This window comes from Nylanderia fulva, unplaced genomic scaffold, assembly GCF_048542155.1.
Source record: "Nylanderia fulva isolate GAGA-0341 unplaced genomic scaffold, ASM4854215v1 Scaffold286, whole genome shotgun sequence".
Lineage (NCBI taxonomy): Eukaryota > Metazoa > Arthropoda > Insecta > Hymenoptera > Formicidae > Nylanderia > Nylanderia fulva.
The window spans coordinates 45,329-117,417 of NW_028190354.1; the positions used below are offsets into that span (position 1 = coordinate 45,329).

Genomic DNA, 72,089 nt, shown 5'->3' on the forward strand with positions numbered 1-72,089 from the left:
TACGAAAACTAAATCGACTCTATCGTGAATCAGCGACCGAGGAATATTCTCAATTTCTCGGAGTGGAATATCAGGCCGATCCTGAATACGAGAACATTTTTAACATTAAAAATAATAACAACGACGAACTCCTACCGTGGAGGTGCATACCAATAACCTTCCGACCACGACGCCTGCCGCCGCCAAACATCCCAGTGAACGACCCTCGCCGCACGCACTACCTCCAAGTACGAGCCGACACGATCAAGAAAGTGCTACTAAAGGTAAGTGAAATTCACGTTAACCTAAGGAATCGCGCGTGTTAGCAAATTCAGAGACGCTTCTACCACGTGGAAGAGAACATTCTAGAAAAATCTCCGACGCATTTTTCCTCTTTTCCATCGTCACTGCGGAAGCTATAAAAAAGGGTCGGGCTATAAAACTAGGGTCGACCACCACACGCGGTGCAACCCTCGGAATTCTAACACGGAAAAACGCAAATAGTTCATTCAATCTTGTACGTCTCGCGATAAATTTTTTCGTTATCCTCCAAGTTCCTTAAACACTATTTGAAACGCCCCAAGCGGCCATGACGCTTAACTCCGCCTAGAAACTAAGCGTGGCGCTTCGTAGCGCCTAAGGATCTTCCACCACGGTGAGAGCCCCTACTTCGGAGAGTTCTCCCTCTCCAGGCCGCCGCAGGCCCGAGCCGCCGAAACGAAGGACCTCAGAGCAGTCCCGAATTTCGGCAGTTCTCTGCGCGACACCGAACAGTACAGTCGCACTTCTAAATTCTAACTCTAAGTCCAAATTCTAAATCCTAACTCTAATTCTAAAATTCTAACTCTAAGTATAATATCCTAACTCTAAAATCTAAATTCTAAGTCTAAGTCTAAATTCTAATTCTAAGTTCTAGTTTCAATTCTGTACTACTATACGAATAAATCAGTGTATTCATGTGTGAAAACCAGTGTTCAGTACCCTTCAAAACTTCCACTCCCGTGATAAAACACGATAGCGCTTAAGTCTGTCATACGGCGTTTGAATTCAGAACAATTCAAAACTGTGTCTGGAGCGGACCACCGCTCATCACAGTTAGAATTAACATTCTCAGCAATTGCCAAAATAAGGAACTGATAGTGAGGTCCGCCGCATATCAACCTTCCTTATTTGAGTAATCATTCAGAGGATGCATCAAATTCAATATGCCTAAGACGCGACGCGCAGGAAGGAAGAATCAATTACGAAAACTAAATCGACTTTATCGTGAATCAGCGACCGAAGAATATTCTCAATTCCTCGGAGTGGAATATCAGGCCGATCCTGAATACGAGAACATTTTTAACATTAAAAATAATAACAACGACGAACTCCTACCGTGGAGGTGCATACCAATAACCTTCCGACCACGACGCCTGCCGCCGCCAAACATCCCAGTGAACGACCCTCGCCGCACGCACTACCTCCAAGTACGAGCCGACACGATCAAGAAAGTGCTACTAAAGGTAAGTGAAATTCACGTTAACCTAAGGAATCGCGCGTGTTAGCAAATTCAGAGACGCTTCTACCACGTGGAAGAGAACATTCTAGAAAAATCTCCGACGCATTTTTCCTCTTTTCCATCGTCACTGCGGAAGCTATAAAAAAAGGGTCGGGCTATAAAACTAGGGTCGACCACCACACGCGGTGCAACCCTCGGAATTCTAACACGGAAAAACGCAAATAGTTCAATCTCTGTCACGTCCGGCCGTATAAATTTTTTCGTTTACTCCAAGTTCCTTAAACGCTATTTGAATAGCGCGCCAAAGCCGGCCATGACGCTTAACTCCGCCTAGAAACTAAGCGTGGCGCTTCGTAGCGCCTAAGGATCTCCCACCACGGTGAGAGCCCCTACTCCGGAGAGTTCCCCCTCTCCAGGCCGCCGCAGGCCCGAGCCGCCGAAACGAAGGACCTCAGAGCAGTCCCGAATTTCAGGCAGTTCTCTGCGCGACACCGAACAGTACAGTCGCACTTCTAAATTCTAACTCTAAGTCCAAATTCTAAATCCTAACTCTAATTCTAAAATTCTAACTCTAAGTATAATATCCTAACTCTAAAATCTAAATTCTAAGTCTAAGTCTAAATCCTAATTCTAAGTTTTAGTCTCGAATTCTGTACTACTATACGAATAAATCAGTGTATTCATGTGTAAAAACCAGTGTCTGGAGCGGACCACCGCTCATCACAGTTAGAATTAACATTCTCAGCAATTGCCAAAATAAGGAACTGATAGTGAGGTCCGCCGCATATCAACCTTCCTTATTTGAGTAATCATTCAGAGGATGCATCAAATTCAATATGCCTAAGACGCGACGCGCGGGAAGGAAGAATCAATTACGAAAACTAAATCGACTCTATCGTGAATCAGCGACCGAGGAATATTCTCAATTTCTCGGAGTGGAATATCAGGCCGATCCTGAATACGAGAACATTTTTAACATTAAAAATAATAACAACGACGAACTCCTACCGTGGAGGTGCATACCAATAACCTTCCGACCACGACGCCTGCCGCCGCCAAACATCCCAGTGAACGACCCTCGCCGCACGCACTACCTCCAAGTACGAGCCGACACGATCAAGAAAGTGCTACTAAAGGTAAGTGAAATTCACGTTAACCTAAGGAATCGCGCGTGTTAGCAAATTCAGAGACGCTTCTACCACGTGGAAGAGAACATTCTAGAAAAATCTCCGACGCATTTTTCCTCTTTTCCATCGTCACTGCGGAAGCTATAAAAAAAGGGTCGGGCTATAAAACTAGGGTCGACCACCACACGCGGTGCAACCCTCGGAATTCTAACACGGAAAAACGCAAATAGTTCAATCTCTTAAAAATCTTTGTGTCTCAAGAAATAACTTCGTAAATCCGTACAACAAAGTAGTCATTTAAACAATAATCAATTGAGAACACTCTCCATTTACCGACGATATACCGACATACGTTCTTTTACCGACATTACCGACGATATACCGACATACGTTCTTTTACCGACGTTACCGACAATATACCGACATACGTTCTTTTACCGACATTACCGACTATATACCGACATACGTTCTTATACCGACATTACCAACAATATACCGACGTACGTTCTTTTCCCAACTGGTTATCGACACATTACTGGCACCTTACCAGTGTTTTACTGAGCAATTACCGACGGTTTTACCAACGACTACTGACTTCTCGATTACTACCGGGTTCACCGAAGATCTACGAGCGAATGACGCATTATCAATTCGATTACGCAACAAGCACAAATGTGCCCACTCACCCTTAGAGGTATATACCCCTCCTCCAGAAGTTAATCTCTTTGTACCGTTTGAACCCTTATTTTATTGCCAAATCGGTATCGGGTACATCCACTTCGAGACTAAGACAGCCCTCTGCATTTCATGCTACTCCATCTTACCTAGAGTCTCGAAACTACTTTGGACAAAGATTCGGAAGCATACTTTAATCATAGGCGGAACACCCACTGGAATAAATTGCGAGGTCTGCAACTTCCGACTTACCCTCACGCGAATTTGTGATTTGTGCGAGCTTTGCCAGTCTACGTACGAAGATTACTTACGCAACCCCAACGACGTTTCGCATAGAGCAATCGACGAAGCTATCTTTATTACAGTAGAGTCACAGGTAGGTCCCACGCGATAATCCGATCACCTCAGTTCCAGCGCGAATAACCTCAGATCGCGGGTATCCCCGGGGAGAATCGCATAGATTCGCGTACCCGTAATAGCGATCGTGTCTCGTGGAAAAAGCCGAGCTCTGCATTCAAATTTTCGCAGCCGCGACCCCACGAGACGTAACACTCGTCGCTCGAAGCGTGCGGCCAACCGCTCCTGATGTGCCTCGATATATGATAACGCGCCGAAAAGCATTTGCCATTTGCAACTTGTCTACATTTTAATTCCAACTTTAACATGCTATTTAGCATTTACACTGACTAATTTAACATGAAATCTATCACAATTTGGTGTACGTATGTGAGAGAAAGAGAGAGAGAGAGAGAGAGAGAGAGAGAGAGAGCGAGAGAGAGAATAAGAGAGAGAAAGAGAGAAAGAAATAGATAAACGGAGAAAGGTAAGTATGTATAAATTAATCATATAGTACTTTTTGATTCGCGGATGATGCGTATAAATAAGCGACAGAAAATCTATAACTCCGGCATTTTATAGATTTTCTGTCGCTTCATACGCATCATCTGTAAATCAAAAAGTACCATATGATTAAATTATATGTATACATATATCTTTCTCCGTTTATCTATTTTGTTTCCTCTCTCCTTCTCTCTCTCTCTCTTTCACGCGTACACCGAATTCCGACGAATTTTATGTTAAATTAGGCGGTGTTAATGCTAAATACGTAAAACTTGAAATTATTATATAAACAAGTTCCAAATGTGTGACAAATATTTTTCGGCGCGGTATCATATGTCGCGTCTCTCCTCGCTCGCCGCTCGAAGCGTGCGGTCAACAGTTTCTGATGTGCCGCGACATATGGTACTTAGCCAAAATGTACTTGTCATTTGTAACTTACCTACATGTTAATTTATGCTGTTTAGCAATTATACCCCACACAGCACGAAAGTTTTCTACGAAAGTTTTATAGAAAAGTTACAAAAAAAGCTTTTAAAAAGGTTACTGATAGGAATGCAAAACATTACAAAAACCTTTCATGAAAACTTTCTCCGAAAACTTTAAAACACCTTATAAAAACATTTCCAAAAAATATTTATAAAAAAAAAGAAAGAATACATGAAATATCATAAAAACATTTGAGGAACTATTCGAAAAATATTTCAGAAAACATTAAAAAATGGTTATTTAAAATATGTCATAATATATAGTAAAAATCTTTCAGTAATATTTTGTAAAAAACTGAATAGAAATGTTATAACATCATTAAAAACACCTGTTCAGAAAGTTTTCGAGAAATATTTTAAAATTATTCCAAAGAAAGCGTAATGAAATATTTTTGAAAGGTTTATGTAATATTTATTAGAATGTTTTGTCCATAAATTCTATGTTTCTAAAAACCTTTTGAAAACATTACAGAAATATATCCAAATATATTTTAGAAAATATCATAGAAAGTTTTCTTGAAAAGGTTCTTGGAAAGGTTATCAAAAGCTGTCTGCAAGGTTTCTTTGAATAAATTTGAGCCCAAGTCAAAACAATTAGCTTATTCTTAAAACGTTAATGGGGACTGAATGAGCATAAAAACCTTTAATTATATTACAGACAATTGATTGTCTATCTTTTTTTCTATAAGAAAAATAAGCGTTTTTTTCACAGCTCTCGAACAATATTCATTAATTATTTAATTATCAGCGTTTGTCCAACTAGTTTGTTTATACAATTTTTGTATAACTTTTTACAAGCAATCGAATGGGTTATTAAGCATAACGGTATGCGATAGTCATATTTTTCCACGTGTAGGCTTCCGGTTACAACAAAGAACAAACCAGTTGCCACAACATTGGCCTAATTTACATCGTGCACTTGATACGCGTACCAAGTACTATACTGACCAATCATAGCAATTCCTCTAAAGAATGGAATAGTTGTGATTAGCCAGTAGTACTTAGTACGCGTATCAAAGTATATATCGATGTCATAGATCTTATAATCATGGATGGGCCATGGCGCGTGGACAGAGAGACAGAGAGGGGGTCCTGAGTTGAGATAGAATAATATATCCATCTCTGTCGATCCTTGCTCTTCCCCTTAAAAGGATGACAGAGTGGGGGTACTTCAGTTGAGATAGAATATATACCTCTCTGTCGATCCTCCTCGCACGATTTTCTCTGTGCTTCGTATATGGGAAGGGCCCATCCATGATTATAAGATCTATGATCGATGTAAACTAGGTCATTAGCCGCCAAATTCTTGCATCATCATTAGAAGCTCTGTGTAAGTATAATTATTTTTTACACTATCTCGTTTGTATAATTGTAGTGCTGTTTTAATCTTATCTCGCTGTAACATTTAGTTTTTATTATCCATTTTCTAAAATCCTTCAGTACGTTCACAGATTTTTCTTGTTTTTTCTTAATTTTATTCTATTAATTTTAATATTATAGTGACATTTTTCTTTATGCTTATTTGTTGTTATTGTTAAGAATGACTCAGCAAATATTTGTCTCTTCTATGACTTCCACTCCTCATGTACCTCTTTTACACATCCTCTTATCTACATATTATCTTATGGTTAATCAATTTTTAAATATTTTTAATATTTATAGCTTCTACAATCATCTGCCACTTTACTCATCAGCTTTATCAGTAATTGCTCTTCTATATGTTTGCCAACTATTGAGAGTCAGTCTGTATCGGGAGCTCTACTGAATACTGTAAGTATAATTAACTTCAATATTATTATATATTTATATGGTATAATTTTATTATCTCTTTTAATATTCTTTTCTGAAAACTTCTTCTTGCGTATGTGAGGTGAGGTGTAGATGTTTTAATGAAAGGACTCTCTTTGTTGGGATGCCTGGATTTGCGGGTGTCAGGAAAGCCGCGGGAGAGGCGAACAAAGGGGTCTTGCTCATGAGATGGTTGTAATAATTGTCACACCACGTTTAACTGAACTAATCTTTATTCACGCGCATGGCACTTACAAATACCATGTTCTTGCCGTGTGACTCTATATTCTAACAAGGCTTATGCCATACAAGTTGTTGCGACGTGGTTGTACGTCGCGCGTCCGACCACACTCCTTCGCTGTACTTTAGCTAATGATGCCGTCATGGCCGCCGCCTTCTTCCTCGTCGACCACGAGGTTTGCGCCACTGCGCGCGCATCTCACACCTGCGCGCGCCTATCCGCACGCAGGCATACTTATGCTATGCAAGATATATCTTGTAATATATCTTACAGCTTCGGCCATTCTGGCCTAGGCATTCGTCCCGAATGTTTTATTAAACTATCGGAACGATAGAAAAATAAAGTAATCAAATACAATTGACGCAATTATGCCTGAAACATAATATAATTTTTTAACCAAAAACGATAACGTAGAATAAGCATATCAGAACTTGAAACGAAAATATTATTTTAATAAATTAAATAAATCTTCAAAATTAAATTAAAGCTTATTAAATCATCATGGATAGAATGTTTGTACTTCGATTGCTTATAAAAATTATGCTTCTTAAAGCTATACTTAATATATAGTTGTAAACTTAGTCTAACGCAAGTTTGTTTATAAACTAATATATATATATATATATATATATTAGTTTATAAACAAACTTGCGTTAGACTAAGTTTACAACTATATATTAAGTATAGCTTTAAGAAGCATAATTTTATATATATATATACCCGGTAATGTACAAGTAGTATATACAATGACTAGGTTTCTGGAATCGCTTTTATCCAGAGTTTGATTCGATCCGTGGACAATATTGAATCATATGGTTTAGACGAGACATTATATCCCGGTATGCCTTGGACTACATATCTATTTTTATCTAATATCTTAGCTATACGATATGTTCCTTTATATTGAGACTTAAGTTTTTTGTCTTCTCCTGGTTTTACAGTGGAGTCTTTAATCATAACGAGATCGCCAACATTGTATTTAGTCGGTTTTCTATGTCTTTTATCATAGTAGGTTTTATTATATTTTTTAATCATGTTAGTGGCTTCTACTGCTATTTCACGACAGGTCTTTCTGTCTTTCTGAAAATCTAATTCGTTTTTAGCAATTACATCCAGAAAATCCACTAACTCAATGTCAGCGTTATTACGCTGTTCTATACCAAGCAGAACTTTAGAGGGGGAAGCTTTTAAAGACAAATGAAATGTATTATTCATCACGTATTGCACAGTATTTAGGTGTATATTCCAACACTCGTAATCGTCTATGAGTTTCCTAAGGGATGATTTTAGAAATTGATTAACTCTTTCTACAATGCCGTTAGAGCCCATGGAGCAGCTACAGCAACTAGATGATGCTTTATATTATAAATTCTAAGAAAGTCGATAAACTCTGACGCGGTGAAAGATGAGCTCTATCATTAATGACCGATTCCGGATAACAGAAATTATGAAAAATATTAGTTAAGACTTTTACCGAATCTTTAGAAGAGGTTGATTTCACGGCGATGAGCCATGTAAATCTTGAGAAAGTGTCGATCACTACTAGTATATATTTTTGTCCATCTATCGATTCTTTGATAGGTCCAAAATGATCTAAATGGAGAATCTGAAAGGGACGCTCTGGCGTATTAGTTAATTGGAGTTCGCCCTCGCGTGAGTTGGGAGAAGAATTAGAAATGAGACAAATTAAACAATTATCAATGTGGCTACGAATACGTTTTTTTAACGAAGGGAACCAGTAATGACTTGCTAAACCTTGATAGGTTTTCTCAAAACCACAATGGGCCATATCATCGTGGTAGACCCTGATTATGTTAGTTACCATGGCTTCCGGTACCACAAACCTGTGTTTGTTAGTATCTTTTCTAAAAACTAGACCATCTATCAATTGGAATTTTTCTTGGTCTTTTTTTTCTAAGTTTTCAGCCAAACGTTTCAAGAAGGGATCTGTTAATTGTCTGTATTGTAGCTCTTTTTCTAGCGGAATTGTTTCTGTGAAGCAGACAGCTTTGCTGAGAGTATCTACATGCGCCATCCGAAGGGCCTCTCTATGTTTGGTATTGAATGTATAATCCTGTAATCTCAGGATCCACCTCGCTATTCGAGGATTTAGACAGGCTTTATTGATTGCATGCACTACCGCATTGCAATCTGTAACTACTGTAAAGTCTATTCCATATAAGTAAATATGGAATCTTTCGACAGTTTTGACTATTGCGAGCATCTCTAGTTCAAAACTATGATAGTTACTTTCAGCACCATTAGTGCACTGACTGTAATAAGCAACTGGCGACCAATTATTGGATTTTTGCTTTTAAAGCAAGATGCCAGCTATTGCGACTGCACTAGCATCCGTATGGATTTCTGTGGGTAACGTGGGATTATATACAGATAAAATGGGCGCTGAAACTAGCTCATTTTTAAGAAGATTGAAAGCTGTCTGACAATTTTCGTCAAATTTGAAGGATACAGATTTTTTTAATAAATCCGTAAGAGGTGTAACGTTGCACCTTTCCCGACGCCACGGATCGGCTCGTCGGTGCCAGGATTCGGGAAGAGGGGAGACTCAGATTTACAATGACACACGGTTGCTCTGGTAAAAGTAGAGTTTATTCGGGGCCACCTTCCTGTGGTTCTCCCGTGATTCAAACCCTTATACACAGCACAGTATAATCGGACGAAACGCGACCAGATGATACGGACGCGTACACGACTTATTGCTAGGATTGACAGATAGAAATATTACGGACGAGACGCGACCAGATTATACGGACGCGGACACGACTTATTGCTAAGATTGACGGATAGAAATATTACGGACGAGACGCGACCAGATTATACGGACGCGGACACGATTTATTGCTAGGATTGACAGATAGAAATATTACGGACGAGACGCGACCAGATTATACGGACGCGGACACGACTTATTGCTAGGATTGACGGATAGAAATATTACGGACGAGACGCGACCAGATTATACGGACGCGGACACGACTTATTGCTAGAGTTTCCAACGCGGACACGCGTACGGGCGCCCTGAGAAGGGCGAGCTCCGTCGGGCGCCGGTGACTTTCAGGTAGGACCCGGTGACCGAGGACGCTCGGCCTGCACGACGAGAACGCTCGTCGGCCGGGGTGATTTACGGACAGGACCCGGTGACCGAGGACGCTCGGCCTGCACGACGAGAACGCTCGTCGGCCGGGGTGATTTACGGACAGGACCCGGTGACCGAGGACGCTCGGCCTGCACGACGAGAACGCTCGTCGGTCGGGGTAATTTACGGACAGGACCCGGTGACCGAGGACGCTCGGCCTGCACGACGAGAACGCTCGTCGGCCGGGGTGATTTACGGACAGGACCCGGTGACCGAGGACGCTCGGCCTGCACGACGAGAACGCTCGTCGGCCGGGGTGATTTACGGACAGGACCCGATGACCGAGAACGCTCGGCCTGCACGACGAGAACGCTCGTCGGCCGGGGTGATTTACGGACAGGACCCGGTGACCGAGGACGCTCGGCCTGCACGACGAGAACGCTCGTCGGCCGGGGTGATTTGGAGTGTGGGAGTTGAGGAGTGATCCCTGAGTACGCTCGAGGGACCAGGACGGGACTGGTGCCGAAGTCTCGGCTGCGCCGCTCTTTATACCCGTCGGCCACCCCACTCTAAGACTAGCTTGGAGGGGGCCGAGTGACGGGTGGGGGCGAAAGGCGGATTCCCAACGTGTTCGTGTGGTGGCCCCGAAAGAGGCCGTTTACATGAGCGCGGGCGACTAGTGACGGCTAATCGGGTCGTCACAGAGGTTTTGCTTTAAAAGCATAGTTTTTAATAAATTTTCTAAAGAAATTGGTGAGACCTAAAAATCTTTGAATTTCTACTATCTTTTTTGGTATGGGGAAGTTTTTAACAGCTTTCACGTGTCTTTCGCTTAATGTAATTCCTGTAGGGGAAATTACATATCCTAAGTATTCTATCTTTTCTTTCAGAAAAAGACATTTATTATAATTCAATTGAAAATTATATTGTTTAAGAATTAACATAACTTGTTTTAAAACGCGTAAACTATCGTCAACCGATGTGGATGGAATCAAAATATCATCTATGTATACTAATATCTTATCTTCCCGGATCAATGGTGACAAAATTTGTATAAGACGACGCTGAAATTCAGCTGGTGCTTCACAATAACCGAAAGGAAGTTTCACGAATTCGAACTGGCCATCCGGTGTGGCAAACGCAAAATATTTAGTGTGTTCTGGAAAGATTTTTATATGGTGAAACCCGTCTTTTAAATCTAAAAAGGTAAATATCGTTTTATCACCTAAACGCGATATGCAGTCTTCTATCAGTGAAAAGGGGTATTTTTGTTTTATCACTCTACTATTAAGAGGTCTCAGATTAATACAAAGACGCATGGTATTGTTCTTTTTTCGAACCGGAACTATTCTAGCGCAGTACGGAGAAGAACTATACTTAATAATATTTCTATCAAGTAGGTCGTCCGTAATCTCTCTGATCTGCTGCCTTTCAGACCACGCAAATCTTCGTGGCGCGTAAGCGTAAATAGAATCGTCCTTTAACGAGACTTTAACCGAGTGATCGTCCTCCACTGGTGGGACGTCTGTATCTTCTACTTCTTTAATTACTTTAATTAATTTATGATCGGCTTCTGGACCAAAGTCAGATTTTAATTCCGATAGAAAAGGAATAGAGTCCTTTTTTGGGAGTTCAACGATTTCCGTTGAGGCTACTTCTGAGGGCGGGGCGGCAGCACAGCTGAGGGGTCCGAAGCCAGGGCGGGGCGGCAGCACAGCTGAGGGGTCCGAAGCCAAGGAGTTTGGCTCCGTGGGTGGAGGACGCCGACCTAGTTGGGGTCTCCTTCGCGGAGATCTTCCGTGAGGCGGAGAGGGACCACGACAAGCTGTGTGAAGCGACTGGGACCTATATATGGGGTCTCAGTCAGCTGACAAAGGGGGAGGAATTGGGCCCGGCGGTCATCCAGGACGCGAGAGCCTTCTCGATCCACCTACACGCGCGGTCGAGCAGGTACGTCCAGATGATCGCCGAGCTGGTGAACCGGGAGTATATCCGGCTCAAGGAGGAGATGGAGGCGACCCCTGACCCCGGAAGGGACCAGGGGACGCAAACGGAGGAGGCCCCTGATCCCGGAAAAGAAGTCCGGGATCGGGGGACACAGACGGAGGTGGCCCCGTGTCCCGGGGATAAGTCCCGGAACGCGGAGACACAGACGGGGGAGACCGGGGCGTCGAGTGCCGCGGCCCTTATGCCGGCGGAGCTGGAAACCAGATTGGAGGAGATATCCTCAATGCTGGCGGACAGCTCCGACCGGCTGGGGTTGGTGGAGAGACGCCTCGGAGAACTCGTCGGAGGGGAGGGGGTCCAGGGGACCCCGAGAGGAAAAGAAGGGGGGTACCGCCACTGGGGAGTGGGTAAAGGTGCTGGGGAGGGGGAAAAAGGTCAGGGAAGGGGATATGGGGAAGGAGAAGGGGAAGGGGAGGGGTCAAAAGGGAAAGGACCACCACCACCATCTCCAGTGAAGGAGAGGGCACCACCAGTGGCGGGGTAGAAGAGGAGGAGAAAGAGGAAGAGGGGAGTTGGCGTCGGCGAGGCGACCGACGTCAACATTATGGGGGCGGCGAGGTGCTACCGGTGCCTGTGTGTTGGTCACACATTGCGCCGGTACATCTCGCTGGTGGACAGGGGTAGCCGCTGTTACAACTGCGGCTCCCCTGGCCACAAGGAGGCGGGGTGCCTGGCCGGCCCGAGGTGTCCGCTCTGCGTGGACTTTCTCCGGCTGGCCAGGTGCCGGCATAGGCTCGGGGAGCGGGGGTGTCTTATGACACCCCCTGCGAGGCCTAGGGGTGGGGGTCTCCCTTCCTCTTCCCCGTCGTCGGTGGTTGCAGCTAAAGCTGCGGCTGCGGGCGGCGGCGGGGATGGGGGGGGGACCCGTAAAACCCCGGCGTCGTCTGATGCCGGGTGAGAGTGTCGGGGGGGGGGACATGGGGCGCTTAGGCGCGCTCCCTCCCCCCCCGCAACTTCCGGGAAGGAGAGGCCTCCCAGGTTGCGTGCGAACCCTGACCCCTAGGGGGAAGAGGGGGACCGCAGCCGGGTGGGCCACGAATGGGATGGGGCCACGTATCCCTGCGGGTGGGTTTTTGCCCTCCCGTCTGGGTGCCTGGCCCCCCCCTCAAGGACGGGACGTGACGCGTGGGGCCCTTTCACCGGGAGCCGTAAGGCACCGGTGGAAGGGCAACACCGTCCACGGAAGGGGGTTTCTCTCCTTCTGAGAGGAACCCCCTGGTTGAGGGCTCCCCCAGTGGAAAGCCGAACCGGACTACCCTCTTGGGGGTCCAGGAGTTGCAACACTGGGGGGCGGGGGGTGGCGGCTCGAGCGGGAATACTCGAGCCGTGACCCCGCCCCCCAAACTCTTTGGGAGGGCGCGGCGTAGGGCCGGTGTTCGCCCTGCGCTGCAACCGCGAGGAAACCGCACAGTCATTGACTGTGCGGTCGGGGAGGGGTCTTGGCCGCAAGGTCGAGGCAGCTCCCCGGAGACGGCTTGGCGGGGGGACGGCGAGACGGCATGGGATTCCAGCATCCTCGCCGTCCCCTATCCAACGCCCGAGGTGGACACCCGCTGGGGTTTTAGTGAGGTAGGTCTCGGGCCCCCTGGTCGAACTATTCGTAGCTCGATCAAGGAGAACAAGGAGTCCCACATAACCCTCACCCCTACCCGGGGGTGTACGGTACCATGATGGTTTCCCCAGCGATACAAAAAAAAAAGGCTACTTCTGAAAATAAATCAACTTTAATTTTTGATTCATTATTAGTCAAAGAGACGGTGAAAGTTATTTCATTGTCTTGAAGGAAATTTCTTCCTAAAATCAAATCCATGGAAGAAAAATTATCTTTTAAAACTAGCATATTTACAGATGCTGTAAAATTTGGCAAGGATTTTAAAACTAAATTCGTTTTTATTGAACCCAGAGTTGAAATGGTAGTGTTATTTACCGCTCTATATGTTTGTTTACTGCTGTTAAATCGCAAAGATTGAGATGAGAAAAATTTACTAAAAGTGGCATGGCAGATGAAAGAGACCGGGCTTCCCGTGTCTATCATTGCTAGTAACTCGCATGCGACGTTATTTAATTTAACAATATTAAGGACGGTGTCTTGGGAAACAATTTTCCTACCGTTATCTTTAAATGTTACCGCTACTATAGAAGATGGACTGCTTGGCTGTTCATCGACTGTCGCTACCGTAGGAGAAGTTGTTGGGGATGATGCTTTTTGCTGCTCCCTCTTTTTTAATTTTCTGCAATCCTCTCTTAGGTGACCCTTGTTGCGGCAATAGGCACAAAAAATTTCTGGCTTTTGCTGTCCATTTTTAGGGGAACCGTTGCTGTCCTTGAAGTCGTTATTCTTCGAGGGGTTGTATCTTTTGTCATTTTTTGAAACAGTTTTAGTGGTTCTGCACACTTCAGTGATATGGTGCATTTCCTCTAAAAAATGATCTATTGTCTCTGCCCGTATATAGGCAGCTGTTGATTTAATGGAAAGATTGTTAATACCATTTATTAACAGTTGGATGGTGTCTTCATTATTAAGCCTGAGTGGATGTATTAATGCAAGCTTATCCATGGCGTATTCTTGAAAACTTTCTGATGCGAAATTCCATTTTCTGTCATTTATTTTCTGCATTACTACGTTGAAGAGGATTCTTTTTTTGAATCTTCGAATGATTGCATCTTTAAAAGTGTCCCAGGATTCACTTACATCTCCAGGATTTAAATCCATCCAACGGCGGGCAGCTTTATTTAGTTTGGAAGTAGCCGCTGTTAGCTTGACTATAGGAGGCAGATTATGCTTGTTTGCTATGGTCTCAATTTTTCCCAACCATAGAGAGACGTCTTCTTCTTCCGTACCATCAAAGGTAGATATGAAATTTGTTAAGAATTTGATGGCTTGTGCTGTGGCAGCGAATGACATTTCTGGAACAAGGTTATTATTAGTATCTTGAAATTTGTGTCGCACCATACCTTGTGGTGAGAAAACAGGTATCTGCGAGTCTGCATAATCTGTTACTTGAGGAGTTTCTGAATATGACTCCTGAACTTTGTAGTAGTTCAACAGAGGCGTCTCTGGTGAGGATCCTTGGTTTGGATAACTTGTAGAGCATTGGTGCTGTATATGTGTTGGCACTAAATGCTGCATAGTGGTTGACCTTTGAGGCTGCGTAGTAATATGCAGTTGCTGTGAAGAAATGGGTACTTGATTATGAGCCGTTGAGACTAGCATTTGATGCTGTGTCGTTGGGACAGACAGTTGTTGCTGTGTGTAAATAGGCAGTTGATGTTGCGACTCGAAACAGGCAGTTGATGCTGTGTTGAGATAGGCAGGTGATGCTGCGACATTGAAACAGGCAATTGATGCTGTGTTGAGATAGGCAGGTGATGCTGCGACATTGAAACAGGCAATTGATGCTGCTGTTCTAGCGTAGAAGTTTTTGAGACGGACATTGACATGAACATTTGTTGCATGATGGACTGCTGCTTAACTAGTTGTTGCAGCATGTCTTTTTGCTGGTCTATTTGTTCTTTCAACAAGGCGTAAGATTGAGGCTGTGTATTTGTGGATGCCTGGTCCTGTGAGTCAATTTTAAAAGACAGATTAGAACTAGGATGATTTTCTTTCAAATTACCTGATACATCGGAATGTGATGGGTTTTGTTCCTCCATTGTCGTCTCTGTTTGCTCAGAATTTTTTTCTAATTGCAGCTTTTCTTGTCTAATTATGTGATCTAAGATCTCATCTATCCATCTATCCTTATCTTGACTTGATAGGATGATGCCGTATTTTCTTCCTTCAGCTCGTAAGAGAGGAAAAGATAAATCACTTAATTTCGCCTTGACGAGTTCCATCGATGTGTCTGTAGACATTTTGAAAGCGCGGGGAATCTCGCGACTCGTGAGCTCGGGAAACAAAGGCACTAAGAAAACTAAAAATGGCGACTGCTTTTTAGCGCAAACGACGCATTTGATACCAATGGCGTCTAACCGGCACTTTTCGTGACAAAGAAAATTTTCGAATGCGATTAAAACATTGAAAATTATAGAAAGCCTTGACCGCCTTTTGGCAATGCAAGGATTGACTCGTCAGTCTTCGGACAACGCGAGAATATTTCGACAGTCTTTGGACAACGCGAGAATAATTCGACAGTCTCTGGACAACGCGAGAATATTTCGACAGTCACTGGACAACGCGAGAATATTTCGACAGTCACTGGACAACGCGAGAATATTTCGACAGTCTTTGGACAACGCGAGAATAATTCGACAGTCTCTGGGCAACGCGAGAATATTTCGACAGTCACTGGACAACGCGAGAATATTTCGACAGTCACTAGACAACGCGAGAATATTTTGACAGTCACTGGACAACGCGAGAATATTTCGACAGTCTTTGGACAACGCGAGAATAATTCGACAGTCACTGGACAACGCGAAAATAACACGCACTCGTTAGTCTTTTTACAACGCGAGCACTGTGGTTTTTTTTTTTTTTCAAAAAGAGAGAAAGAATGCGGGTGACGCAATCTATTTGCGTCTAAATTCCGGACGCGAAAAAAAAGAAAACCACTCAGAGTAAGGGATATCCCACTTCTGAAGCTGTGAGGTAAGGTGTAGATGTTTTAATGAGAGGACTCTCTTTGTTGGGATGCCTGGATTCGCGGGTGTCAGGAAAGCCGCGGGAGAGGCGAACAAAGGGGTCTTGCTCATGAGATGGTTGTAATAATTGTCACACCACGTTTAACTGAACTAATCTTTATTCACGCGCATGGCACTTACAAATACCATGTTCTCGCCGTGTGACTCTATATTCTAACAAGGCTTATGCCATACAAGTTGTTGCGACGTGGTTGTACGTCGCGCGCCCGACCACACTTCTTCGCTGTACTTTAGCTAATGATGCCGTCATGGCCGCCGCCTTCTTCCTTGTCGACCACGAGGTTCGCGCCACTGCGCGCGCATCTCACACCTGCGCGCGCATCTACAGGATGCGTGCGCCTATCCGCACGCAGGCATACTTATGCTATGCAAGATATATCTTGTAATATATCTTACACGTATTTAAAAACTTTTGCCTTTGTGTATAGGTTTATCTCTCTAGCTTTGGTACTTTTATCTATTGTTATATATATTCTTATGATTCTTTTATTCTTCTTATTACAATTTTTGTTCATGTCTGTCTACATTCGGATAATCACTTTTTACAAAAAATTGTTTTCTTATTTCTTGCTTGTCATCTTTTCTCAATTCATATTTTATGATATTCAAATTTTAAATATTTGTTTCATATTTACAGTTTCTGCATCAATCGCATATAACTATAACATCAAAATAGATTTCCATTTTTGCCTGAATTTGCTGCTTGCTATCTGTATTGGAAACTCTGTGTAAGTGTAATCTACATATTATTTTATAATCATTAATTTAATTATTACACAAGTATTATAAAGTAACAATAAATTTAATTAGGTTTTGAAGTTGTCATGCATGTATTTTGTAGTTTTAAATTTTACAATACGAAAGTTAAATAATTATTAGAAAGAACTATTTTGTGGTCTTTTAACATAATAAAATGTTTCTATTTATAAATCTATGACATTTTAAATAAGTTACAAAGTCATTTTTCTTCTTTACTGTTCTAAAATTGATCACTTTTATCCAATCTATTTATGAATGATAAATATAAAGTAAAATATGCATCTTTATATCTGGCTTTCAGTAAATGCCAAAGACAAATTACAAAATAGAAAAATAATTTGTTATGTAGTTTTTCCTTCTCTCCACTTATTACATATTTTTCATTTTTTCTACAAAACATCATAGAAGTTAGACTAAAAGTTGTCAAAATATATATTAATTTTAGTAAATATCTAAAGTAAATTGATTTGGGTAGATGTGTGTGTTTGTGTGTTAGTTTAATGATTTCATCTTAGAATGTTACAACTAATACCAATTTCAAAATTTCATCGGTTATTTTGTTGTCTTGAGTAAACATTTTATTGAGTAGTTGTATAAGGCATGTTTTTTAAGCATGTCTTAACAATCTTAGTGTATAATCGAAGAAGAGCGATTGTAATATAGGATAATTTGATCTGCAGAATAGCTTTAAAATGCCAAGAAAAAGAAAAGCGAAAGATAATCCTATATCCGAAAGACATATTAGAAGATTAGCACGTCAACGTATGGAAGAAGATTTACGTGATATTGATACATTTTCAACTTCTAGTCAAGATAATGATTCTGAAAATGAAGCAGTATCTATCACACTTTCAATGGAAATTAAAAATTCAGCGGTTGTAGAAAATAAAAATATTAGTTCCAAATCGGCAGTAGAAGGTACCGTATCCGAACAATCATCTATGCAAAGTGAAAATTTGCAACCACAAATTTAAAGTGGCACCCAATCTCCAATACTCAATGTTGCACCGCATATATGCTACATCGATTCAAATTATACACACGAAAGTGACAACTCTGACGTTCAACAATTAAACGCAGATGCTTGTGTCTTACATCATTCAGATGGTGAAAATAGTAATCATGTAGACGATGAGAGTGGTATCTCTGAAGATGACGTTTATCGTTATAGCGATAGTGACGCAAAAAGCATTCCTGACATCGAAAGTAATGACGATAAAGATGTGTATGACTTTTTTAATCTAGTGACAAAGGATGATAAGTTTCGAAAAGAAATTGCTGAATGGGCAATAAATTTTCAAATAAAACATAACGCTATTGCTGCATTATTAATCATTCTAAAGAAATATACCGATACGGTTTTTCCCAAAGACTCTCGTACTTTATTAAAAACACCTAGAGTGACAAATATTGTTAATATGGAAAATGGACAATACTGTCACTTGGGAGTTAAAAATTTTGTTCAAACAGTAATCGAATGTAGAATTTTACTCAAACACAAATTTGATAGCGTTAATCTTTCCGTTAATATTGATGGTGCTCCGATTACAGGAAGATCAAATGAAAAAGGTCTATGACTAATTTTACTGAAAGATCTTTTAAATATTGTACACCTTTCTGGAGTTTATTATGGTGAACACAAACCTGAAGATCAAAACAATCTGTTAAGATCGTTTGTAGAAGAAGCGAAACAACTTATAAATGATAAATTCTTGCATAATGGCAAAATGTACAAAGTCTTCATTAAAATTATCAATTGCGATGCTCCGGCTAAATCGTACGTTTTGTGCACAAAGTATCCCTCTGGCTATTTTAGCTGTAGCAAATGTGTTATTGAGGGTGACTACGGAAACTGTGTATGCTTTCCAGTGAAAACCTTTAAAAGTTTTTTGAAGCTATGTAATGATTTACTAAGATCTGATAATGATTTTCAAAATTTAAAGTATTTAGGCGATTATCAACGTGGATCTACAATTTTAAATAAATTGCCTAAAGTAGGCTTAGTTTCCAATGTAACTTTAGATTGTATGCACTTGGTTTATCTTGGTGTTATGAAACAGTTAATACGACATTGGATTGGTAATAAAGGCAGAAGGAGTAAAATGTATAAACTATCTGCAAAACAAATAGCATTAGTTTCAGAAAGGCTAGAAAATTTAAAGTATGTACTACCTTTCGAATTTAACAGACGCTCAAGATCATTAAAATATTATAAAATTTGGAAGGCCACTGAATTCAGACATTTTCTGATTTACTTTGGTCCGGTTGTATTGAAAGATATTTTGAAATCAAAAATTTACGAACATTTTTTAAAATTACACACTGCGATTGTTATATTGTCAAATAAAATGCTAATACAAAACATTGAAAATATTAAATTTGCTAAAAATTTATTACTTCATTTGGTATTCTTCATTCAATTAATACATTTTTCATATCGTTCAACGCAAGTTACAAGATTATCAGCCTTAAATGATGTAGGCGGTTTCAATCGGTACTTTTTACGGTGTACAAGACAATTTTCAACTAACTTATATTACATATTTTTTTAAGCTGGTGTAACGTCCAGACAAATTTCAAGGTCTCAATCTTTTTCAAAAATTAATTCTTTAACCTATTAGTCATGACAATCTCTAACCTGCATGAAAGACCGGTATTAACCGAATATTTAATCACACATATAATTACTCATAGGTTAAAACATGTCTTCTCACGAACAATAATAAGAGTAGCAGCTCACCGTTAAAAACCAATATTGAAACTATAAGAGACATAACCGACAAAGATACTCTACTCTTGATCGTTCGTTAGGAAACATAAATAAATTAGAAAATAAACGCGCCTAAATCAGACAACGAATGTATGTTCTAACCCCTGAAACACCGTACATATTGCATACTACTAATGCCCCTGTATACTCTATACCATTTATACTTGCGAGCCCCTAGGCACCGTACACATTGTATGACCATAATCCCTAATTATACTATACCCGTCGTGCGCTCTAACCCCTGAGTGTCTTACACACTTCATACAGCCACGAATATGTAGGACTTTTCTTTAGACGGCACTTCACTGACCAACACACGACAATAAGGAAATCGACATTACCGACCAATGATAAAACAGAAACTAGACTTACCTACTACAGATAAAACTTGCCCACTAATGATAAGGTAGAAAACTACCTTACCGACCAACGACAAATGTGAGGACTAACATTACCAGCCAATAAGCGTACCTATAGCAAATATATTAACCTTAAAACTCTCATTTATAATTTAGAAGACAAAAATCATATGCAATATGCGTAATAACATTATACCCGAAATGTGCGAATTGAGTGTTAAACTTAGTCAGGGACAGTTTAGAAATTCATTCCTGACATAAACTCTCTATTTACATATAGCTATGCAATGTAAATGTAAATTGATAAGTTTTAACTGACCAATGCATTTTATTTCAAATCGCAAATTCTAAGGGATAATGCCTAAATATCGCTTATAAAGTAGTATACTATAATGATGAGATAATTAGGTATGAAACATTATTATGTGAACTCGGCTTTTACTCTTAAGAAACGTCTAGAAGATTCTAGAAAATTCTAGAAAGACGGTTGAGAACCGTTACATTCCAGAAGCATGATGCAATGCATGATGCAATGCTGAAACACGTTGCAACCTGCAAACCGTTATAGAAGGACCGTTAAGAAATATCATTACTAAGAATACGATAAGAAAAGTCGGAGCGCATAGCGATGAATCATCAAAAGAACACCGCTATTGCTACTGAGAATAAAGGACGGTTGAAAACCGTTAGCGATGAGTCACCAAAGGAACACCGCTATCGCTACTGAGAAACCATCTCTCCGGGACTTTACCGACGCAATATCTACCAGGAACAGATTGTCTCCGGTACTTCCCCGGCATATCTCTCTTGCCATTGGCTAAGCCGCATCGCCCGATGGGAGGAGCGAGCCACATTTTACGGTATATAAACCCTGCACCCGGCACGGAACGACAGTGATCCGCCGAAAGTTGTTCCAGTCAATCAGCACTAATCCAGCAATCAACCAGCAATTTCTACGGGGTCCTGAAGATAACGAGACATAGCCGCCATTTTGGTGAGGCATAGCCGCCATTTCGGACCGAGGTACCGAGGCTCCTCAAATCTTCAGACTCAGAGGGAAGAACACAGTAGCGAAGTGTACCATAGCAAGGAACATTAGACATTGTCTAACCTTGTGAGTATTTAAGCCAGTTCACATATCCCTAAATAGTAAAGCGCGACGGACACTCATTATATTTAATCATTATATTTAATTATTATATTTAATTATTCAATATTAACTCAATCTCACGTTACATTCCGAACTCTGAATTTTGAATATAGATATAAGCCATATATTACTCTGCATTCTCGATATTATTTCAATTTACGATTTGCATCTGCACACGTCTGCGTTACAATCGTCGATCTATTCAATATTTTATCCAATACTATTCAATACTATTTAACCAATATCGTATACTTATTCAATCCATTATAATAAATATATTTATGTATTTTATTGTATCACTGCTTACTTATATATGTATGTAACCCTGTATCCTACCACATATTAGCGAATTGAATGCCGCTAATTCCTCTGTACACATTAGAAACTATATCCTGTCAGAAGGTACATTCGCAAGTTATTTCTGAGGTGCACGTTTAGTAAAGTGAACGTCGCATTAGCCTATTAAGACAAGGACCAGAGAACCCGGCCTAGCCGGATGAACACCTATCTCTTTATTCTTTTACGCTTTTATTACCTTGCATTTTCCAATAGTTGCGAATACTTTACCACATCAACTGACAGTGATTTTGCATATCGATATTCGATTCATTTTGACAAGTGTACATTACCTTATTCTATTTACTACCTATAGAACGATACTCTGTCATAAGGTAAATTCGTTGCTACGATTCTGAGATGCACGTTTAGTAAAGTGAACGTATGCATTAGCCTTTAAGGACCAGAATTCACGGACAACCGTGTATTTCTTTACCCACCCCTGCTTACTCTCTCTCTCTGCTCTATAATCCAAACGAATTACTTTACCAAACCGAATGACAGAGGTCTTGATAATTACTAAGAATTATTACTTCGATGCTTAAGACATTAATCTTTGATGCTTGAAAGTACAAGTATTAATATTCTTGATATAGATATTGTTCAGGAATAAGCCTAATCCTAAAGTATAGGTCGTTCAATTCTCCGTTTATGTTATCGTTCGACCTCTCAGTAATTATTCGCGCCAACGCGGGACAACACGTCAAACGCACATGTGATCCACGTGTTACTCGCCTGTCTTTCCTTTGCTCGACGCGAATCGCCTGCGCAAATCCCCAAAAATTCTCGCTTCGCACCTTGGCTACGTGTCTCGGATCATTATTGAGCGTCCAGCCACGAGACGAGATAGATCAATATACATCTTTTGTTGAAATATCGTCCGCTTCGTTTCTAACACTCTTGTTATAATTTGTGATTTGAATAATAAAAGTATATTTAAACGAATCCGCGAGTGACCATTAACGAAAACTACCACCTTGGCGTGCGAATCTTCTATACAAGGTTTTACCAACGAGAGTCAAACAGATATTAATACACGTACCCAGAATCCTTGCATATTAAAATTAAACTCATTTTGACCGGTGTACACCTCACCCTGTTTAATACACATTAGGATAATATCCTGTCAGAAGGTATATTCGCAAGCCATCTCAGAGGTGCACGTTTAGTAAAGTGAACGTTGCATTAGCCTAATAAGACAAGGACCTGAGAACCCGGCCTAGCCGGATGAACACCTACCTCTCTATCCCTTTTACGCTTTTGACACCTTGCATTTTCAAATAGTTGCGAATACTTTACCATACCGACTGACAGTGATCTTGACGAATCATTGAGAATTTATTTATTTCAAAGCCTAAAATATAATTATCGACATATCGAGTACTAATATTCAGAATATCGATATTAATACTCATATTCAAATTCTTACCCTTTCCCTGCATCACTATCTCTCTCTTTTTTTAATGCAAATTATTATAATCATTATTTCAATGTTTAAAACGTTAACCCTCGATGTTTAAAGGTACAAATATTAATATTCTTTACGTTACTAACTAATGATAAAATAGAACTCCACTTTACCACTTAGAGATACTTTACTTATAGCCGATAACATACAAAACTTCATTCCCGGCTTTAATAGATATCAATACTCCTTTTCAAACCCTTTTCTTTCTTCACCCACATTATTACCAATTCTTTTTCTTTTTTTTTTTATACAGGTTTATTATAACAATCACTGACATAAAGTTAATTCATTAACAGGTGAAGGGCAGTCTCACATAGATTAACCTTTCATCTCCGTTCGCTTTCATTAGTAAGTAAATCACGCTGCAAACGTGAGTCATACTTAATTATTTTAAGTAATAAAGCAATCTCTCTTCAACGAAACATATTATTCATATAAATTTATCTAACCGTTAGATGGTCTCTCCTTTCCAACGGAGGAATTAGATCGACCGTAGCGAGCGACGTCTCCATAGGCTGCGCGAACGTAGGACACGCAGATCCTTAAATCTTAACGTCCAAATTTTTCCTACGCGAGTAATCGTTCGATCCCCTTCTCCAGACGTTTATTTGCCTATACGTAACCTTCCACCTTATACCGATTATTCTCATCCGCAATTTCCGGATCTGTCGCATTCAGAACCAAATATGTTCGGAACAGACTCAACTAATCATTTCTTCTCCGACCCCGAATATTATATCCCAGATCAAAGCCAACAAATTGTATCGTCAGAATACGATCCCTTTTTACAATTTAACGACGAACAAACCTTTCATATTCCCAACGAGGACACCGCGAACCTCACTTACGACGTCGAGAACGTCATCCCTGAAGAAGCGCAAGATAACTTCACTTCTTTCACAACTTACCTCAACCAGCCTAACAATCCGGAACTGGAGCTCAGTAATATTGTAACTCAATTTCAAGTCCTCCACGAGTCACGTCAGGACCAATAAACATTATATCGACGTAAAGGTTTTATAAATGAATAAATGACATTATACTTGTAAAATATTTTATTTATCAACCCGACCGTCAGTTTCCTTCTCTGTCCGATACTCTCAATCAAATCTCAAGCTCTCGGCGTCCCTGGGTATAGCCGGCCTAGCAGGTTGCCCATAAAAAATAAAGAGCAGCTTCTTAAACGTCCACCGAGGTAGACGCGAGAGAAGACCGACTTGTGCAGAAGGTAATTTATCGCCAGGTGAATTATTGGACGTAACACTGGTCCATCCATTGATTCGGATAATGGAATGTCGGGTCAACAAATTTTACAAAAGCCTGAAAGTGTAGAGTCAAAAATTGTTGAACTTACTAATTCACAGTTATTAAAAGTATTACGTAATATATCAAGTAATAATATATTAACAGTTGTAGTATTATAATAATAATAATATAGTACAAAATTGATAACATTTTTTACAAAACTCTATATAGTTTTGTAAACTATATATAGTTTTGTAAAAAATGTCATTACATTATAATGTAAAAATTTTTTTTTTTAGAAAAACAGACAAAATTATTAAAAAATCTACATCAGTTGTCGTTGAAACAAGAAAACACTGACAAATTAATAAAATCACTTAAGGTGTCAAATGAAATGAGAGCTACGTCAAATACTCCAATTTCTTCAGTTACACAGCAAACATTATGCGAAGAATATTTTCCTATCGGTGATCCTAACAAGACCATACAAAAACTAGAGCAAAAATTGATACGTAAGAATTTCACTTTCAATGTGGTAAGTACAGACTTTTTCTAAAAACACTATAATTCAATTCTTACAACCTCAAAACATATGTTTTTTAATTTATATCTTTTGTTTCGTAACCCAAAAAATATACTATCACAAAAGCTTTCTCTAGGAGGAAACAATAATGTAAACAAATAGTACACAATATTATGTGATACAGTCAGCGGCAATTAATTCTGTCACCCCTCGTTTGAAAATATTTTGTGCGCGAACGAAATGTGACAACAGCGTGTATGCGATCAGCCGTGATTTGAACACACCCACTGCTCCAACTACAGCTTATCCCATACGCGCTGTTGCCACATTTTGTTCGCACGCAAAATATTTTCAAACGGGGGTGACAGAATTAATCGCTGCTGACTGTACATAGAATAATTATAAACATACATTTTCCATATAGATGTGTCTTGTACTAAATGTGAATTGCACAATATACCAATATACAAATCTGTGTATACAAACCTGTGTATACAAACATATGCATATAGGTAATTAAAAAGAGTGGTGCCAGAATGCTATAATATCTTGATGCTTTACTAATCTTTGTACAATTACATTACGATTATATTGAACGAAATTGATGCATCTTTCCATTTCGCTACTGCCACCGCTTTCACACTTTATCATATGCATGCTTATCTTGTATGATGCGATTTCTCTTATTTTATATACATTTAAAACAAATGTCTATGCAAAACTTTCATCATCCTGTTAAAATTATTTATATATGATACACATAATTTTTAAGTAAAAATTGCTAGTGCAAATATTATGTTCTACTTACGAACAAAAATCATGTTTAAAATCATAAATATGCACGTAAATAAAATAATTCATCGATATTTTTTAGATGTTTGGGTTTTACCTTTTATGATATTTTAAATGGTTGATTGGTTTCATTAAATAATATAAAGCTTACAAATTTTAATTTTTATATAAAAAATACTAAGTTTGTATATAACTATTTTTCAGATTGATTATATGAAAAGTATTGGAGGAAATAATGAGGGTAATTTTATTTACAACATTTTCCAAAGAACCATACTAGATAGTGCGTTAAAACATTACAGCTTTGTTGGTCAAAAGATTAATCAGGAAACTAAAATGAAGAATGAAAGTTTTAAGGAGTTATCTTTTTGTAAATGCATGTTTGGTACGAATTGAATATATATAATTGGGCATTGTAAGAATAAAAGGTACCATAACATTAAATTTAAATTAAAAATTTTTTTTAGAGGCAGCTAAACAATCATTTCCGGCAATCACTGAAGAAGCCATAAAAAAAAATATCTAGTTATCTGGACTCAAAACAAACTCGTTTGAAACGTGTAGGGTAAGTTAATAAATAATTTTCCACGTATTTATAGAAAATCGTTCCAAACTTATCAATTAGTAAATAACTTTTACAAAAAAGTTAACAAAAAAGTCTAATGAATCACCTTTTTATACAAAGTTTAACATCTCTAAACTATTGAAATTTTTCAAACCTAAAAGGACTTCTCAGTATTTTAATCGCCGATAAAAGTGTATTATTACTTAGAAATTTGTTTAAAATAAATATAAATTAAATATTTTAACATTAAGATTGATGATAAATTTGAATCGCGATGTAATTTTCAAATAATAAATAATATTACATTTAAATTTGAATGAAAATTCATAATAAATTACACAAAAATATTTCTTTACAGCACGCCGTCAAGAAAGGCATTTACTCCCCTTCAATTCTCGTCATTAGTAGATGAAGATAGCGAATAATATTATACGAAGTATTATTTATATAATTTATATTAGTATGTAAGAAGATAAGATTTTATGGATTTTAAAGTTAAACTTTTATAATTTAAGAGTAACGTTGTCGAATTAGAAAAATGATATATCATAATATTGAAAGGTTTTGTTTTTAAAATAATTGTCTTTACCATTTTATTCAGCTAATGTTTAAAGTACTATTATGTAAAGTATTAATGATGCATATTTTTTATAATTATATAATGTACTAATGATTTTGCCATATAGTTATGTAGTAAAAATGTAATTCTAGTAAGAAACTGAAATTATAATTAATATTTGTGTTTCGTATTTGTTTTATAATAAGAAATAAAAAAAATCATTGGAAAGTCTCATTTTTTAAAGAATTGTTTTCTTCGCATTAACAGAGGAATGCAAAATCAACGTAAAAATCATTTATAGAAACATTTTTGAAAGGTTTTTGTAAACAATTTATAACATACTTATAAAAATGTTTCAAGAATGGTTTTTCGAACGTTTCCAGATATTTTTGTGAAAACTTTTACGAACTGCTTGTATAAATCTTTTTTTAAATGTTTCTATACACTTTGAAACAACGTCTTTGAAACATTTATTGAAAGGTTTATAAAAGATTTTGGGAAACATTACTAATGGATTAAAAAACGGACATATAATCATTTTAAAAACATTGTTTGAAAGATTTTTAAAACAATTTATAACATACTTATAAAAATGTTTAAAGAATGGTATTTAGAACGTTTCCAGATAGTTTTTTTACATGCTTTTACAAACTGCTTTCAAAATGTTTTTTGAAATGTTTCTGTACACTTTTAAGAAATGCTTTTCAAATGTTTATGGAAAGGTTTACAAAAGATTTTTGAAAACATTACTGATGGATTCAAAAACGGACATTTACACATTTTAGAAACATTTTTTTAAAGCTTTTTTAAAGGTTTCAATCCTTTTATGAAATCTTTCAGAAACCTTATAGAAACCTTTCGTGCTGTGTGGGACTGTCTATTTTAACATGAAATCCATCACAATTCGGCGCGAAAGAAAGAAAGAGATAGAGAGAGAGAAAGAGAGAAAGGGAGAGAGAGAAAGAGAGGGAGAAAAAGAAAGCGAAATAGAGAAACGGAGAGAGATGTAGGTATATATAATTTAACCATGATACTTTCTGATTAACGCGAAAGGCGTATAAAGCGACGGAAAATGTATAAAATGTGTAGCGTAAATAGATTTTTTCACTTTATACGCATCACGCATTAATGAAAAAGTATCATGATTAAATTATATATATCTCTCTCCGCTTCTTTATCTTACTCTTTTTCTATCTCCCTCTCTTTCCCTCTTTTTCGCTCTTTCTCTCTCTCTCTCTCTCTCTTTCTTTCACGCGCACACTGAATTGTGACAAATTTCATGTTAAATAAAGCAATATGAATGCTATACAGCATGTTAAAGTTGAAATTAATATGTGGACAAGTTGCAAAGACAAATATTTTTCGGCGCTGTATCATATGTCGCATCTCTCTTCGCTCGCCACTCAAAGTGTGCGGCCAACCGTTTTTGATGTGCCGCCACATATGATATCACGCCGAAAAGCATTTGCCATTCGCAACTTGCCTACATTTTAATTTCAACTTTAACATGCTGTTTAGCATTCACACTGCTTAATTTAACATGAAATCTATCACAATTCGGTGTACGTGTGAAAGAGAGAGAGAAAGAGAGAGAGAGAGAGAGAGAAAGAGAATGAGAGAGAGAAAGAGAGAAAGAAATAGATAAACGGAGAGATATAAGTATGTATAATTTAATTAGGTGGTACTTTTTGATTCGCGAATAATGCGTATAAATATGCGACAGAAAATCTGTAACTCCAGCATTTTATAGATTTTATGTCGCTTTATACGCATAATCCGTGAATCAAAAAGTACCATATGATTAAATTTTATATAAATATATCTCTCTCCGTTTATCTATTTCGCTCTCTCTCTCCCTTTCTCTCTCTCTCTCTCTCTCTCTCTCATCGAACCGAATTATGGTAGATTTTATATTAAATTGTAAACAGTATTAATGTTAGACTACATGTTAAAGTTGAAATAAATACGTGGATAAGTTGCAAATGATAAAAGGTTGCACGCTGTTTATAAACTAATTTAGAAGCATATAAATCGTGCGTACATGAATGTATGCGTCGTTCTCTTTTTAATAAATCTTAACATGCTTGTAAATGTACAATGTATTGTGCATTTATGCAGGGTGTCTTACATGCAACATGCGACATCATTTTTGCGTCACTTTCGTATCATAGAAAAAAAAATGACTAATACTTTTCGGCGCGGTATCATATGTCGCGACGCGTGTGAAGTGGTAGACCACATCGGGTGCGAGCGAGAAAAGATACCGCAACATATGATACCGCGCCAAAAAGTATTTGTCGCGTGTGTGACGTTCTGTATATATATAAGCAACATTGTAAATCGCGTTTGAAGGAGCAATATCCCATAAACTTTCAATTGTTTCATACTAAAAACACACAGATTGTGTTATAAAAACAGGAATGAACAGCGAGGTTAGAATATCTGTCCTATCTGGAGTAGGCATTGTAGAAGAACGCTATGGAAGAATATTTTTATATTTAAATATTAAATTATTTTCTACATTTCACTAAATAATGATTTATTATTTACATATTAAAAATATATTATAACATAACGTTCTTCTTTGTTCACTCCAGATGACAGATATCCTAACCTTGCTTTCGTCCCTGTATAAATATTTTGTGTTTTTAGTATAAAACACACACACACACATTTGGAAGTATATAAACTATTGACCCTTCTTACTATATTACGATGAATAAGCAATCTAAGCTTATACATGAACGTTTTAGCAACGTGAGATGTGTATGTGTAAGGCATAAATAATTAAAAAGGAGTATATTGTTATGTTTTCATAGTTTGTAAGTAATAATAAAGTGTATTTAACATAAGTTTAATAATGATTTAATTAATCAACATTTTTCTATTTACAGAATTTTCGCTAGAAATAATGCATGCTGTGCATCACACATTTAAGTGCTGGGATAATTCGGTGTAATTACATTAGGAAATTTTTTCATTGTGTTTTTTATCTTTTATTAAATCTTCTTAAAAAAAAGCGTAAGTTATTATAACAGGTAAAAGATTTTGGTACATATCAAAGATATTTTTTTATCGCGCTGCTTCTTAATATTGTCATCATGTTTATTTTCATTTTAGCAGAAGACGATGATAGATTTATAATAACTCGTAAATCACAGATCCAAGATGCACCAAGTGTCAAGACGGAATCCATTACAAACCATGAGAATCTATTAAGCGAGAGCTTAATATAATAGTCTCCGCTAATAGAATCTTGTGTTATGTAATGGAATGATCAACGCCTATTTGTTCATTTGCAGAGATTTGTGAAATATTGATGATTTTATATTATTGACAATTAGGAGATTTGAAGACAACTTGTACTGTTATTCAGTAGATATCTCAGGAAAAATAGTGCTAAACATATCATACTTAAAGGCAGCATATTGTATTATATATATTACATGTATCTTATGTACATGTAGAAACCTGTTAATTTTTTATTTTTAATTATTTAATTAATTTACATTTATATTGGACAATGTGTTTGTACATATAACTTTTTGGGAATATGTATCTGTATTGCTGTAATAATTATATTTGTAACAATTATACATGTTTGTTTACATGTATGTATGAACCATCTTACTTAATGCATATCCTGAAATATGGTATTAGAATAATTAAATTTTTATATTGCATATCAATGTCTCTCCTGTATGTGTTGCATGTAAATTAAGAATTTTAGTGTATTCTTTCGCACTTGAAATCTCACAAAACCCCGACTTATGTGAAATTTTATTTGCAAATTCCGTTTACAGACAGTATACAATACGAGAAACATAGATATGCAATTATAAAGATTTAATTATTTTAATATCATATTTCAAGATAGCATTATGACGGTACATACATACATACATACATGTAAAATTCTTTTTGTGTAATTATTACAAAATAATTATCACAGCAATACAAATATATTTCCCCAGAATGTTATATGTATAAACACATTGTCCAATATAAATGTAAATTTAATAAATAATTAAAATAAAAATTAACAGATTTTTACATGTATGTACATAAGATACATGTAATATATACATATAATACAGTATGCTGAGTTTAAGTATGACATGTTAAGCACTATCTTTCCTGACATATTCACTGAATAGCAGTGCAAGTTGTCTTCAAATCTTCTAATCGTCAACAATTTTTATTAATACTTCATTATTAATACTTCAAGAATCTCTGCAGATGAATAAATGGGCACTGATTACTCCATTACATAACACAAGATTCTATTAGCGGAGACTTCAATATTAGCTCTCGCTTAAAAGATTCTCGTACTTTTTAATGGATTTTCTCTTGACACACGGTGCATCTTAGATCTGTGATTTGCAAATTCTTATCACTGTTTTCTGCTAAAATAAACATGACACATTATTAATTAGAAGCATGATGAGAAAATATCTTTTGTGTGAACTGCATCTTACCCGTATAATTATCATCCTAATAATTCAGGATTTGTTTAGGTTTTACACACAATAAAAAAATAAAATGCAAATTATCCCAGTATTTGTATGTGTGTTGCACAGCATGCATTATTTCTAGCAAAGATTCCACTGCAAATAGAAAAAATTGATTAATTAAATAATTATGAAGCATGTGTATCAGAATCTTTATTATTATTTATAAATATAAATTATAATAATTTTAACAATAAAACTCCCTCTTAATTAAATGAGTTTTACACATTTACTTGTCTCAAATTGTTAAATTACTCGCGTATTTCAGCAAAAATTATTTATCCATCGTTATATCATAAGAGAAGAAGCAATATTCTGTAAACTTTCAGATTGTCTGTGCTATTATTTTATCTTGCTATTTATATACAATTTTAAAAAGTTAAAATAAAGCGATACAAAAACGATTTAGATAATTTTTAATAAATTAGATTTAATTTTTATTTTCCAATATATAAGACATTTTCAAAATATTGACAATAAGAATATTATACATTATTTATACATACTACATACTTGATATATTTTTTTGTGTAGAAATTGTGGCAAAGTTTTTCTCTGATTTCCAAAAAGGTAAGTTTATTTCTAAGGTATTTCTAGTTTCTATTGCTTATTTTACAACTGTCAAATTGTTAATTTTTGTAATAACAGTTGCTTGATGCTATAATTTTAATTTGTCGAATTTTTATTATTATACATAATTTTAAGTCGCCGAGTTTCTATTATATACATTATTTTAATTTGCTGAATTTCCATTATGCAAATAATTTTAATTCGTCGAATTTATATTATGTACATAATTTTCAATTCAATTCAATTCAATTCAATTCAATTCTTTATTCGTCCCCTAAGGGATTGAAGGCGCTTTTGAAGGAGCGTTCCCCAACCTTACAAACTCTTACAATCTTACTTATATCTACTCTTAACTCTACTCTTACATCTAATTTACAAATAACTTAATTCTACCTTAACCTACTTATCTACTACTTTAGAGAGAGAAAGAGCCGTCCCTACCTATCGCTTCGCTTCGGCTTCCGATTTCCCATACATTCTCCACCACCTCATTCATACCTCACTCATTCTCCTCCTCATACTTCCTTCTTCCTTTTCCCCTCCCTCCCTCCTTTCTTCCGTTCTCCCTTCTTCCCTTTTTTCTCTATTTCTCTCATCCATCCTTCCCCTTCTCTTCCTTCCTGCAGTATTTCCTTCATTCTTTCCCACCAGTTTCCCTTCCCCCCTTCTCCCCCACATTCTCCTATCACATGCTCCCATGTTTCATTTTCTATCCCGCATAACCTACACCTTCTTTTCCCCTCTTCTTCCCAGTATCTCGCCCCTCTCATCTCATTGTTCATTCTGAACCTGACTATCCTTCTCCATCTACTTTCCCCCCATCCCTTTCTCAGGTATTCCGGTAAACCCTCCTCCTTCCATTCCCCATACCATCTATTATATCTCGACTCTCTTATCCTCTCCCATCTTTCCTCCTTCTGCCTTTCCCTGTCTTTCTGTTCCCACCCCTTATATACTTCCTCTCCCCTTCCCCTTTTTTCCTCCATCTCTTTCCCTTCTATTCCTCTTTCTTCCCAGAATTTTCCCCTCTCTTCCTCCCACATCGTTCTTTCCTTTCCTCCCCTTATCCTCTCTTTCATATCCTCAAAACATTTCCTCGCTAAACTTCCCCCCCTTCTTTCCTCCAACTTCCTCTCATACCCTACCGCCCTCCTTCCTGCCCTTATCCTAAATTTGTCTTTTCCTATCTCCTCTCTTACCATATACCCCGGCGTGCACCAGTCTACTCCTAACTTCCACCTAATCCATCGCTCCTGCATTGCCTCCACCTCTCTCCTCTCCTTCCATCCCCATATTTCCGCCCCATATTCCAACACCGTCCCCACCAACCTTTTCATTAGCCATACTCTTTTCATCCAGTCTCCTGCAAACCTTCTCTTTCCCATTCCCCACACCTGTCTTATCACCGCTCCTGCTTTCCTAACTCTGTTCTTTACCTGCGCCTCCTGCCCCTCGTTCCTCTGTAGCTTATACCCTAAATATGTGAATTCTTTCACTTCCTCTAACCTTTTTCCTTTCCATCTCCACTCCACTCTCTTCATTCTTCCTCCTCCCTTTTTAAACCTCATTACCTTTGTCTTATCCACATTCACCTCTAACCTTTTCTTGTCCATATAACTTTCCATTTTCCCCAACATATGTATCATCCCTTCTTCATCCTCCGCCAACAGTACCATATCATCTGCGTACGCCAGACAATGCACCTTTTCCCCTCCCAGTTTCACCCCCCCCCAACCTCCTTTTCTTAGCACTTCCTCTATATCCGCTATCAGCAAACTGAATAAGTGCGGACTCATTGGGCAACCTTGCCTCACCCCCCTTGCCGTCCAAAAATTTTCTCCCTCCTCCTTCCCCACTCTTACCTTACTCCTCGTTTCCCTGTACACCTCTTCTATCCTACTCCTTAATCCCTCCCTCACTCCCCTCCTCTTCATTGCCTCCATTAACACCTCCCTATCTACCGAATCAAACGCCGCCTTCAGGTCCATAAATGCCGCGACTACCTTTCCCCCCTTCTTGTTTACCCTCTTATTCACCAGATAGTTCAACACATAGATACTATCCATCACTCCCATTCCCTTCCTAAAACCTGTCTGACTCTCCGGTATCATATTCTTCCCCTCCATTTCTTCCTTTAACCTTTCAGTTAAAATCCCCACGTATATCTTGTATAGCGTTGGCATCAATGTGTGTAAAGGATGGTTCACTAAAAATAATATCAGGCATCATTTTAAAGAATGTGTAGGAGAATCCAAGGGCAGAAATGTACAAGTTTTAGGACGTGCTGTGATGGGTAGAATCCATGAATGTGCAAGTGAGATAGTAAGAAAATTTTTATTCCCAGTTTTGAGGGAAGATGATGTTACACAAAGTATTAAATACGATAAATTATTAATAACATTTGCGAACAAATTATGTATCAAATACAATCATCAAAACCAACAAGATATGATACGTGCTAAACTTCGATTATTAGGAAGGTTTCTTATCGCAGTGAAAGAATATAACTCTAACATAACAGAGTATCTGATATATATAATCCTTACATATATGATGATTGTCTTAAAGCAGTAAATAAAGTAGCTTATTTTGATGATATTAATAAAAAATAAGGTGCACCATCAGTTGCGTCAAATATTGGGACATATTTAAAACAAATTGGTAATTTGCTAATAACAGAATGCATAAAGCTAATGATATAGAAATGCAAAATGCTACAGAAAACTTTAAAATTAGTACAAGAAGATTACGGTATATCTATAAACAGAACAGTAGAATACATTATTTACAATATTTACAATATATATACGCTATTTACATTATATATACATTATTTATTATATATACATTATTTATATTATATATACATTATACATATTTTTTGTTTGATTTTTAACAGGTTAATATTAATATAAGTCGTAAAAATCCAAATTTTTTAATAAGCACCGCTTTTTCATTTACTTTTCAGTTGGGGAAAGCATGCTATGCGAACAAACTTATTGGCGAAACAGGCACCTTCCATATTTATTAGCAGCATTGCATAAAATGTTTAATATATATAAAATTTCGGTTTACAGTTAATGAAAATCGTTTCGTTTAATTTGTACGCGATTGCATCACATTAAATGAAAAATGTCATGATATATATATTACGTACGTATAATACATGTTTATTTACGATTCCTAACTGGACATTTTACGCGTCTTCTCTTGTGTTTTATATTCACATGATATTTATAATAATTACAAAAAAATAATATATATCATGACATTTTTCATTTAATGTGATGCAATCGCGTACAAACTAAACAAAACGATTTTCATTAAATGTAAACCGAAATTTTATATATATTAAACATTTTATGCAATGCTGCTAATAAATATGGAAGGTGCCTGTCCCGCCAAATCATAAGTCTGTTCGCATAGCATGCTTTCCCCAACTGAAAAGTAAATGAAAAAGCGGTGCTTATTAAAAAATTTGGATTTTTACGACTTATATTAATATTAACCTGTTAAAAATCAAACAAAAAATATATTTAATGTATATATAATATAAATAATGTATATATAATATAAGTAATGTAATTGTACAATTGCACAAAATAGTATCACCATTCTATATTTATTTAAATAATATAAAATGTTTTTATTGCAATAATATTGTTAATATTGAGCACAACAGCACGTAACCTTTTATTCAATTTTTAACAGGTTAATATTAACTTAAGTCGTAAAAATCTAAAGTTTTTACTCAGCACTGCTTTTTAATTTTCTTTTCAGTTAAATTCTTGCATCAACGCGTTAATTTCTGGTAATTTATTATTACATAAAGATTATGGTATATCTATAAACAAAACAGTAGAAGAAAATATGACACAAAATAAAAGACAGAAAAAAGTTATGCTTCCATCTATGGAAGATATAAAAAAATTACACTCATATCTAAATAACGAAAGAAAATTATTGTATGCAAAACTTCAGGAGAAATTTAAATACGAAACATGGCTAGAACTTGCAACAGTTATATCAATGCAAGTTTTTAATAGAAGAAGAGCAGGAGAAATAGAACGGGTTACTATTGAAGATTTTAATACTCGCGAAGAAATAACGAAAAAGACCCATTTAGATTTATACAAATCATTAGGCACAAAATTACAGCAGCTAAAAATTATTATTACTATTATTTATTTATAAATTTTATTTGTGCGTATAATTAAATTATATATATGGTATATGATGCAAAATAATTACCCACATATAACTTTAGTATAGTTGCTGATAAATACGTAAGATTCTTAATTCGTGGAAAATTGGGACGTACAGTGCCTGTGATTTTAAACATGGAATTAGTTCATACCTAGTAGTACCAAACGCCATTTCAAATATTTAAGAGCGTGTATCCTTATGCAATATTTTTCTAAAAAATGTGATGCACAAATACCACATTCTTTAAGAGGTACTGAATTACGTAAACATATTGCTACAACATGCATTATGTTGAATTTATCTGAGAATGAAGTGGATGATTTGGCGAACTTTATGGGACATCACGAGAAAATTCATAAACGCCATTATCGACAGTCAATAGCAGCTGTAGAGATAGTTCGTATGACGAAATTTCTTAAAACAGCATTAGGTGAAAATGAGCAACAGCCCAGATAGCCAATTGATATCAGAAAGAATTCTTAAAGTTTTCTTCTTCAAGATTTGGACATCCAAAAATTGGTTTCGAAAGCCAACATAATGAGATCAGAAAGAGCTCTTATGCGTCGTATTTAGAGAAAAAAAAGATTTCTTCTGACAGTCACCGAAAAGATTACTTTTTTGAGATATCTTATAAAAGAAATCAAAAAGATTACTTTTTTGAGATATTTTGTAATAGAAATCAAAAAGATTACTTTTTTGAGATATCTTGTAATAGAAATCAAAAAGATTACTTTTTTGAGATATCTCGTAATAGAAATCAAAAAGATATATTAAATTAGATCTTTTTAGAAGTTTATGTTGATGATGCCAATAAAACTTATTCTAAAACATTCGAGACACAAAAAATATGCCTTTGGTAAAATATTTAGCAAGATCCCCAAAGGGAGTTTTTTGATGAAAGATAAAATTAAAACAAATCTTTAAAAAAATTTAGAAACAATAATATATAAAATACTTACATATTGTGCACGAGCTATTGCATCTTCCCTTAACAATTTATTAAAATTTTCTAATTCTTGAACTGTAACAATCGGAAATTGTGGTAATATATTTTCATTATTTCGCTGCGGTTCATTACCATAGAAATCTATTAAATGCATTTCAATAGAGTTTATTTTATGCAAAATAACTTGCATATTATAACGACATGTTTCTGCAAAAAGAAACGTGGTGTTAATCAGTTAACTTGGGTTAGTTAATATATTTCGATCACATTCACACAACTCAATCAAATTCAAGCAATTTTCCCTTCTCTTCAAAAAGTTAACAGAAATTTAATAAAAAATGTATTTAATCAGTATAACAAGCTTATTTGCCTGTACTTACTACAACAAAATGTATGATGTTGACACATAGAGGACTCATTTGCGTTATCATTAATAGTATTACTATTAAGTATTTCCTTAGAAGAATCAAAATCGTCTTGAAAATAAGTTTCTTTCTGTACTATTTGCTTAGAAGAATCAGAATTATTTTGAAATTGAGTTTCTTTCTGTTCTTTTTTGCAGAAGATGCTGCAATTCGTATTGGTATATCTATTTAAGAAAAAAACAGCAGAATTGGATAATATAAATTCATACATATAAAATATATAGTATCATTTACATTAATAATTTTACATTCGATTAATTCTTTCATAAAATGATGGTTTAATAAGAAGTTCAGTTTATTGTCTAATAAAAATAAAAATTAAAAAATAAAAAAGATGTTTGAATTTTTTATCAAGTAAACTTAAAACAACAATGTAGTAAATAAAAATTTATGTACTCAACTATTTTTACAATTTTTTAATTAAATTTTAAAAAATTATTTAATAAATAATATTTTTAAATAATATTGAAATAATTATACTTTTATATAAGACATATTTAAAAAATAAATTAATTAAAATTTTTTTATGCAGTATATGCTGTTAATGCACAACACAACTTACCCGTATTAATTACACAGCGAATTTTTGGCTTATTATGTGAAATTGACAGATCTTGATTATATTGTGAGCGATATGAATCTTAAAAATATCGGATATTGTAAACAAATATATTACATTATAATAGAGCAAAGTCAATGTTTTTTTTTTGAAACTTACCAGCGTTTTTTAGTGGCAATGTAATATTCTTTTTGTTTACATGTTCTTGGGATTTAAATTTTTCGTTACTATATTCATAAACAGGTTTAACAGTTGTTTCAATGGGTATATTTTCTTTTATCGGCTCTAAAGAATAGTCAGCCAAATAATCTCCATAATCCAGCAAGGACTGATCATCGTTTTCAAATGATTCATTACCAAAATCATATGATTCATTACCAAAATCATTATTGTTGCAATCATTATTTTGCTCCATATTATCTCTCTGAGCATTTCCAATTTTTTCATGACTAGAAGACTTTGTTAAATCTAAATAATTACAACAGAATTATAAAACACATCAATAAAAGCTTCACAATTTAGGTAATATTAAATACACAAAAAATGATCTATTTCGAAAAATTAATACCAAAAGGTAAAAAAAGATAAATTAATGCAAATTTTTTTACTTCCCATATAATATTAATTAATCTGGTATTTCCATTAAAAATATCTTAGAAACTACAGCAAGACAAAATTATCTTGAAAATTTAATGATTTTATATATTAATATTGGTTTTTTAAATAATGAGAATTATTTATTGATATGACCTTTTAAGTATAAAAAATTATTTTAAGTATAAAGAAGAATTATACATATATATATTGTACCTCTTTTTTCTGTTCCCGTTGAAGCTTCTTTTTTTCTGTCATTAATATGCGGTTTATAGTTTTTTGGTGGATCCGCTATTACAGGCACAATATACTTTTTAACACTACTTTTGATTGCTATAAAAATATTATGAATTATTTAGTAATGTGTTGTTAGAGAAAATATAAATTAATACTTACGCATCGATTTGTCGTCATTATTATTCTCGTCCGAAGATGAATTTAAATATGCCGGTTTTTTACTAATACGTTTCTTGGGAAGTTTTTGAGAGTTACTAATAACGTTTTTCAGTGTTTCTTTATCGTTAGTAGAAATATCTATCGCTGAAATTTCTACAGCTCTGGCTTTATCATAAGAACCTTGAATAAAATAATTTTAATAAAAATCAAAGTAAAAATGTCGAAGATAATAAATATAACCAATTTTTTATCATTATTTGAACTTACCAAACGGTCCTAATAGTCTATTGAACTTTACTGTGCTCCAATTTTCTTTTGGTTCTGATGCTTTTTTACATTCAATGGTAACATTACAATTTTTTGGTGGCCATTTTAATTTTTTGGTTTTTATACTTAACCAACATTCTGGTACAGTAGCACACCAGTCGTTTGAAAAAGCAACAAAAAACATATCTGATGAACATATAAAATAATATTTAGTCAAATTATATAAGGTCATATATAAACATTTCTTTTATTAGAATTTTCAATATGAACAAATGTGCTTACTTATAAACTGACGTCATTTACTTAAATGAAGCATAGGGAAAAAATAATTATTATCTCTAAAAAATAATCTAACAGCTTTGTTAGTAATTTCAATGGGCTTAAATTCTTTTAATTTTGACCATTTTTTGCCATAACATATTTTCAGGTCAAATGAATTACAGGGATAATAAGGTAGAGGCTGGGGATCTTCCAAAGTAATCCCTAAGATTACAGGGTTATTATTTTTTTTACCAATATGAGAAATACTACAAATGGATCCATCAGTTAAGTAACAACAACAATCTGATTTTCATTTACATGATAATGTAAAATTTTTAAATTTTATTCGATCATGGGACGCTGAAACACCCATAGGTAGCTGTTCTTTATTTGGACTCAATAGTAACGGAAATAAATCATTTGAATTAATTTCTACTTCTGTGACATTTAAATTTGCCATTTCATCTAACCGTTTACGCAATTGTGACAATGGTTTATCACCTTTTCGCAATAAATGTTTAATATTCTTTAGATAATTTTCAAAAGGAAAACAACTGAATGTGTCTAGTGGTCCAAACTTTATTGCATCACTTGAAAGATGAATTGCATTATAAATATTATAGGATACATTATGCGGTCCATAAAGTTCTTTAAAAACTTGAACAAAATGTAGCAATAGGTTAGACGCATATTTATTGTTATGTTTATAATCAATTGGATCGCATAAGATACGTATTGCAGTATGCAATGAATTATAATGTTTCATATTTGCTTCTGGTAAATATTGTTGTAAAACAACCGGACCTACGTATAATAAAAACGTACGATGTTCTGTAGCTTTCCATCTACAAAAATTATCTAAACCTCTCACTTTTCTTGCAAATTCTAGTGGAATCCATTTTGCTATACATGTCAAATCTTCTGATAATTTATTTTTCATTGCAGTCGAAAATTTTACAGTTTTACAACCATCAATGCAAAGTGCTAATATCTTTTTAGTGATTCCTAGACATACGAGGTGCATGTAGTCCAATGGGAATTGAGACACCATTGATAAAGATATAACTTCAAAAGGTGTTTTGTCTTGACGTTTATGATATTCAGCATTGGTTCGATTTTTAAAACTTTCGTCTGTTCTTAACTGTGCATCTTCTTTCAAGAAAGCCATTCTATTATTATCATAATCACCTTCTACTTCACATTTGGTACATGCAAAAAATCCATTATGCCCAACAGTGCAAGTAACGAAAGCTCTCGCAGGTACATCACATAATACAGCTCTAATGGTTACCATGTATTTTTTTTGTTGATACATAAAACCATTCTGTTTTAGATATAAATATTCGGCACAAAATTCGTTAAGTATCTCTTCGGGTTGCGAAGGTTTACAATAGCCATGAAATATTCCAATTACAAATGGTTTTAGGCAATTTGGATGAGCAATCTGTCCTAAAAGCGTCCATAATACGCTTTGAGAACTCTTTGAGATTGGTAGACCATCCACATGGAGATTTAATTGTACATTTTGTTCAATATCTGTATTAGATAGAAGTTGAAGCTGTTGTTTTAATGCATGCTCAAGACCATAGTGAAAATATTCTCCTGAATGAGTTTTCGTCAATTCAATTATTCTTGGTGTTTTAAGAAGTGAACGTGTATCTAATGGAAATCCATTCAAACCTGCTTCTCTGAATAAATGTAATAAAGCGCTGATTGAATTTTGTGTCAAATTATATGTGACTGCCCATATGGGAATTTTTTCATGTAAAACTTTCATTGCTTGCGACATTTTATTACATTTTTCACAATCATCATAAACACAATAACTATTATTGATAAATTGTCTATAATTATTGGAATTATATTGTTCTAAATTATTTTGTAATAATTCACTTTTTATAGACTTCTCATTATTATATAAAATTTCTTTATAATCTTCATTAACATCTATAACTTGATAGTCTTTCTGATTCATAATTTTTGATTTTACATCATTTTTTAACGGAGTTGATACTTTTAGATCTTCGCAGTCTTTATTCAAATTTAAAAAATTCTTTACACGACGATTTTGTTGACTTCGTGAAAGATCTCGATATTTTTTAACTTTTGGCATTTTTACATCTAAAAATTTAATTCTTACAGTTAGTCTTAGGTCGGATCTACAATAGGTGTAGTAAACTCTAAGCCTTAAGAAATTGATCAATCACAGTCGATTATTCTCTTCATTCTTGACTGTGATTGGTTAATTTCTTAAGGCTTAGAGCTTACTACATCTATTGTAGACCCGGCTTTAATAAATAAAAGAATTAATTTAATTAATCAAAGTTTTTTATAAATTAAAATTAGAATCCACAGTTTCAAATGTTCTTAAAACAAGATTCTTAAAATAATAATCAGTATTTAAAAAAAATAAAAGAATATTATTGAAGCCATATTTTGTTGTTTGTATTTTTGTAATTAAACATTTGTTAAGTATAAATTATGTATTTAACGAATAGATGTAGTTTTTTTAAACTTCAAATAAAAGAATTTGTGATACTTTTAAATTTTATTTTTGAAAAAAATTTTTTTTGAATCGCTAGATATTTTTAATTACAATTAGCGACACACAAATTATTATAAATTTCAACGTTCCGATTAATATTCAACTTTTTTCTGTATATATTTTTTATATGTAAGGATATTCTTTAATTATTAATTTATTTTTTACTATTAAAAACCGATTAAAAGATAATGGAATAGAAAAATATAATTTACAACTAATTTAAGAGAATTATTTCCTAATCAACATAATGTAAAACAGTAGCATAACATCAATGTTATAATTTCTCATTTAACAATGTAACATTATGCCTTTTGTATGACAGTTTTATATTACTAATTGAGTGGCAAATTATAACATGGATATTATATAACACTTATTGTTATTATATTAGTTTGTGTTTTATTACTGCTGCATTTCAATAATTTTTACTTAAAAATTTATTACAGAAAAATTCATATAAATCTATAAAAAATAAATAAATATAATTATTAAATTATTCTCACCTGTATATGTATATTAGGAGACGCGATAGTGTCTTCGGCCATGTTCAAACCCTAAAAGACCTTAAAAGACACTACAAGTTTCCTTATCCTGCACCATCAAAGTCCATTTTTTGGGGGTGGAGAACTACTAAAATATAAAAAATTTTGAATTGCACGTAATATAACCTGAAAGGCGGCATCGCCACGAGTAATTTGAGCCAAGAAGGAATAAAATCGGTCAAGCCGTTCTGGAGATACAAGCCGTCAAAAAGTGACGTTTTTCATGAAAAATGAAGTAACGTCGTCTTCTTCTTCTCTGTCCGCGTCCGCTGACGTCATCAGGATTATATATATATCCCCCCCGTTGATCGCCACCTTGTCGTGGTGGGGGGGCTCACCCCTCGCAAGGGAATAGCCTTGCGAGGGGTGCTAAGAGCGATCGGTACCTCTTGTAGAGGTACAAGAGGCCTGGTGGGGCCTTAGGGTTTCGGCCCACCACCCTTGGAAGGCCACCAAGTAAAAAAACCAAAAAACTTAAACTATGGGAGGAAAACGAACAAGGAAGAACGCTACTGGCCCAGGGGGATCGGATACCCCAGGGCCCGGCGGGGAGGGGGGTATGGTCCCGGCCCCCACCTCGTCGTCATCACACGACGGGCGTGAAGAAAGGGACGAAGACGTGATGTCGACGAATTCGTCGGCGACCACGTCAGAGAGGGAGTTTTATAACCCTTATGCGGTGAGGCCGGAGGCATTACTTCCGGGCCTAACGTGGGAGAAGGATTTGGCTCCGTGGTGGAACGAGTTTGCACTCGATACCCCCACCGCGGAGCTCTTCCTCCACTCATTAAAGATCTGGAGGATGGCGAGGAAGGAGGTCGATGAATTGAATGAATACATCGACCAGCTGGTTAAGGAGGAGAAGAAAATGAGTCCCATCATGAGAGAGGCGAGAGGTTTCGCTTCGCGGATGCGGGGTCTGGTGCATCAGCAGACCGACACCATAGCGGAGCTGACGCGCAGAGAATGCGCCCGCCTCGGGGAGGACGAGGCTAAGAGCACGAGGTCCGGCATAGACTGTGGGACGCAGACAAAGGAGGGGATAAAGGTTCCAGTGGGAACCCAGACCGAGGAGACGCCTGCGACGGTGGCCCCTTTGCCGGGGGAGTTGGTGGACAGACTCGAGGAGATATCCTCGGGGCTGGCTGCCAACTCGGACCGGCTGGGGCTGCTCGAGGGACGCCTCGCGAGGATGGAAGTCGGTCGTACAAGGAGGAAGACTCGGGTGGCCCGGGAGATCTCCAGAGAGGAGAGTGTGATGGAGATCGGCACCGGGACCGAGACGGAAGCCGAGACGGTGACGACGGGGACGGCTACGGACGACACGACGACGACAAAGACGGACAAGGGGAAGACGGTGAAGGAAGTTGGGGAGACCACGGGGGTGTGGGCGAGAGTGATGGGGAGGGGAGCAAGGAGGAGAGAGAGAAGGGGGATGAGAGGGGAGGGGGAGGAGAAGGTGACCGCTGGTGGAAATGGTCGGCGGGAAGGGAGAGTTGGCGGCGGGGCAACCGTCGCCAATGTTATGGGGGCGCCGAGGTGTTACCGGTGTCTGTGTGTGGGGCACACATGGCGCCGGTGCACCTCGGCGGTGGACAGGGGTAGCCGCTGCTACCGCTGCGGCTCCCCTGGCCACAAGGAGGTTGGGTGCCTGTCCGGCCTTAGATGTCCACTTTGCGTGGACTTTCGACGGCCGGCCAGGCACCGAATCGGAGGCCCGGGATGCCTAACAGCACCCCTGGCAGAGTCAAGAGGAGGGGGCGCGGCCCTCCGTCCCCCGTCGTCGGCGGTCGTGCCTACGGGTGCGGCTGTCCGCAGCGGCGGGGGTCGGAGGGCCCGCCAGATACCGGCGTCATTGGTTGACGCCGGATGAGGGTGTCGGGGGGGACATGGGGGCGCTTAGGCGCTCCCCTCCCCCCCCACACCCTCCGGGAGGGAGGGGCCCCACTGGTTGCGGGTGAACTTCGGCCCCTAGGGGCGGAGGAAAGTCGCAACCGGGGGGGTCAGGAATGAGGGGGGACCACGTGTCCCTGGCGGGCGGGCATTGCCCTCCCGTCCGGGGCGCCTGGGCCCCTCTCAAGGACGGAGACGTGACGTGTGGGGCCCTCTCACCGGGAGCCATAGGCATCGGTGGGAGGGCAACACCGTCCACGGAAGGGGGTTCCTCTCCTTCTGAGAGGAGCCTCCTGATGAGGGCCCCTTCAGTGAGCCGCCGAACCGGACCACCCTTTCGGGGGTCTGGGGGTTGCGACACTGGGGGGGCGAGGGGCGATGGCTCGAGCGGGAGTTCTCGAGCCATGGCTCCGCCCCTCAAACTTTTTGAAAGGGCGCGGCGTGGGGTCGATGTCGCCCTGCGCCGCAACCGCGAGGTACCCGTACAATGACGGGGGGAGGGTGTCGCCTTCCGCGGCATCCTCCCAAGGAGGGATATGGCGGGGGGGCGGCCAGTTGGCATGGGATACCAGCATCCTGGCCGTCCCCTGTATAACGCTTGTGAAGGACATCCTCTGGGGTTTTAGTGCGGTAGGTCCTGTCCCGGCTCTCCGGCTCGCCGATCCCGACTCTCTGGCCCGCTACGGCGGACCGGCCAGGCGGATGTGCGGGCCGGCCAGACGAAACAGGGAGTCCCACATAACCCTCGCCTCTACCCGGAGGCGGGTGGTACCATGAGATTTCCCCAGAGTCAAAAGAAAAAAAAAAGGATTATATATATATATAAATCTCTTCTCACCTTTCACTCACACCTCCATCAACTTTGACCCACCCCTTTTCCTCCCACATACCGCCCCCCACCACCACCCCACCCCCACTCCCACCCCACTTTTGCCTTTTTTTTTTTTTTTTTACTCTGGGAAAACCTCATGGTACCATCCGCCTCCGGGTAGAGGCGGGGGTTATGTGAGACTCCATGCCCCGCCTGGCCGGCCCGCACGTCCGCCTGGCCGGTCTGCCGTAGCGGGCCGGAGAGTCGGGATCGGCGAGCCGGAGAGCCGGAACAGGACCTACCGCACTAAAACCCCAGAGGATGTCCTTCACGGGCGTTATACAGGGGACGGCCAGGATGCTGGTATCCCATGCCGACTGGCCGCCTCCCCGCCTTATCCCTCCTTGGGAGGATGCCGCGGAAGGCGACATCCTCCCCCCGTTATTGTACGGGTTCTTCGCGGTTGCGGCGCAGGGCGACATCGACCCCACGCCGCGCTCTCTCAAAGAGTTTGAGGGGCGGAGCCATGGCTCGAGAACTCCCGCTCGAGCCATCGCCCCTCGCCCCCCCAGTGTCGCAACCCCCGGACCCCCAAGAGAGTGGTCCGGTTCGGCGGTTCACTGAGGGGGCCCTCATCAGGAGGCTCCTCTCAGAAGGAGAGGAACCCCTTTCCATGGACGGTGTTGCCCTCCCACCGGTGCCTATGGCTCCCGGTGAGAGGGCCCCACACGTCACGTCTCCGTCCTTGAGAGGGGCCCAGGCGCCCCAGGCGGACGGGCAATGCCCGCCCGCCAGGGACACGTGGCCCCCACTCGGCCCCCCCAGTTGCGACCCCCTCCGCTCTCGTAGGAGTTAGGATCCGGCCGCAACCAAGGGGGTTCCTCCTCTGGGAGGACGAGCACCCATCCCACGCCTAAGCGCGGGAAGAACGGCCGCCCCCCCCCGTCAAGAGGCTGCCGGGAGGCAGAGCGCGAGCCTATGCCCGCACCTCCCCTCCGACACCCTCATCCGGCGTTCGAACGTCGACGCCGGGATCATTCGGGCGCCCCTCCCCCGATCCCGACCGCCGCCAACAGCCGCACCACGAGGTACAGCTGCCGACGGCCGGGAAGGGGGAGGCACGCCCCCACCCCTCGACCCCGTCGGAGGTGCTACACAGCACCCTTGCTCTCCCAGGACATGCCCCGCCGGCTGGCGCAAGTCCACACAAAGTGGACAGCGCGGGCCGGCGCGGCAGGCCCGTGCAATGTGGCCAGGAGCCCCGCAGCGGTAGCAGCGGGAGCTCCTGTCCACGGCCGAGGTGCACCACCGCCACATGTGTCCAGGACACGGGCAGCAGTAGCACCTCGGTTGCACCCCCCTCCTCTTATCTCCTGTCCGGTCCCCCCGTCGGCCCCGGTCACAGACTTTCCTGGCGTCGGTATTGACGCCCTCCTCCGCCTGCGACGGCCGACGACCTTGGACCATGTTTCTTCCCGGACCTCGGTCTCTACATCCGAGTCCGGTGACGAGGTGTCAAGGATTGGAGAGGCGTCTCCTCCTTCCTCGCTCTCCTTTCCCCGACACCTCTTCCCTCTCTTTGGGGCATCCGGTGTCCGAGCTGTGCTTGACACCCCTTTCTCTTCTCCTCCGTCCGCAGCGTCTTTCCTCTCTTTCTCTCCTCCAGTCTGCGGACACTTCTCTCCCGTCCTCTTGGAGAGGTGGTCTCTCCACCGGGAGTTCCTCTCCATCTCCTCCCTCATGGCGCACCGCAGGTCCTTGATCTCCTCCTGCAGCTCCTTCGCCCATAAGGGAGGGGTTTCCGCCTTATCCATGCCTCTAAGGCCCGCTCCTTCCGTGTTTGTTCCCCTGGTAGCGGTGGTCGGCGAGGGATCCAAACCGATATCTTTTTTGTCGACCCTCCGAGTGGAGCTGCCCTTAAGGTGCCTGTATGCATCCCTGAGGGCTAAGTTGTCCCGCTCGATTGCATCCACTCTGCCCCACGAGGTCCACGTAATTCCTCACCCTGATCAGGCGGGATCTCCACTCGGACAAATCCTCATAGAGCACCTCTACCAGCTCCTGATCCTCCCTATCTTCCTGCTCCACGTCGATCTTTTGGATGATCGCAGAGCAGTCCTTCCAGCACCAGTGGAGCATGCTCGACACATGCATTCCACCTGTGTCCTTCTCCTCCTCCATTCCGTATGAATCCTCCGACTCGCAAAAGTCAGAGGACTCACACAAAACCTCCATAGCCTTTGTAGGCTTTTCCATCTGCCCGTCGTGTGATGACGACGGAATGGGGGCCGGGACTATACCCCCCTCCCCGCCGGGCCTTGACGCATCCGACTCCCTTGGGCCGGTAACGGTCTTCCTCTTGAGTCGCTCCGTCATGTTTGTAATTTTGGTTTTTTTACTTGGTGGCCTTACAAGGGTGGCGGGCCGAAGCCCTTTTGGCCCCACCAGGCCCATCCATCCTCACACACATTCACCCAATGCCGGGAGCCAACCAGATCTCACCCACAGCCCGTTCGACATGGGAGGCCCTGCCGGGGACCGAAGTTTCCGTCGACATGGCCTGTGGGATCATTAATCCAGCGCTCCCGACATAAACACACACACCAGCTCGGGACCCCCGGGTGCGCGAAACCCGTACCCCACAGGGGGGGCACTTGACCCCCCCTGCAGAGTCTCTGAGGGTGCCCTCCATGACCGGAGGGCAGGTGTACCTCCATACAGGAGGTACTGGTCACTGTTAGCACCCCTTGTGGGACTATTCTCCCACAAAGGGTGAGCCCCCTCGCCACGACAAGGCCGTGACCCACGAGGGGAACCCCTTTTTTGGCAACCCCCCCCCCCCTTTCCCCGGGGGGGGCCCCCCAAACCCCCAACCCCCACCCCCGGGGGCCCCCCCGGGGGGGGGGGCGAAGGGGCGGGGGGGGTTCCCCCCGGGGGGCCCCTTTTCCCCCCCGGGGGGCCCCCCCAAACCCCCGGCCCCCAAACCCCCGGGGGCCCCCCCCCCCCCCCCCCCCCCAAACCCCTTTCGCCCCCACCCCCCCCCCCACCCCCCAAACCCCAAACCCCCACCCCCAACCCCTTTAACCCCCGGGGCCTTTTTTCCCCCCCACCCCCCGGGGCCCCCCCCCGCCCCCACCCCCCCCCAAACCCCCAAGGCCCCACCCCCGGGGGCCCCCAAAAACCCCCGGGGCCCGGGGGGGGCCCCCCCCACCCCCGGGGCCCCCCACCCCCCCCCCCACCCCCCCGGGGGGCCCCCCCCCCCCCCAAAAAATTTCCCCCCCGCCCCCAAACCCCTTTTCCCCCAAATTTTTTTGGGGGGCCCCCACCCCTTTTTTTTCCCCCCCTCTTTTTTTCCCCCTCCTTTTCGCCCTTTCCCCTTTTAAACCCCCTTTTTTTTTCACCCCTTTTTTCTCCTTTTTCCCCCCCCTTTTCATTCTTTTTTCACCCCCCTTTTTGGCCCCTCCATCCCCTTTTTTCGCCCCCTTTTTTTTCCCCCTTTTTTGTCCCCTTTAAACCCCCTTTTTCCTCCCCTTCCCCCCCCCTTTTTTTTTTCCCCAAAACCCCCTTTTTCCCCCTCCTTTTTTTCCCCCCTCTTTCCCCAAATTTTTTTTTTTTTAAACCCCCCCCCCCCCCCCCCCTCTTTCCCCCTCTTTGGGCCCTTTTTTACCTCCCTTTTTCCCCCCCCTTCTCTTTCATTCTTTTTCCCCTCTTTTTTCCCCCTTTTACCCTTTTCGCCCCCCTTTCCCCCCCTTTTTGTCCTCCCCCACCCCCCTTTCGTCCTTTTTCCCCCCCCCTTTTTGGGTTTTTTTTCCCCCCCTTTTTCGACCTTTTTCCCCCCCTTTTCTTCACCCTCTTTTTTTCCTCTCTCACCCCTCTCCCCCCCTTTTTCCCCTTGTACGCCCCTTTCTCACCCTTTTCGTTTTTCTCTTTACCTTCTTTTGCCATTCGTCTTCTTTTACCCTCCTTCGTCCTCTCCCCCCTATCCCAAAAAAAACAAAAAAAAAAAAAAGGTAAAACCCTTTTAAAAAAAAAGGTCCCCCCAAAAAATTTTAAAACCCAGTTTTTACTAAAAAAAAAAATTTCTTTTTTTCAGGTTCCAATTTTTTAAAAAATCGAAAAAAAGAATTTTTTTTAAAATAATGGCATAGATCAAAACTACCAAAAAATTTTCCATTTTTTTTCCCTTTTTAAATTTTTAATTTGGGGAAGAAAAAAAAAAATTAAAAAATTTAAATATAGCACTTTTTAAAAAACAAGAAATTTAAAAATTTTAAACGAACTCTGTTTGGGGGAAAGGGAAAACATTTTTTTTTGGCCCTTCCCTTTTTGAAACCCTTGGGGAAAAAGGGTTTTTCCGGGAAAATCCCCAAAAAATTTGGGGAAACACAGTTGAAAATTTTTTCGTTCGGGGTATACCCCAAAAAATCAAAAAATTTTTTAAAAAATTTGGTAGATTTTAAAAAAGGGATAAGGGTTTCCCCAAGGGTTTTAAAAAAAATAATCCTCATTTTACCCGAAAATTTTTTTTTTCCACGTTCTGAAAATTATTAAAGGAAAATTTTCGGGGAAAAAGAAAAAGGGGGTTTTCGAGGGGAAAAACCCCACAAGAAAGAAAAAAATGAGGGGGTTTGGGGGAAAAACCAGCAAGGGGGGGGGGGGGTTTCAATGTCCCAGCAAAAAAAAAAAATTTTAAAAATAAAAACCCTTTTAAAGGGGTTTTTAGGGAAAAATTAAATTTAAAAAACTTTTCCCAATTTTTAAAGTCAAACCCGACCCGGGATAATTTTTAAAAATAATTTTTAAAAAAAAACGTTTGGTGTCTTTTTCAACCCCTTTTTCCCCAATTTTTAAAAAAATTTTAAAAAAAAGTAAAACCCCTTCTATTAAAAAACCCCCCAAAATGTTAACGCCTGTTTTTGGATTTCAATGAAAAAGGGGGCAAAAGTAAGCCCAAAAAATAAAGGTTTTAAAAATGTTCGAAAAAACTTAGTCACAAAACCAATAAAAAAATAATTGGGTAAAAACCTTTTAAAAACCTTTTTGGTTTTTTTCCCACAAAACACAAAAATTCGGTTTTTAACGACCCTTTAAAAATAAAACCCCCAAAACACCAAAAAAAATCGAAAAAAAAACTGCTTTTAATTTTTTAAATAGGGGAAAAATTTAAGATTTTTCCCAAAGGAAAATTTTTTTAAAAAAAATCGGGGTTTTCTTTTTTTTCCCCGTTTTAAAAACCCCCGGGGTGTAAAAGGACAAAGAGAAGATAAAAATTTTGGGTTTTTCCGGAAAAATTTTTTTTAGAACAGATTGAGGGGCAAAAAATAGTGGGTTTTTAGGTTAAAATTTTTTGGGACCCCCTTTTTTCCCTTTTTCCAAAGTCTAACCCCGCCCCTTTAAAAAGGGGGATCTTTATACGTTTTTGGGTTTTTTAACCCCAAAAAGAGAAAAAAAATGCTGGTAAACTTTTTTCGAATTAAAAGGGTTTTTAAAATTTTTAAACGAATTTAATGAGTATTTTTTTTTCAAAATTGAGAAATAGGAAAAAAAATTTTGGGGGACAAAACCCCCCCCAAAAATGGAAAAAAAAAGCTTTTCATTACGGTTTCCCGCACGGGTTTTTGACTTTGACCTATGAATGGAAAAAGGCCCATTTTGGGGGGAAAATTTACAGATATGAAAACCCCCATAAAGAGGGAAATTTGGGATCACGAACTAATCGCAACGTTTTCCCGGGGGGAAAAAATACTTTTAGCAGGGGGTTCCAAAAAAAAAAAATTTTTTAAAAAAATTCCCCCCCTTTTTCCCTGTTTTTTCCCGAAAAAAAATAAAAAAAAATTTTCCCAAAACCCAAAACTGGAAAATTAAAAAGGAAAAGGAATTGTAAAAAAAAAAAGCTTTATTTTAAAAAAAAAAACTTTGGGAAATTTTTTAAAAATTTGAATAATCCGAAATTCAAAACCCCAAAAAAAAAGGGGGAAAATTAAAAAAAAAGCGGAAAAAAAAAAGGGGAAAAAAGAAAAAGCAAATTTAAATTAAAAAAAATTTTAAAAGATACATTTTTTTTTTAATTTTTAATTTAAGGGAAAAAAAAAATTTTTTTTTTTTGTCAAACCCTTTTTAAAAATTTAAAAAAAAAAAAAATTTGACTTTGTAAATATATTTTAAAAATTTACGTTAAGTTTTTAAAAAAAAAAAAAAAAAATTTTTAATATAAAATTTTTTAAAAAAAAGCTTAAAAGCATGGCTAGGGAAAAAATTTTCAAATTTATTGAGAAAATCTTACTTTTTTTTTAAAAAAAAAGGGGCTCCCGAATCTTTTTTTTTTTTTAAAACAGGTTTTTTTTTGTTTTTTCAGCATTTTTTTGAGTTTTTTTTTTTTAAATTTACAATTTCAGCGACAAACCCCCTTTTTATTTAAATTTTCATTTCTTCTGGGTTCAATTTTTTTTTTGTTTTTTTTAAAGCTTCACATACAAGATTTTAGCATTTTTTTTTTTTTGGGGAAACATTTTTCCCTTTTAAAATTTTTTTTTCTAAAAACCCCCCAATTTTCATTTCATCATAAACTTTTCCCCGGGGGAAAAAAAAAAATTTTTTTAAGTGTTTTTTAATATTTTAATTTTTTGTTGATTTTTAAAATTCCCCCCCTCCTTTCAAATGCATTTCCTGACTCAAAATTAAAATTTTTTTCAGAAAAAAATTTTAAAAAAATTTTTTGATCCATTTTTTTTTCATAAAATTTAAATTTTTTCAAAAATTTTCTAAACTCTTTCTTTTATCTGCAAATTGTTTAAAAAATTTCTAGCGCTCCAAAAATTTTTTTTGTAAAAAACTTTAAATTTTTTATAAAAAAACATCACCCTCGGTAAAGCTAACCCCCTTTTTTTTTTTGAAATATTTTCCAAAAAAAATTTTTTTTTCTTTTAACGCTTGAATTAAAAGAATAAAAAAAAAAAAATTTGGATCGAAAAAAAAAATTTTTCCCGGGAAAAATTTTTTACTTTAAAAAAGGGTGTTTTGTAAATTTTTTTTTCAAAATTGGGGGTTTAAAATGTAACACAAAACATCCCTTTAAAAATTTTAAAATTTAAAATTTTTTAAATTTTTTTTTTTTTTTAAGTTAGCTTTTTCAGCAAAACCTAATTTTAAAAACCTTTGGCCCCAAAAAAAATTTTTGTTTTTTTAAAAACTATTTGAATTTTTTTTTTTTTCTTTTTCAGAACCTTTTTTTTTAAAAAAAATATTCAAATTTGTCATAAGCAAACTGGAAATCATTATATAAAAAATGGAGCAATGGTAAAACATTTTTTGGGATTTTCTTCAAAAATTTGGTTTGAAACTTTTTTACAAAAAAAAGAAAAAGGCCAAACAAATGGCAAAATTTTTTTCCCCTTAAAAAATTCTACAATAATTTTTTAAAAAAAAAAAAAAATTTCTTTTTTTTTCTCTTTCCAAGCCCCTTTTTTTATTTCCTTAAAATTTGGGAAAAAATTTTCCCCCTGCTCTTTTTAGAAAAATTTTAATTATTTTTAACCCCCCTTTTTGGGGGAAAATTTTTTAAAAGGGGGTTTAAAAATCCCGAAAATAAAGAAAAAACCCCCTTTCCCCAGCAGGGTTTTTTTTTTTTTTTTTTAAAAAAAAATAAATTCCCTTAAAAAAAATTGCTAAATTCCATTTTTTCGAAAAAAAAAAACCTTTTAAAAAGGGGGTTGGGGTTTAAAAAAACCCAAACCAAAAAGTTTCCCCCAAATTTCCAAGCAAAAGGGGGTTTTTTTATCGTGAATTGAGATAAACTTTTGTAAAACCCCCTTTTTAAAAATTTAATTTTAAAATTTTTGGGGGACCTTTTTTTTTTTTAAGTAAATTTTTTTTAAAATTTTTAAAAAAATTTTAAATTTGTTTTGAAAGGGGTTAAATTTAAAATTTTTAAAATGTAAAAAATTTTCCCAAAAAGCAGAACTAAAATAAAGAGTGCTACCCCCTTTTTTCCCCCGCCCCAAAACGAATTGCATAAACCTTTGCTGCTTCGCGAATTTTTTTAAACTTTTATCAAAAAAAAACCAAAACAATTTTTAGGGGGGGATTCTTTTTTTAGCTTTTTTTTTAAAAATTTGCCCCCGGCCCCCCAAAAATCATATATTTTATTTTTGTGCGACCAAGCTTTAAGGCTGGGTTCAATTTTTCTATTTGGAAAAATTTTTTAAAAAAAAAAACCCAATGGCCCCCTTTTAGGAGGGAAAAGAAGAGGGTTTTTAAGTAAAAAAAAACCAAAAAACCGGCCCGATTAAAAAACATCTTTCAATAAAAATTTTTTCCCAAATCCATGGTAAGGGGGGGAGTGCAAAGTAAAAAAATTTCCCCTTTATTAAAAAATTGGGAACTTTTTTTTTTTAAAAAGTAAAAAATTCTCTGGATACTGAAATGGGCCTCTTTTCCCCGGGGGAAAAAAAAATTTCCCCCTTTTTTTGGGTTCCCCCCCGGTTCCCCGAAGTACCTTTGCCCAAAAAAAAAAGGGGGGAGATAATATCAAGTTCCTAATGTTTTTTTCCATATTTTTTGATAAAATTATTTCCCCTTTTTCCCCCCAAGGGGAATTTTGGAAAAAAAAAAACCTTTCCCCCCGGGTCATAATGGGAAAAAAAACAACTAAAAAGAAATTTTCCCCCTTTTTAAAAATTTTTTTTTTTAAAAAATAACAAATGTAATTTCTTTACTTTTAAAATTTTTTGTAAATAACCCAATTCCCAAAAAAAAATTTTTTTTTTTTTGCCAAAATTTTTCCCCCATGTTTTTTTTTCCCCGAAATGAATTATTAAAAGGGTTTCTTTTCCCCCTTTTCTCAAAAATTAAAAATTTTTTTTCAGCACAAATACAAAAACTGGCCCAAAAAAGTTTTGGGTTTTTTATTTCTTTTAATTTTAAAAAAAATAAAAAAAAGGGGGTTGGGGAACCCCAAAAAAATTTTTTAAATTTGACAATTTTATTTTTTTTGTTTTGGGGAAAAAATTTTAAATAAAAAACAAAAAAAAAAAAAAGAAAAAAAATTAAAAATAAAAAATTTTTTAATTTGGGAAAAAAAAAAAAAAATTTTAAATGGGGCGTAAAAATAAAAAAAAAAATTTTTAAAAAATTTTTAAAAAAATTTAAAACCCAAAATGCAAAAAATTTTTTTCTTTAAAAAAACGATAAAGTTTTTTTCTAAAAAAACAAAAAAAATTTAAAATTTTAAAATTTTTCAAACAAAATTTTTTTATCCCTTGGGTTTTTAGAAATAAAATTAAAAAATTTTTCAAATTGGGAATTTTTTTTTTAAAAAAAAATTTTTACAAAAATTTTTTTACCTATTTTTTTGATTTTTTTTAAAAACAAAAAAAAAAAGATTTAAATTAAAAAATTTTTTTTTTAAAAAATTTATTGAATTCTTAAAAAAAAGGAAAATTCCCAAAAATTCCCCATTTTTTAAAAATGGGGTTTAAAATTAAAAAAAAAATTTTAAAAAAATTTTTAAAACCCAAAATAAAAATCGACTTTTCGCAAAGACAAAAAAACCTTTTAAAAAAATTTTTTTTTTAAAAATTTTAAAAGGAGAACAAAAAAAAATTTTCGATAAATAAAAAAATTATTAAAAAAAAATTTTTTTTTTTTTAAAAAAAAATTTTACTTTCCTTTTTTAACACAAAAAATAGATTTTTTAGCGATTAACGCCCCTCAAAAAATTTTTTTCTTGCAATATTTAGCCGGCATGACACAAAATTTTTTTCGTACGGGGGGGCTTGGGGGGGCGAAAAAATTAAATCGAACCAAATTTTTTAAAACTAAACAATATAAGAAAAAGGCGGCCAAAAAGGGGGAAACCCCCGGGGCGCTACTCTAACCCCCACGTAAGTACGCAAACCCCAAAAAACCCCGGGCCCATAGAATATATATTTGAAAAATAAAATTTAAAAACCCAAGCCGGTAAAGGGATTGCTAGCCCCCTTTTAAATTTAAAAAGTTAAATATATTTTAAAATTAAAAAATTTGTTTGAATAAAAGTTAATTTAAAATAAGTTTAAAAAATTCCCCGGGGGGTTTTTAATTTTCCCCGACTTTTCCCGGTTTTTTTTTCCCCGGGCTTTTCAAATTTTTTAAAAAATTTTTTCCCCCGGGGGTTTTTTCCCCCCTTTTTTCCCCCTTGTGGGGAACCCCGTTTTTGATTCATTTTCATAAAATTTAAAGCCTGATTTAAAATTTAAAATTTTTTGTCCGATAACCAAAAGGAAAGGGTTTTTTATTTTTTTTGGGGGGCTGGAATAAACAAGAAAAATTCCCCCCCCCATCCTTTTAAAGATTTTGGGGGAAAAAATGCTCCCCAAATTTGGAAAAATTTTTCCCGGAAAAAAAAAATTTTTTTCGGGGTTTTTAAAAAAAACGTAAAGTTGGAAAAATTTTCCAAAAAAAAAAGTTTCGCCCAACCTTTTTTCGATCGGTAATAAATGGGGGAAAAATCATAAAAATAATCTTTTTGGGTTGGGGGGAAAAAAAAAAAAAAAAAATAATTAATTTTCCCCCAAAGTCGGTTTTATTTTTTTGGCCAGTTCCCCCGGAAAAATTTTTTTTTTAAAAGACGTTATCACTTCGTAGTCGGTAGAAAAAAATTTCCCCCGAAGAGCGAAATTTTCTTTCCCCCCGCAAAGAGCGGAAAAGGGTTTTTAAAAAAAATTTTAAACCGGTTTTTAAAAAGCCGGGGGGGGGAAAAATGGACATACCCAATTTTTTTGAGAAAAAACCCCCGGTTTTTTTAAAAATTTTTTTTTTTAACCAAAAAAAACACGACAAAATCCCCGGAAAAATTTTTAAAAAAAACTTTAAAATATAAAAAATTTGAAAAAATCCTTTGGGGGCCCCCAAAAAAAAATTTTTTTTAAAGCGTTTTATTAAATAAAAAAGGGGGTTTCTTTAAAAGCTGGGATACACTTTAAAGGGGAAACCCCCTTTTTCGGGAAAAGGATTGATACCAGGGAAATGGGGTCGATGTTTTTAAAAAAGGTTTGAAAAATTTAAAAAAAAAAACAAAATTTAAAGGGGAAAATTTTGCTTTTATTAAAATTCTACCCCCTATTTACTGTTCGTCATCCTCGATGAATTTTTTTTTCCCCCCAAAGACCCCAAGGGAAATTTTTAAACATTGAAATTTTTACGATTTTTTCCCGATTCTGGGAAAAATTTTTAAACCAAAAGGGGAAAAAATGACCCAAGTCAAAAAATTTAAAAAAAGGCATCGGGTTTTTTTTTAAAAAAAAAAAAAAGGGGGGTTTTTAAAATTAAACCCATTATTTTTTTTTAAAATTTTTAAAATGACCCGAAAAAAAAATTTTTTAAAAACGTGTTTTTTTGTTTTAAAACCCCGGGGAAAATTTAGTGAAAAAAAAAGGTACCCCCGAGACTTTCACGGGGGCCTTTTTTAAAAAATTTGAGTCCCTTTTTAAAAAAAAAGGGAAATTTTTAAAAACACGAAAGGCTCGAAGAAATACAGAAAAAAAATTTTTTTAACGTTCGGGTTAACGGAACCCCCAAAATGGGTCCGAAAAAATTTCCCCGAACAAATCCTTACGATCTGGATTTTTAATCCGTAGAAGCACACGGGAAAAATCTGGAAGATTTTTTGGGGGGATTGGGGGGGCCCCATTTATTTATCGCAAAAGATTTTTGAAAAATTAAAAAAAAAAACCCCCCCGAAAAAAAATCCCTTTTATTTTAAAAAAAGGGGCCCAAATTTTTTCAAATAAAATCAATTCGCACTTTACGTAAGTGGCGAGGGGTGGGGCAAGGGGAAAAAAATTTTTAAAAGGGGAAAATTTAAAAAAATTTTTTTGAAAAAAATTTGGGGAAAAAAAGATGCCCAAAAACTGCCCTAGGGTAAAAAGGGAGCCCCCCAATTGATGGCTTGAAAAATCCATAAATTTTCAATACCGGGGTTGTCATGGGGCTACACCAAAAAATACGCAATTTTCCCAAAAGGTTTGAAAATTTTGGGGACAAAATTTAAAAAAAGTCGAATTTTTTATAAACAAAAGGGAAATTTCATGTAACAATGCAATGATGGATTTTTGGAACGACTGTATTCAGTGTGGTCAAGTCTATGAGGTTTTTCACGAGTAATTTAAAATTTTTAAAGGGCCCACATTTGATAAATTTCAATCCACATCAGTTAAAGCAAACTCCCAGAGCCATTGGGAGAATATAATCGACTGAGATCTATATTCAAATCTGAACTGCCACACAATAATCCGCTCCGAGAAAAAGGTTGTTTGAAAATGTACGATCGTCGATGGGCTATCCCTAATAATCATTGATGATGTGCCAGAATTATGATTGTGAGGAACCAGAAAGTATAGTTACGTGGACAAATATATGGCCCTTTGCAATACGATGCTGTTTCGTGTTTACGCTAATGTAATATTACAATGTGCGTTTCATTGCGTATGTATTAGGCAACAAACACTGAAAATAAAAGCATCGAATGCATTGACTGATGCTATCTGCGCGTATAGTGAACGTAAATATTGCAACATTCAAGCGGTTAGAAGATCTGTCGGAAAACGCTTCGAAGAACGAACACAACAAGATGTTTCGGAATTTTTTACGGCTCTAATGTCGACGTATTCCGACATCAATGATGTATTAGATACTCGAATTAAAGCACGTAACCTGTTGCTCGAATGTCAAATGTAATTACAATGTAACTAAGCTGGAAAGCAGTAGTTTGCTAATATTACCTATACATTCGACATTAAAAAGGAAAAAAAGGGTTGTCACTCTACCAAAGTTTGATTAATGTCGAATTTTCTAAATGGGAGAACGATTAAACGGCAATTGTAACGAATGTAAGGGTACCGTGTTGAAAAGGAAAACCGTAATCGAATCAACTTTATCCGTCGTAGTAATACAGCTCAATTTATATACTTTTGTAAACGGTGCTTCTAAAAAAATTATCAACAATCGGATTAACGCCGTGCCGACGAGTAATATCACGATTAATGAAAAAAAGTACAAGTAATAAGCGCTATATTTCACGAAGGTGAAGAAATGAATCGTGGTCACTACACGTGTATGTTGAGAGCTGACACAAAATCGGAATGGTATTACTCTAATGATATGGAAGTGTTCAAGAAAAAATGGCCCAAAGGAGCACAAGGGGCATACATATTGTTCTTAGAACAGATTAATAATGGCGCTGTATAAAGGCTGCCGTAAGCGCCGAATGAAACATCGGCTGTCTGGCGCTGTATAAAGGCTGCCGTAAGCGCCGAAATAAACATCGGCTGCTCTGGCGCTGTATAAAGGCTGCCGTAAACGCTACATTAAACATCAACTGTTCTAGCGCTGTATAAAGTTGCCGTAAGCGCCAAAATAAAATATCGGCTGCTCTGGCGCTTTATAAAAGCTGCTGTAAGCGTTGCGTTAAAACGAGTGCAATAAGTTTCTAATTTGACCTAGGCTTCATGACATTTCAAAAAGTATCATCCAGAAAAAAATTATCAGACAGAAATATGTATGTCGTGTTAAAATCGGAGAGACAAGAAAAATATATGGTTGCGTTCTCACGAGAATGGGCGATGGAGGGGCCCATTCTTTATTTTCAATATTCATACAAGAATATAAATTCATTCTGTTGCAATTGAAATAAATGTGCAATGTATCGTTAAAAGTTATTACAATTATACAAACATTTACATATATGATTAAATAAATATATATGTATACTATAATATAATTATATATTTTATATTATGTACATATATACCATATATTTCAATTATTTTGAACTGTATTGCATAAATTGTTACTTATACAAAGTTATGTGATAAGAATCGAAAATACATATATTGTGATACTTGAATTACTAGAAAGCTGCTCTATATATCTGTACTTTAAAAAGTAACTGATATCCTAAAAAAATCATAAAAATGAAAAGGTCAGGCCATGTTCAAAAGAAGGTACTCAAAATTTAAACCTTTCAAATTTAAACGATCTAATAATAATTATCACGAAAAGTAACTGATATGTTATTCAAGGTGCCAGTTCAAAGTGAACATACGTAAAGTGTATATTATCTAAATTTAGTAATAATATATTACCATGAAAAGTAACTGTGATATTTTATTCAAGGTGCAAGTTCACATTGAACATACATACATATAAGTGAAACTGATTACAATTTGATTCTAGAAAATAAGTGCGATATGTTATTCTTAGTGCACAAAATATAATAGTCGTTTATAGAGATTTGATTTGAAATTCATACTAGCCCGTACAATGAAAAATAATTGCTCGTAATTCCACAGTACCAATTTGTTAATGACTCAGAAAAATAACATGAGCGGCCTGCTCTCAAAAACTTTCGATGGATAGAATAAATAATTGAAATAAGAGTTGTGAAAATTGTATAAATTAAAAAACTCCAATCTTTCTTTAGTAAATATCCCGTTAATGACCATCATTACCTAGGCAGGTGGCATAGTGATTGGGATTTAACATTATCAGTAATTTATTGAATAGACAGAGAAAAGTTTTGTTGTATGCATCGGTTCAGTGTTTGAAATAACCATGTACTATCCACTATCCGTAAAGCACAAATTCTTCATTTCTATCATAAATAATATCTATTTATTAAAATTTAGCAGACGTCTTTTAAATAGAAAATAGTGTCTTGCGATCATGAATAATAGGTTTTGAATAGCAAGGTTCATTGACCTTACAATTTTCTTCAGAAACACAGAAGAAAAGGTATTGTGTATATAGTTTTGTATATTCACTTCGTTGTGTGTAGAGCTTTTAAAATACGTGGAATCCTTATTCTAATCTAATCTTCTTCTAATGTAATACTTTTCGTACTTCAAATGTTGTAGTATTATTCTGTAAGAGCTTTCGACATTATTTCTAACTGGACACGAGAAACATCATAGTTTTTTGAGAGCAGGCCCGCCATGTTATTTTTCTGAGTCATTAACAATTGGTACTCTGGAATTACGAGCAATTATTTTTCATTGTACGGGCTAGTATGAATTTCAAATCAAATCTCTATAAACGACTATTATATTTTGTGCACTAAGAATAACATATCGCACTTATTTTCTAGAATCAAATTGTAATCAGTTTTACTTATATGTATGTATATTTCAATGTGAACTTGCACCTTTAATAAAATATCACAGTTACTTTTCATGTAATATATTATTACTAAATTTAGATAATATACACTTACGTATGTTCACTTTGAATGGCACCTTGAATAACATATCAGTTACTTTTCGTGAAATTTATTATTAGATCAGTTTAAATTTTTGAAGTACCTTCTTTTGAACATAGCCTGACCTTTTTTTTTTTATGATTTTTTTAGGATATGTTTATCTGCAGACACGATAACGTCTCGATAAGTTTTATCTTTTCAATAAAAGTTTCTGTTTCCACGTACAGTAATGAATCAGTTTTATTGAGACAGTTTATGGACTAGTCTCTCTTCTTCTTGATAAAATATCCGTCCTATAATTTATATGTGTATAAATACATTATATTTTATTATGATTTTTGTATCTCATATTCTTTGTTGATATTATAAAATTATTTATAATAAATGCCCCAAATTTTTCCCTTGTTAAACTTTTTTGGTTTATGTTAATTTTTGGATCGGTTATATTATCAAAATTGGTTTTATATTCATTACTTTTTTATTTACATCTTGTATTTTTTGTAGCCTTTATTGTTTAATTAATATTTACATCCAAATTACCTGAATATAAATCAATCGACAAAACGACAACGATACGTTAATTGTAGCTGCAATAAAGAACACGTGAAAGCACTGAGTATACACTATACACGGAAACACATACATATTAATATAATGCGCAAGCGCGCGAACAAATCTAAAATACATCATATCCCAAAATAACGTTCTGTTGTCTTCAATAAGAAATCCATAAAATTAGCTGGAAAGATTTCTTACTGATCTCGTAAAATTAATTTCTCAAACAAGATATTTTTTAAAAAAATCTTATAATAGACTTCTACAAATTTAAATCTATTAGAAATCATATTGAAAGCTCGGAAAGCAATCTTTGATAAGAAATTTCTAATTGAGGTCTTTCTGACATTCGTGTAAGTCCAATAACGGCGAGTGTTCGTGTTAGCTAGAGAAATAAGTAAACCACTAGATACTAGACAGTAGACGCTACCTAGACATAGACACTAGACGCTATGGACACTAGACACTAGATGCTAGACACTAGATACTAGACATTAGACACCCTATTCATTAGACACTACTAAACACTAGATACTAGTACTAGCTACTAGACATCTAGACACTAGACATTAGACACTAGACGCAATCCAAGATCGCGACATTACTGCCACCAACACAAGGCGCGCGCGAAGCGAATATAGCAGCGAAAGACATCCAACCATACTAGATCAGTGTTGCCAACTCGGTGAAATTCATCGATTTTGGTGATTTTTTTTCTATTTGAAACTGGTTGAGAAACTTTTCTGTAAGAAGACAAAAATCTGGTGAATTTATTTTGGAAGAAGATATGGCATTAGTCAAGTTCGTCACGTTCTTCTGATTGATAAATGCGTAAGTATATCTCACTTTCAGGTCCTTTGATTGGCCTGACGACCGAATATTTTCAAAATACATGCCAGCCTTCCAAGTTATCTAGTGCATACACTAAACCTTTTCAGAGCTGCAGCAAATTTTGCGACCATCCATATAGCCATAGGATTAGCAAGAAATGAGAAAGTATGAGCAAAGGTATTTTGTAGGTGATGTAATTATCTTTTGTATATACTTTTGTTTCTGCATCTTTAATTACCATTTCTTAATTCTTATATTACAGTTTTGATTGAAGCAATCTATATTAAAAATATCTTTATCTTATATACTAAGAGAAAATATCAATAAGTATCCGATTCTTGAGACATATTACTATTGTGTTACAGTTTACTTAACAATAGGATTCTTAAAGGGTCTAGACAAGACAAGGTTTATTTAGTACACTGTGTATGTAATGTATATTTTTGTTATTTATTATTGCAACATTTAGCGACAAAAAATGAAGAAAATATTTAATTTTATCCATAATATTGCTTACAGTAGTAGTTTGTATTGTAATAAATTGTAATAATTAGATAATATATCAAACGAGTCTATTTTGTAGGAGCTAACAAACACCCAAACAATCTTCCAATATGATAAATTTATTACACGTGCGACCTATTGAGAGACACTACTTGAACATTCAAAAAATATCGCATCAAAAGCATGTCATCCATTTTTTGTCTACGAAGAGAAAATTAATACAATCGGAAGAGATGATTTCATGCGAGAGAAGAGAACCACATAATTAAAAACTTTAAAAGGACCGGATTATATGACAAATATAGAGCGAATGCGGAGCGATTTAATCCTGTATATACGCCAATTGGATTCAACCTTCCACATTGGTAACACCATTTTAATGTAAAATATCTGCCAAAGATTACATTGAGGGCATGGCATAAAAAACATATGTCTTCTAAAAACACAAGATAAAATAACAGCTGTAATTTTACAACCATCATTGTAACACAAAACTTCTTAAAACTGACAACCAAAGAGTATTATCCAAAAAACGATGTGTATTGAGATGAAATACTTTAGTTGGTCTTGTTTTTACGCCCGAATCGAGGGGTTTGTCAATGAGGCGCAAATTGGCAATATTATTGCGAGGAGCGCCTGTTGACGCGGGGTAAGACGCCTCGATTGCTTCTCTTTGTACCGCAGAGCACAGTCTCTATTGTGCTCTCGATATCCGTCGTATCGAGATTTGTCAAGTCCACATTACACGAGTTATAATACTGGGACCCCTCAATAAAGTGTTTCTTTCTTTTTCTTTTTCAAATTATTACGATTTAGGCTTATTCCTCTCCCCCGTCAGAGTTTCCACCATGTTGTATTAATATTGCCAACATGCGTAGCAGAACGTCGGTTCTCTGTAAAAGTGAATAATTGCGTGTAACCGTAGTGCCAAACGAGAGTGCCCAGTTTCACGAGTTTCTTCGCCTTTCTCGAGTTTCATGGTCGCGTCGACCATCAAGTGAATCGGACAACCGGAAACATGGATCGATGTTCACACGGTATCGAGAAATTGGCGGGGCCGAGAACTGGGTAAGTGGAATTCGCAGCTCCGCCCCAAATTTACTGCAAGGTACGGACATGCATACGATGGTATGATCGGTCAAGTGATAACCGGAGACATGAGACAGAATGCTAATACGAAGACCAAGCGACATATAGTGACGCACTAAAGACGTGCGGACAAAGGCTGAACGCGCGGAAAGCCAATCCTCATCAAAAACACTCGAGCCGAAGGCTTCATAGACACATTATGGCTGTCATGCGATACTGCGCGAGACATGTGGAATGAAGCCTCAACGCGACGTTCGAACAGAAGAGAAACAATCAGACACACACATGCCAATCGCGAATTATTCAATTTCCGATGTGTGCGCGCACTGAACAACATGGAGCACATCACACAAGTTTGAAATGTCTTTATCGCATGAGACCTTAAGTGTTTGATCCGGATGAGGCATCGCAAGTGTGAAATCCCCCCGAGGTGGATACCTCCCAGACAGTTTCGATGGTCTTCCCCAAGCATGGGAGGGGGCAAGACAGGAGACAGCAGACATATTCAAATTTGGTTGAGCTTTTGCTTACACGATGAGCGCAGTCGTAACGACGGAAATAGCCGAGTATACGACGAGTAGGTGGACGACTCGTTGCGGCCACTGCGCCTTAAAGCTAAAGAGAGAAAACTACAACAAAGGAGCTATGGGCAGCAACGGAAGTCTGCGAAGAAAAGTGGAGCATGGCCCCGCGCAGTGATTAAAATGCTAAGGGTTTCGGCCCAAATTGTTAAAAATTGCCTCACACACAGGCAAAAGAAGAGCATACGAGCGAAAAATCGAAAAGTGTGCTGTGTACCGAAGACGGTTAAATGCAGAATTGCTTTGTGCGGAAGTGAATGGATTCTGGGGGCTCGCCTAGGAACATCGTATCAAATAGTCGCGGTATCGCGAGTGGTTCACAAATTAAATGTCGTACTCCAATCAAAGTGTATCTCGGAGATACTAAGGCTAATATGGACGCTATGTGCGAGCAGGAAGCCATCGATTGTGAGGTGTCGATCGACGGGAAGTGGCCCGCTGCCGCGTCATCTTGAATACGTGCCTACACGTGCCCGTCGTCGCGGACGCGAAATATTTATTTCTCAATTCCTCTGTACTCGACAAAGGAATGCAACGAAATTCCTGACTCGAGATGAGTGCGAGCTTTACAAAAAAAGCAAGGCCATAGTGCGCGGTGTACAGGAGCGGGCGCCTTATTTAAAATGTTGATGTTTGCGGGCCGTCCCGCAGAGGTGAAGGTGTTGCCCGATTGTCAATGTCGCGGAGCCGCAGTCGTTGCCAAAATGTGGCATGAACGACTCGAGGACCCACCCAAAAAAATAAGCAACACGTAAAACAGTTTTAAAGGAACGCGGTGGTTTAGTAGTACTTGATGATGACATTTTATGTGCTGCTGTGTGCAGGCGAAGCAAAACGAAGCTAATTTTAAGTCGCGGCAGCAAAGAGCAACAACGACGAGGGTGACGTTATTCACGCCGATCTGTGTCTGGTCCCATGGAAGGGGATTCCTTGGGTGGCGGCGAGCGAGATACTTTTTGTGTTCCTGGGTACTTTACGAGGACATCGCATCGTTGATTTCGCAAGGAGAAAATCCGAGGCAGATGCGAAAAATCGACGAAATGGTAAGATTTAGGTCCATCTATTGTGGTCGATCCGTGAAGCGCTCTGCCCACTGCGACGGCGCGAACTAGATTTAATAATATGAAGTAAAGTTTGCGATTTTGAAGCAGCCATGGCGTTACAGTTAGTCATTAAGAAATCCATACACGCCCAGAAGAACAGAATGGATGCCCGCGATGGGACAACGGAATGTGGTGAGAGGTGGCCAAGAGACAATGATGTGCCCGAAACACTTGCCAAAGTTCCTGTGCCAGAGAAGCAGTGAAATACTGCTCGTGCATGTTCTAAATGTACGCGGACCCAGTCAAGTCGTCGGCAATCACGCTACGAGGCATTTATCGGGAAAGAAAAAAAAGGAAAAAAGAAGAATGCTCGGCTCGAAAAACTTCACGGTTCGGCATGCCACGTGCTTCGCATGCATGTTCCAACGGAGAGACGAAAAAAGTGGGATTCCCAAGGCCGACAGCGGGGCAACGTTGTTCGGAGGTACAGCGACGACATCGACGGCTATCGTATATACATACGGGGGGCAGGAAAATCGTTCGCAGACAAGAGCGTTTGTCTCTCGAAAACGGGAGAAGGAGGCACAGCGTTTGCCTGTTTCCAGTGGAGGGACAGTGGAGGATTGTCTCGCTACTCAACGTGATCCGCGAACGACAACGATGACTGGTTTGATGACCAAACGATGAACTGAGCAAGATGGTGACCAAGAAACTGAGTAGTGAAGAATCTCTCTTGAGTCACCAGGCATAAGCTCCAACGAATCTGCCGCGATAGAGAAGAAACGATCAAAGCGCCTGATCGTTTGTTCATGCCTATGCTGACTGATGCATTTCAAGAGCAGATTAATTATCAGGGGCTATCAGAAGTCAACAGAGGCGCAGAAGATAGAAAGAAGCGATGACAGAAGAGATGAATGTATGGAGAGAATCGCGTGGTCTTGGTAAAGCTGCCAAAGGGTCGCGACATCTCAATCGATGGGTGTTCGAGTAAGCGCGGGTCTTGATTGGCGAAGTATTGCGTGCATAAAGAGCACGACTGGTGTTGTGTGGCTTCAGCCAGAGAGAAGGAGTCGACTTTAACGAGACCATTCAGCCCATGTCGCTCGTTTCGACACACTTCGCAGCAGTGTGAAGCACGTCGCGGCTGCTGAAGAGTCTCAAGTTTGGCGCAGTGTGATATAAAAACTGCATTTTAAATGGACTCCTGGGAAGAGGAGCTAGACATGGATCAGCCAGAGGGATTCCAAGTATCGGCACAGATCGCCCGTCTGTAAGCTAGAGAAGAGTCTCTACGGGACTCAAGCAGTCGCCGCACGCTGCTGGTGAGAAACAAAAAGTTAAAGCGAGGTGTACACGACATTTAAACTCGTAAAAGCCAGCCCCTGATACCTGCCTTATATCGACGAGAGGAAAGTAGAAAGTGCGGGTTGTCTTATTGTTGATGTTAGCCTAGTAGCAGCTTCGAACCAATGACGAATCGACGCACTGCTGAAGTGCATCATAGGAAAACTCAGGTGACCACGAGACCGCTTGGGTATTTCTTTTTTTTTCATCGTAAACATGACGAGCAGATCGAAGTGATGGCCTCCATTTTAAGCAATCAAAGCTGTATGCAGAAGAGGAAGTTGCTTGACCAACGATTCCGCACCATGGCAGACGGCAAAACAGTGTCAACGCCAATGTGCCAGTACCTGCCAGGCGAATGAGAGTGAGATATCCGACATCAAATTCTGCACCGATATAGAGAGGCAATCGGTTTCTGCTAATGTATCTCGCGTCGCACACCACGGAGCCCTGACTCGCATTCAGCATAAGCTACATGTCGCAGTTTTCGAAGAGCAACCATCGGGAGGTGCCAGGGACACTGGTTGAAGAGGATCTTCAGGGTACCTGAAGGGATCGAGGACAAGGGCATCGTCCAGGCAAATGAAACAGGGTTGCTTCATGTTACAGTGACGCCGACTACCGACCACGATCCCGTGACAAGAAGATCTGGAGCGGAAGGTCAGCCGTACAGTGGTGGTGCCGTATCATGGGCCAAGTCAAAGCAAAAGTGCGTGAGTCTGTCTCCCAACCAGAGGCAGAATATATCGCGGCGAGTGAGGCACTAAAGAAGTAGTCTGGCTGCTCTCGCCGGTCGACGAAATTGTCCTACTGCAATCAGTGCCCAAGTTGTTCGTCGATACCGCAAGTGCCGAATAAAGCTGGTATTAAAAACCCGTTTTCACAAAGCGCACAAAGACACGTGACTTGCCGATAACACTTTGTGCGTAAAAAATGAGCGAAACCATGCTAGACGGTTGAGTTGTTAGACAGTGAAACCAAGCAGCCGATGTCTCTGGTGTTTAACAAAGCCATGTCTCGCCATTAAATTCGACAGATGTCGTGCATTGAGTGGTATGATAAAAGCGTATTATTCCGAATAGCGGGGGCCACGTAGATTGTTGTAGTATGTATTACAGTTAGGGCACCGATCTGAAGGTGACAAATGTAGGGCTATGCAAGCGCGTTCGTATGTTACGTGTGAGCCGTCGGTCAAGCCTCTTAAATTAAATGAAAAATTTAGGGGAAGTATGAGATAAAAATTTTCATTGGTCTTGGTTAAGCCCGAATGAAGGTGTTGTCATGAGGGCAAATTGGGCCCATATTATTCGCGAGAGAGCAGCGGTTGCCGCACGGTCAGCGCTCGATTCTCTCGTCCTTGTACCGAAGAGGCAGTCTCTATTGTGATCTCGATATCCGTGCTATCGAGGATTTCGTCAGTCACATTCACGAGTTATATACCTTGCTCAATAAACGGTTTCTTCTTTTTCTTTCTTCACTTATACGCGGTGTCGTATTCACTCTCCCTCAGATTTCCATCATGTTGTCTTAATCTGCCCACAAAGTGACAATAAAACTTGCTGCATTTATAGTTGAACATAATATAACTATTAACACTATTGAATCATTTAGTAGAATTATTCAAACAAATACAGAAGAGATCTGAAAGAACATATAGATTAAATTATTTGTAATAGGACAAATGCTACAGCAATACTTACATACTGTTACAGGGAAAAAGTTATTTTAATGACTTAACAGCATAACTCAGAAACAAATAAATTTTCATTACTAGTTGATGAATTCAACGATATAGTTCAATCAAACATTTGGCATTAGTGTTCGAATGAATATAAATTTAAAAATTCACGATACATTTTTAGCTTTGATAGAAATAAAAGTGCCTCGGCACAAAATTTGTACAATGACCATTGGATTTCTTTATTAAAAAATATAGTATACATGTTGGACGACCCGATTAGCCGTCATAATCGCCCGCGCTCATAGTAAACGGCCCCTTTTGGGGCCACCCACACGAACACGTTCGGAATCCGCCTTTTCGCCCCCCAACGTCACTCGACCCCCTCCACCTTAGTCTTAGAGTAACGGGTAGCGACGGGTATAGAAGGCGGCGCCAGCCGAGGACTTCGGCCACCCGTCCCGTCCTGGTCCCTCGAAGCGCAATACTCCAGGGATCCAATCCTAAAAATCCCACACTTAAATCACATCCCGGCCGACGGAGCGTACTCGTCGGGCGGACAGAGCGTTCTCGCGCAACCGGCGTCTGTCGCAAATCACCAGGCGAGACGAGCGTTCTCGTCGTGCAAGGCCGAGCGCTTTATCGGTCACAGGTCATGTCGTAAATACCCCAGGCCGTTCGAGCGTTCTAGTCGTGCAGGCGAGCGTTCTCTCGGTCAACCAGGAACGTCCGTAGGAAATCACCCAGGCACGACGAGCGTTCTCCGTGTGCAGGCCGAAGCGTCTCGGTCACGGGTCATGTCCGTAAATCACAACCGGCACGACGAGCGTTCTCGTCGTGCAGGACCCGGCGATTCTCGCAGTCAAAGGCGTCCTGTCTGTAAATCACCGGACAAGACGAGCGTTCTGTCGTGCAGGCCGGCGTTCTCGGTCACCGGGTCCTGGCCGTGAGTACACCGAGACGAGTAGAGCGATTCTAGTAGTGCCGGCCGCGAGCGTCCTCGATCACAGGGTCCTACCCGAAAGTCAACGGCGACCTAGACGAGAGCTCGCCCTTCTCAGGGCGCCCCCGTACGCGTGTCAGTTGGAAACTTTGGTATAAGTAGTGTCCGCGTCCGATAGTACTATCTGGCGCGTTTCGCTCCTGTTAATCTTCCTATTCTGTAACTTCTAGTAATAAGTCGTGTCCGCGTCCGTATCTCTGGTCGCGTTTTCGTCCGATGTATACCTATGATGTGTTATAAGGTTTGAATCACGGGAGACCACAGGAAGGTGGATCCGAATAAAACTCTACTTTTACCAGAGCAAGTTTGTCATTGTGAATCTGAGTCTCCAATCTTCCGAATCCTAGGCCACTGACGACGATTCCGTGGCCGAGCGGGAAAGTGACTTTGTTACATACTTACAAATTAAATATGATTGCTTTGGTCTGATGGGGCTCATGAAAAATGGGTCGATAATCATTCGTTTAAAAACTTTATTAAAATGATATACCTCTTATTTGTTATAAAATGTTGTTTGCATTCTTTGGCTTATGATGTTTCACATGCATGTGCAAGTCTTTTAAATGCAACCTGAAAAATTCGAGTCAGATTAGTATTTATTTGTATATGCAATACAGCTTTTTAAGAGACAATCACAATTTAAAGATTTCCAAGTGTTCTTACTTTAAAACCTCATTGAAACTTCTCCAACAGCACCAAAACACGTGGTGATCTTTTGCAGTCAGACCAATAAAAGAGTTTTAGAGCAATAGAAGCGTTCTTCTTTACTTTCGAGTAGAACAAGTATGAAGGAATAAAGTGCTTCTGAATACTTGAGAATTTAATAAATGCCCGTGAATAAAGGTTATATTTAGAATTTTTAGATAGGTCTTACAATTGTTTCTAATTTAACTCTCGCGTTTCAATCTGAATCTCCAAACATCTACCTCTTATACAATAATGATAGAAGATGCTTCTCTGGAACTATACTAAGTTTAATTAGAGGAAGCCAGTGAGTACTAAAAAGAACAGATTGTAACACAAAAATCCAGTATAGAAATCAGCCAAACTATTTATGACCTCTTTAATAAAATATATTATGGCCCAAAAGTTGCAATAACACTAGAGCGGAAATAGTTTGTCTATGAAAGAGAAAAAGCCTTTTGAGATTACGATTGTTCGGAGTTTTATATTAGTAGTGCCTCATGAAATTTATATAAAAGGATTCATTCAATTCTTCGAAATGTCAGACTGAAATTGCTTTCATGCCTAAATCCAGGATCAAGATAATTCACCCGAAACATTGCGCCCCATTATCGTAAAAATGCCTATTTAAATTACGATTAAATGCACTAGACAGCGAATAGAGATCATTTCTGGCAATATGTCGAATAAATTAGAGACTAAAGATGTAGTAAATTATTGGAAACCAATTTGTGAGAGAAGGAAAGGTGATGAGAGTTGCCTATCGAACTAATTAAATTAGTGTCATATCTTTTGAATTACCAAGAAGCAGTGCTTGTGGAGAAAGATTTTTAGTGCAATTAATCTTAATAAAACTAAAATTAGGCAATCAGGACTGAGCAGTAAAACATTCAGGTATTCGACATACTAAAAACTTAATAACGAACATGAAAAAAATTGTTTAATTTTCAAATCACCTCCATATGACATTGACATCAACAAGAAGATGAGGTATTAATTTTTTGCTGTAATCTAGGTCTTCCAATAAAAAGTAATGTCCAATTTGAAATATTTAACTTATCCGTATAGTATTGAGATCTGCATTGAAATAATTTTGTTAATTAATCGACGAAATAAATTAAACCATTTTTGTGTTTATGAATCCAATTGAAATCTTAAGGGGATCCTAAATGCACGGGCGAACTCAGATCGGGTACGATAATGAAGATTTTTAAAATATAATTATCGACAAAAACTCGACAGATGTCGCACAATAAAAAAGTGTGTCAAATCGACCACACATACAGATACAGGGTGTTCCCATTTATATAATTATAATTATATAAAAATTATATATACACAGGTTGTTACACATACATATACCATAGGTATGCGGTTTGTGTGTCTTTATACAAGGTTACAATTTTTACTACACCTCATATCTCTTTGTTTCAATACATTTTATAATAAAACTGTGAATCATGAGACCCGTTTTGTCGTCATAGAAGCCGCGCAAAGCACGAGGCCGACCGTCCGCCCGCGCTCATATAAAACGGCCCCTGTCGGGGCCACCACACATCGAACACGTGGGAATTTGCCTTTTCGCCCCACCCCGACCGGACCGCCCCACCCCAAGCTAGTTGGAGGGGGATGACCGACGGGTGATCTAAAGCGGCGCAGCCCGAGACTCGAGACCAGTCCGTCCTGCGTCTCTTGAGCGTACTCAAGGAACCACTCCTCACCTACACTAACCCTCCGGGCGACGACGCGTTCTCGGTCGCATGGTAAGCCCGAGCGCCTCGAGTAACGGATCCTCTACGACAGAACCCCGGTCGACGAGCCGTTCTGTGGGCAGGCGAGATTCTCGGTATCCGGATCCTCGCAGAAAATACACCCCGGCCGACGAGCGTTCTCGTCGGGCCAGGCCGACGCGTCTCGGGTCACCGGATCATCCTCGAACATCACCCCGGCCGACGAGCGTTCCTGTCGCGGAGGCCGGGCGTCATCGGTCACCGCGATCTTCTCCGAAACAGAACCCCGGTCGACGAGCGTTTCGTTCGGGCAGGCCGAGCATCCGGGCTCCGGATCCTTTCCGAACATCACACCCGGCGACGGGCGTTCTCGTCGGGC

The 72,089-nt window shown here is 38.2% G+C and overlaps 2 protein-coding genes, 1 long non-coding RNA gene and 1 pseudogene across 3 annotated transcripts; 2 read left to right on the forward strand and 2 right to left on the reverse strand.

Moving 5' to 3' along the window:
• The first annotated feature begins 17,835 nt into the window (after positions 1-17,835).
• On the forward strand, positions 17,836-26,814 carry LOC146722696 (uncharacterized). The gene is given in 9 exon segments (XM_085483998.1): positions 17,836-18,091; positions 18,248-18,349; positions 23,998-24,168; positions 24,478-24,618; positions 24,771-25,006; positions 25,991-26,171; positions 26,254-26,296; positions 26,298-26,351; positions 26,710-26,814. Coding segments are annotated over 9 exon segments (1,251 nt in total). The 3' UTR covers positions 26,777-26,814.
• Positions 26,815-34,439: 7,625 nt separating this feature from the next.
• On the forward strand, positions 34,440-36,653 carry LOC146722697 (uncharacterized; annotated as a pseudogene).
• A 516-nt stretch (positions 36,654-37,169) lies between these two features.
• Positions 37,170-38,203, reverse strand: LOC114931410 (uncharacterized). The gene is made up of 3 exons (XR_014924981.1): positions 38,131-38,203; positions 37,524-37,732; positions 37,170-37,350 (listed from the first exon to the last, which is right to left on the reverse strand). It is a non-coding gene; the product is annotated as an uncharacterized LOC114931410 (long non-coding RNA).
• Positions 38,204-38,245: 42 nt separating this feature from the next.
• On the reverse strand, positions 38,246-40,544 carry LOC146722698 (uncharacterized). Its single transcript, XM_085483999.1, has 4 exons — positions 40,517-40,544; positions 39,118-39,297; positions 38,938-39,054; positions 38,246-38,595 (listed from the first exon to the last, which is right to left on the reverse strand). The coding sequence occupies exons 1-4, from the start codon at positions 40,542-40,544 to the stop codon at positions 38,246-38,248; spliced, it is 675 nt and encodes a 224-aa protein (XP_085340125.1).
• Between the last annotated feature and the right edge of the window lie 31,545 nt (positions 40,545-72,089).

Bases quoted from the DNA above. Each gene is read 5' to 3' on its own strand.
- LOC146722698 (XM_085483999.1), bottom strand. From the start codon at position 40,544: ATGGATTCCACTAGAATTTGCAAGAAAA. The intron at 39,055-39,117 runs GTAAGTATTAAT...ATATTTTTATAG, and splicing joins TAATGACGACAAATCGATGC to CAATCAAAAGTAGTGTTAAA. The intron at 38,596-38,937 runs GTACAATATATA...GTAATTATTTAG, and splicing joins AACGGGAACAGAAAAAAGAG to ATTTAACAAAGTCTTCTAGT.